The sequence below is a fragment of the Desmodus rotundus genome, chromosome 13, assembly GCF_022682495.2.
Source record: "Desmodus rotundus isolate HL8 chromosome 13, HLdesRot8A.1, whole genome shotgun sequence".
In the NCBI taxonomy this organism is placed as follows: Eukaryota; Metazoa; Chordata; class Mammalia; order Chiroptera; family Phyllostomidae; genus Desmodus; species Desmodus rotundus.
This window is the reverse complement of record NC_071399.1, coordinates 44605486-44677574: the sequence shown is the minus strand read 5'-3', so window position 1 is coordinate 44677574 and position 72089 is coordinate 44605486. Positions and strand designations below refer to the sequence as shown.

At 41.0% G+C, this 72089-nt stretch overlaps 1 protein-coding gene across 1 annotated transcript; it reads right to left on the bottom strand.

Annotated features, from left to right (window-relative positions):
• Window positions 1-20674: 20674 nt before the first annotated feature.
• On the bottom strand, window positions 20675-54614 carry C13H13orf42 (chromosome 13 C13orf42 homolog). The gene is made up of 4 exons (XM_024567994.1): window positions 54198-54614; window positions 24061-24208; window positions 21783-22023; window positions 20675-20849 (listed from the first exon to the last, which is right to left on the bottom strand). Exons 1-4 carry the CDS (start codon window positions 54612-54614, stop codon window positions 20675-20677), a joined length of 981 nt encoding a protein of 326 aa, XP_024423762.1.
• Window positions 54615-72089: the final 17475 nt, after the last annotated feature.

Below are 72089 nucleotides of genomic sequence, written 5' to 3'. Positions count from 1 at the left end.
CTGATAAGAGATAAAGGGACCTTCATTCTGAGTTTACCCTCAGCAGTGAATTTATATTTGCAGGGCTTCAAAACAAAGCTACATTTGAGGAAAAGAAAGATACATGGTAATGTTAAATTGTGCTTTCATGTAGTTTATAAAACAAATCTCCCAAACATTTATTTTTCAATTAAGCATCTGGCTGTAGTGGGCTTTGTATAAGAAACAAAATGAATAAAGCTTCCTGAACATTGACGCTGGCACTCAAAAAATAATAAGGACAGGTACTAAAACTTTTCCAGTATATTTTCATTCTGAAAATGCATTCATATAAAATTTCTAAGAATTCCATATAATTATTAGGATTTTTTGCCTGTAGAAGTTATACATACTTAGGTTCAGGTAATCAGGTCCACATAAATAAAAGGTTCTTTGTTAAAATATTAAGCAATAAGAATATAAACACATAGGCCTGGCAGAAAAGAAGTAATCTTACCCTAGAGTATGCTTGACATGATTTGTATTACTGGTTTTCCTATTCTGTCTACATCCCTTATGCCCACTAAAATCTTGTATTCATGGGCATACATTCCCTACTCAGGTGACTTCTTTTTAAAAAAATATATTGGGGTTACATTAGTTAATAAAATTATATAGGTTTCAAGAGTACAATTCTATAATTCATCATCTGTATATTATATTGAGTGTTCACTACTCAAAGTCCAGTCCCTTCTGTCATGATTTATTCCCCCTTTACCCTCTTCTACCTGTCCCCATCACCTTTCTCTCTGGTAATTAACATGCTGATATCTGGGTCTATGAGGAATTTTTCTTTCTGTTTATGTTTTCTTCTCTTTTTTTTTGCTTGATACTTTCACCTATTTCACCCAGCCCCCACAAGCTCCTCACCCTGACAGCTCTATGAGTCTGTTTCTATTTTGTTTGTTTACTTATTTTGTTCATTAGATTCCACACATAAGAGCAATCATATGGTACTTTCCTTCTCTGACTGGCTTATTTCACTTAGCATAATACTCTACAAGTCCATCCATGCTGTTGCAAAGATAGAAAAAAATTTCTATCATTTTTATGACTGATTAGTATTCCATGTGACTTCCTTTTATTTTTAAGGGGTCAAGTATTTTATTATTTTTTATATAATTTTTTATTGTTGTTCAAGTACAGTTGTCCCCATTTTCATCCCACCACACCCCCCACCCACCATCCCCACTTTTCACCCTCAAACCTACCCCCTTTGGCTTTGTCCATGTGTCCTTTCTGTCCTTCTGCTATTTTACCACATTACCCCTTTCTCTGCTCTTGTTGTATATCAAAATCGAAACTTATACATCTTGAGCAAGAAATTTGTGAGACAATGATTCTTATTTTATGAAGATAGCTTTTTAAAACTGAGCTCCCTTGGTGCTTTCAAATATAAACCAAGCACCCACAAGTCCCTAGGCTAGCAGTGCCTGTGTTGTGGAAAGAAGGGTGGCCTGCATGGAATGTGCTGCCCTTAACTATGCAGAGACATTTATGGGCCTTCTTTTCCTGTTAAAAACATTTTTTCAAAATATATTTAAATAGTCAAAAAATAGTTTGACTATTTAAAAAAATTTTTTTATCATTGTTTAAGTATAGTTGTCTCCATTTTCCCACCACCATTCCCCCATGCGCCATCACTCCCCACCTCCCACCCTAGATCCTGCCCCCTTTGGCTTTGTCCATGTGTCCTTTATATAAGTTTCAAGATGACCATTCTCTATTTTCCCCCATTATCCCTCTCCCCCCACTCTGGTTACTGTCATTTTGTTATTTCTTTGTTTTTAAATTTCAAAATATATTTTATTGATTATGCTATTACAGTTGTGACATTTTCCTCCTCTTTATTCCTCTCTGCCTTGCAATCCCCTCCCACCAGCACCTCCCCACACACTTAGTTCATGTTCATCAGTTGTACATATAAGTTATTTGGCTACTACATTTCATATACTATTCTTAACCTCCCCCTATTTTCTACCTATCATTTATGCCTCTTGTTCCCTGTAGCTTTTTCCCCCTTTTCTCCCCATTCCCTATGTACTGATAACTTTCCATGTGACCTCAATTTTGATTATTCTGTTCCTGTTCTAGTTGTTTGTTTGCTTTGTTGTTTTTTAAGGTTTAGTAGTTGATAGTTGTGAGTTTATAATTTTATTGTTCATAGTTTTGATCTTCTTCTTTTTCTTAGATAAGTCCCTTTAATATTTCATATAATAAGTGCTTGGTAATGATGGACTCTTTAATTTGACCTTATCTGGGAAGCACTTCATCTACCCTTCTATTCTAAATGAAAGCTTTGATGGATAGAGTAATCTTGGATGTAGGTCCTTGCCTTTCATGACTTTGAACACTTCTTTCCAGCCCCTTCTTGCCTGTAAGGTCTCTTTTGAGAAATCAGCTGACAGTCTTATGGGAACTCCTTTGTAGGTAACTGTGTCCTTTTCTCTTGCTGCTTTTAAGATTCTCTCCTTAACTTTAATCTTAGGTAATGTAATTATGATATGCCTTGGTGTGTGCTTCCTTGGGTCCAACTTTTTGGGGACTCTCTGAGCTTCCTGGACTTCCTGGAAGTCTATTTCCTTTGCAAGATTTTGGAAGTTCTCCTTCATCATTTTTTCAAATAAGTTTTCAATTTGTTGCTCTTCCTCTTCTCCTTCTGGCACCCCTATGATTTTGATGTTGGAATGTTTAAAGTTGTCCCAGAGATTCCTAAGCTTCTCCTCATTTTTTTTGGAATTCTTTCTTCATTCTCTTCTGGTTGACTATTTATTTCTTCCTTCTGGTCCAAACCTATGATTCGAGTCCCAGTTTTCTTTCCTTCACTGTTGGTTCCCTGTACATTTTCCTTTGTTTCACTTTTCATGGCCTTCACTTTCCTCTATTTTGTGACCATACTCAACCATTTCTGTGAGTATCATGATTATCAATGTTTTGAACTCTGCATCTGATAGAATGGCTATCTCTTCATTGCTTAGTTGTATTTTTTCTGGAGTTTTGATCTGTTCATTCATTTGGGCCATATTTTTTTGTCTTGGCAAGCCTGTTACATAGTAAGGGGTGGAACCTTAGGTATTTGCCAGGGTGGGACAACCCAGGTTGCTGAATTGTGGTGCTGTATGTGGGAGAGGGGTCAGAGAGGGAACAATATCGATTGCTCAGCTCTTGGCTGGCTTTCAGTCACTTCCTCTGCTACCCACAAGCAAATTGGGCCCTTCTGGTGCTAATTCCCACGTGGGTGTTTTTGTGTACATTCTAGAATCCTGTGGTTTTTGTGAAATAATGGTCCTGTGATGCTGGGAGTTTCTCCTGCCACCTCAACTCCTACAGGTTGTTTCAGTCAGAGGTTTTGAGGCTTTATTTTCCTACAGTGGAACACTGAATTGCTCTGTCTATCTCACTCCCAAGTTGTTTCTTCCAGTTTATCTGCATGTAAATGTGGGACCACTAGCACCACCAACCACCACCATGCCTGGTGGGCTAGCTGCCACTTCACTTGCCCCAGTCCTTCTGCCCCAGCCTTTACCAGGAGTGCTCTAAATCCTGGCATCCCATCTCCACCCCTCCTACCAGTCTGGATGAATGTTTCCTCTTTAACTGCTTAGTTGTTGGACTGCCATACAGCTTGATTCTCTGGCAGTTTTGGTTATTTTTGGTTTTTATATTTGTTGTCCTTTTGGCTGTTCAAGGAGGCAAAGTATATCTTACCTATGCCTCCATCTTGAATGGAAGTTGTTATTTATTTCAATGTCTCTGGTTATATTTTGCTTGCTTGTTTGTTTGTTGATTAGGTTCCACTTATAGGTGAGATCATATAGTATTTGTCTTTCACTGTCTGGCTTATTTCACTTAGCATAATGCTCTCCAGTTCCATCCATGTGGTTGCAAAGGGTAAGAGCTCCTTCTTTCTTTCTGCTGCATAGTATTCCATTGTGAAAATGTACCATGCTTTTTTGATCCGTTTATTTACTGATGGGTACTTAAGTTGCTACCAACACTTTGCTATGTCAGTCGTACTGAAATGAACATTGGGGCACATAGGTTCTTTTCAATTGGTGTTATAGAATTCTTAGGGTATAGTCCCAGCAGTGTTATTGCCAGGTAAAAAGGCAGTTCCATTTTTAGTTTTCTGAGGAAATTCCATAGTGTTTTCCACAGTGGCTGCACCAGTCTGCATTCCCACCAACAGTGTACTAAGGTTCCCTTTTCTCCACTACTTTGTCAGCACTTAGGCTTTGTGGATTTGGTTATGATGGCCACTTTGGATGTTGTGAAGTGATATCTCATTTTCTTTTTAATTTTCATCTCTCTGATGCATATTAGTGATGCTGAGCATCCTTTCATATGTCTCTGGGCCCTTTGTATGTCCTCCTTGGAGAACTGTCTGTTCATGTCCTTTGCCCATTTTACAATTGGGTTGTTTGTCTCCTGAGAGTGGAGTCATGTGAGTTCATTATATATTATGGAGATCAAACTCTTACGAAGTATCATTTGCAAATATATTTTCCCATACAGTTGGCTCCCTTTCCATTTTGCCGATATTTTTTTTAGACAAGCATTAGCTTTTATTTTAATGAAGTCCCATTTGTTTATTCTTTCCTTTATGTCAGTTGCTCTAGCAGACATATTGGTGAAAATATTGCTGTATGGGGTGTCTAAGATTTTCCTGCCTATGTTATCCTCTAGGACTTTTATGTTGTCATGATTTATATTCAAGTGTTTTATCCACCTTGATTTTATTTTTTTGTACGTTGTAAGTGGGTGATCAAATTTCATTTTTTTTTTTTGCATGCATGCAGCTGTCCAGATCTCCCAACACCATTTGTAAAAGAGGCTATTTCTATTCCATTTTATACTTCTTCACTCTTTGTTGAATTTTAATGGACTATAGAGAATTGAGTTTATTTCTATGCTCTCCCTTCTGTTCCATTGGTCCATGTGTCTGTTCTCATAACAGTACAAGACAGTTTTGTTTACAGTGGCCTTGTAATATAGTTTGATATCAGGTATTGTGGTCTTTCCAACTTTATTCTTCTTTCTCAAAATCGCTGCAGCTATTCAGGGTCATTTATAGTTCCATACACATTTTTGAAATTTTTTTCTATATCTTGAAATATGTCATTGGTATTTAACAGGGATTTCTTTGAGTGTATAAATTGCTTCGAGTAGTGTGGACATTTTGATGATGTTAATTCTTCCAATGCATGAACATGGTATATACTTTGATTTATTTGTGTCTTCCTTAATTTCTTTCTTCAATGTTATTTAGTGTTATGAATAAAGGTCGTTTACCTCCTTGGTTAAGGTAATTCTTAGGTACTTTATTTTTTCTTGTTGCTACAGAAAATGGATTTTTTCCTCCTGATTTCTGTTCCTGATATTTCATTGTTGATGTACAAAAATGCCTTCGATTTCTGAATATTGACTGTGCATACCCCTCTTTTGCCAAATTTACATATTAGGTCAAGTAGTTTCTGGGTGGAATCTACAGGTTTTCTATGTACACTTTCATGTCATTTGAGAACAGTGACAGTTTTACTTCCTCCTTTCCAATTTGGATGCCTTTTATTTCTTTTGCTTGTCTGATCACTGTGGCTAGGACTGCCAATCCTATTTTGAATTGAAGTGGTGAAAGCGGGCATCCTTGTCTTGTTCATGATCTTAGTGGGAAAGCTTTCAGTTTTTGCCAATTGAGTATGATGTTGACTATAGGTTTATCTTATATGGCCCTAGGTATGTTGAGGTATGGTCCATCTACTCCCATTTTGCTCAGTGTTTTTATCATAAATGGGCATTGTACCTTATCAAATGCTTTTTCCACATCTATTGATATTATCATGTGATTTTTGTCTTCCTTTTCCTTATGTGATGTGTTACGCTTATTGATTTGTGAATATTGAACCATCCTTGCATCCATGGGATGAATCCCACTTGATCATGATGTATATTTTTAATGTGTTACTGGATGTGGTTTGCCAATATTTTGTTGAAGATTTTAGCATCTATGTTCATCAGCTATATTGGCCTGTAGTTTTCTTTCTTTGTTGTATCTTTACCTGGTTTTTGAATTAGGATGATGATGACATCATAAAAAGTGTTTGGGATTCTTCTGTCCTCTTGGATTTTTTGAAATAGTCAGAGAAGGATTGGGGTTACCTCTTCCTTAAATGTTGTATAAAATTCTCCTCTGAATCCATCCAGTCCAGGGCTTTGTGTGCTGGGAGTTTTTTGATTAGTGTTTTGATATCACCAGGTATTATTGATCTGCTCAGGGTTTCTGCTTTGTCTTCATTCAGTTTTGGGAGATTATATTTTTCTAGAAATTTGTTCATTTCACCCTCATTTTCTAATTTTTTGGCATATATTTGTTTGTAGTAATTTGTTACATTCATTGGTATATCTGTAGTATCAGTTGTAACCTCTCCTCTTTCATTTCTGATTGAGTTCATTTGGGTCCTCTTTTTTTTTTTTTGATGAGTCTCCTTGAAAGCTTGTCGATTTTATTTATCTTTTCAAAGAACCAGCTCCTGGAATTATTCATCCTTAGAATTGTTCTTTGACTCTATGCTTTTTAATTCTGCTCTGATCTTGATTATTTCCTTCCTTCAACTTGCTCTGTTTTTTTCTTGTGGTCGTTCATCCAGTTCTAATAGATGTAGTGTTGTTTATTTGAAATGTTTCTATCATTTTTAGGTAGGCCTATATCACTATGAAACTTCCTCTCAGGGCTGCCTTTGCTGTGTCCCATAAGTTTTGGATGGTTGTGTTTTCATTTTCATTTGTTTTCAGAAGCTTTTTGATTTCTTCATTGATCTCATTCTTAACCTATTCATTGTTTAATAACATGCTATTCAATTTCCACAAATTTGAGTGTTTTTGAGTTTTTCCTTGAGATAGGTTTCCATTTTCAGTCCCTTGAGGTGAGAGAAAATGCTTGATATGATGTGAATTTTCTTGAATTTGTTGAGTCTTGTTTTGTTTCCTATCATGTGGTCTATCTCTGAAATGTTCCATGTGCATTTGAAAAGAATGTGTATTTTGTTTCTTTGGGATGTAAGGTTCTATATGTATTAGTTAAGTCTATTTGATCTAGAGAATTGTTCATGCTGTGCTATCCTTGTTGATATTTTGTTTGGAAGATCTATCCATTTTTGACAGTGGGGTGTTAAAATCTCCTAGTATAAGTGTGTTGCTATCTATATCTTTTGTGAAGTCCTCCAAGATTTTCCCTTATTTGTGTCTCCTATATTCAGTGCATATATGTTTATAAAATTTATGTCTTCTTGGTAAATCCTTCCCTTGAGTATTATTAAGTGTCATTCTGTGTCTCCTTTCAAGGCTTTTGTTCTGAAATCTAGTTTGTCTGAGATATGTATTGCTATAACAGCGTTTTTTTCCTGTGCATTTGCTTGGAATATTTTTTCTAATCCTTTACTTTCAGTCACTGTAAAATTTTTATGAGGTGGGTCTCTTGTATGCAACATATGTGCCGGTCATGTTTTCCTATACATTCAGCTTACCTGGAGCATTTTGATTGGAGCAATTTATCCATTAACATTTAAGGTTATTATTGATAGGTATTTATTTTCCTCCTTTGTACCTGTGTTCCTCTCTCTCACTGTTTTTCTTCCTCTTCTTAGAGCTATCTCTTTAGCATATCTTGCAGTGCTGGTTTGGTTTAGATGTATTATTTCAGCCTTTTGACTGGGGAACTCTTATTTGTCCATTCCATTTTAATTGAGAGCCTTGCTGGGTAAAGTAGTCTTGATTGCAGGCCTTTGGTTTTCATTACTTGGAAAATTTCTTGCCATTCACTTCTGGCTTATAGTGCTTCTGTTCAGAAATAAGCTGCTAGTCTTATCTGAGTTCACTTATATGTTACTTCTTATTTCTCCCTTACTGCTTCTAAGATTCCATATTTGTCTTTAAAACTTGTCGTTTTAATTATATTGTGTCTTGGAGTAGGTCTCTTTGGGTCCAATTTGATGGTGACTCTGCTTCCTTAACTCGCATGGCTTTTCCCTTCTCCAGTTTTGGGTAGTTTTCTGTCATTATTTTTTCAAATCATGTTACTACCCCTAGCTACTTTTCTCCTCCTTCTGGTATTTCTATGATTTGAATGTTGTGTTTCATGTTGTCATGTAGTTCCATTAAGCTATCTTCATATTTTTTTAGTCTTTTTTTCATGCAGCTTCTCTCCCTGGGTGTTTCTTTCTTCCTTGTCTTCAAGCTCATTAATTTGGTCTTCTGCCTCATCTAGCCTGCTTGTAATTCTTTCTAGCATATATATTTTTTAATTTCAGATATTGCATTCTTCATTTCTTCTGGGTTCTTGTTTATAGTTTCTATTTTGTTTTTCATACTGTTGTAGTTCCCACTCAGTTCCTTGTAGTTGTCTGTGAGTTCCTTGAGAATCCTTATCACCATTCTTTTAATTCTGTACCTGATAGTTTGCTTGCCTCCATTTCACCTAGCTCTTTTACTGGAGAGTCTTTCATTATTTCCAATTTTGGGTCCTTTCTTTGTCTCCGACTTTAGGTGACTCTCTTTGTTTGTTTCTGTGATTCCTGATGCTCTGCAGCCAGATGTCTTCTTAGGTTGAACTTATGTGGAAGAATTTTGTGGTACTCATTGTTATGGTCTCTGATCTCCTTGTCTGGATGCTCTAGAATTGCCCTTTCTTCCCTTTGTGTGGGTTCTCTTGTTATCCTTGGGCTTTACCTGTTAGTGGCTCCTTTGTTGATAGGTTTTCCTCTCCAGAGGGTTTACTGGTTTGCCAGTAAATCCCACCTTGTGTTGTACGTGTTCAGGTCCAGGGTGAAGGTGAAATGTAGTAAGACAGCAGGAGAGTATTCTATGGGATTTAAAGTAGTCCTTTAAACAAGTAGAGAGCAGATAGGAGGTCTTTTGGAGAAGTACAGCAATAACCATTTTTCACCCAACTAGCCACTTTTTAAAATAGGTTAAAAAAAGATAAGACCCTTATTAGAAGGGGGAAAAATGTGAGCTGACTTTGGAAAGCAGAGTGCTCAAGTGAGGTTAGATGATGAAATATTGTGAGAGTAAGGGATAGAAACTTGGCACAGTGTGTGAGAGAATAAAGTTAACCACAAGTTCAGTAAAGCTCAGGAAGATTGTGAAATGGATTTAGACATGAAGGGTGCTGTGTGAGATTTGGAGTAACAATAATATGATAAGAAATATATAATCTGCATTAAAAGAATAAAAAGTGTTAGTTTTTATTGGAATATGAGTGAAGTGAAAGAAGAAATATTAAAATGCAGTATGAAATCAAGAATAAAGAAAACCAAAACAAATCAGCCCAGCTGGCATAGTTCAGTGGATTGAATGCAGACCTGTGAACTAAAGGGTTGCCAGTTCGATTTCAAGTTGGGGCTCATGCCTGGGTTGCAGGCCAGGTCCCCAGGAAAGGGTATTCGAGAAGCAACCACACATTGATGTTTCTCTCCCTCCCTACCCCTCTCTCTAAAAATAAATAAATTTTAAAAAAGAAAACCAATCAAACAATGAAATCAAACAAACCAACCAACCAAACAAAAAAACTCAGTGGCAAGAACAGAAATAAAAACATTAAAATTAAAAATTAAATAAAAAATAAAAATAACACAATAAGTGCAAGTTCTGATGGCTAGCAAAGTGAAATTTGTGTCACCCATTGGTGTTAGCTTTAGAATTCTTTCTGAATCTGCCTTTGGTCTTTTCACAGCTCTTGGTCTTATTGTATTACACTTGAAAAAATAAAAAGTTTCCAGCTGACTTTAAATCTGGCAAGTGGGTATTGCTGGTTTTCCTGGATGCTGCAGGCAGAGAGGTTCTGGACTCTGTTTTTTTTTTTTTTTCCTTTCTTGTGGTTCTGTTAGGATGGGAGCTTGGTATGAGCTATAATTTTCACAGTTGTCCAGTTTCCAGCTCACACTCTCAGGGCATTATGTAGCCCACACTGTCCACTGTGCATGTGCTCATGCTGGTGCATATGGTCCACCTCGTTATACAACCCTTTGATTAATCCATGAGGTGCACTGACTGGGAGCAAATTGCACCCCTCCTTCTCCATCTTTGTTGCCTAGGCCTGAGCACATAGAAAGTCCCTTCAGGGCAGTTTAGTTCTCCTATTGAATTAAATCTCTCAGGGTACCACTACCTCTCTGAGGCTCTGCTACCCCATTTGATCAATCCCTGAGGTGTTCTGAGTGGGAACTAATTGCACCCCCCTCCCTTTTCTTTGGCCCAGCTGCTATATGTGAGTAGTCCTTGCACAGTGGTTGAGGGCCTTTTTTGAGTGAATTCCCCTTGTTTGTGGCAAGCCATTCTTAACAAGCACCCGGCTTTCCACTCAGACCAACTCTCTGACCAATCCAGAGACAATTGGGTCACTGACATTCATGGCCCAACTCTTCTCCCATGTCCAGGTGTCACCTAGCTCTCCAATTTTTCTGGTACTGTCTTCGCCAGTGACCACAGTGCCAACTGGGTTACACCACTAGCTGTGTGTGTCTTACTGCATCTTTATCCCCCCAGCAACTTTAAGTGGCCAGGTCTCTCCTGGTGGGGGTCTATAAACTTGCTGCCCTTGGAAGGGAGGAAGTTGCCAAGTCACAATCACTGACCCAGGTCTCCTTCAAAGCTATAGTGGCAGCCATGGTTTCTGGCGCATGGCCTGGGGACCCTCTCATCAGCTTGTAAAATCTCCTTACCATCTGTTTTTAACCATCCTTTGAAACCTTTAACTTCCAAACTTCATATCAGCTGGAATTCTGTTGGCTGTTCACTCTGTTCCTCAGCAGATTAGCTAGATGTCCCAATTGGGTGCACGATCAAGTGGGCTCAGTTCCCAACTACCTTGCTGCCATCTTCCTACCATGACTTCCTTTAAAAAATTTTTTTTTCTAATAAGAGGATGTCAAGATGATCTTTTTTTTAACTCAGAGAGATCCAGGATGATGGCAGTTTCAGTGAATGTTTCACCCACCTCCTCCCAGGACAGAGCTGGAATTGTAACTAAAATACAGAACAATCAACCTGAATAACCAAATGAAGAGTAGCTGAATAGAATCTTACAACCAAAGATTTTTTAAAGAAGCCATATTGAGACTAGTAGGAAAGGCAAAGACACAAAAATGCAGTGGCTGAGATTTTAGAGGGATATCTCAGTTGCAACCCCTAAGCCAGTTTCCCCAGCCCAGAACACCAGAACTGGGAAGAGGAACCCACATTATATGTGTCTCTGAAAATCAGTGGGAATTCTGTCTCCAGGGAGAAACAAAGGTCTGTTAGTGACACAGGGGTCCTCTTAAAGGGCCAGTGCAACAAAATCTGGTTCTCAAGTACTCACCATGGGCTTCAGTAGAGAAAGGGCAGAACAGACTGGAGTCATGTGAAAAGAAATTGGGACTTTGGCTCTGGAGAGAGAACTAAGGGCAGAGCCATTAGGACCCCTGTGTTGAGTCACTCCCCTACACCACAGACACAGTTTTTCTTAGAAAGAGCACTCCCCTTCTTATGGCATCAGTCTAGGGAAATATAATAACCCAACCCTCTGGACTCCTTATTGCCACATCCTATGAAGCTCATGCCCTGCTTAGGTGTCAGCTACTTGTGCTGGGGTATAGATGTCCAGGTAGACATCAGGTGTCAGTGACTGAGTGGTGTGGCTTTGGAGTGGGGACAATTTCCCCAGATTTCCTGAGAACCTGGCTGGTACCTCTGCATCATGGTAGATCCTTTAATGTCACCCAGGGTTTCAAGTGGCCCCACCCTCTTAATTCCTGGTGGCCTCACACTGGTGAGCACTGGGTAGAATCTTGGACAGACTGAGTGGTATGGCTCCAGGGGCAGGGGCCACTCCTCCAACTTTCCTCCAAACCTGATTGGCAACCCCCTCTCATGGGAGATGCACTGGTTCTCTTTCCCAACTTCCAATGGCCCCTCCTTGTTGAGCTCTGATTCATGGCAAAATCTTGGACAGACTGAGTTGTGTTACTCGAGGATGAGGGTCATTTTTTCTTTGCATGCTCAAGCAGTGCAGAGTTCCCCCTTCACACAGCCAAATGTTATTCTGCTTGGGCCTAATTAAATCTGCCAGCCTCATTCTGCTGACTCCCTGAGAGCCCATCCCACCATAAAACTCTGTAGGAACCAGGTGGGAGGCAGATAAACTTGGTATATATTCTGGGACATTTGCTGAGTGGCCTCAGACCCAGCACTGGTGCTGAGTTTGAACCTGTATCAGTCTGGTGAACATCACTCACCCCTACCTGGTAACTCACAGAAAACCTATCTCATGCAACTGACTACTGCTAGAGACTCTTCCAGTTACTGAGACTATCAGGCAGCTTGCAGGTGGAGACAAGCAGAGACAGATATCAGGGTTACTTAGAACTTTTGCTGATCTGCCCCCAAGCTTAATATTGGTAAAAATGGGCCTTGATGTGCAGTTTGGTCTTTCCCAACGCAAAGCCAGCAGAGGCAGCCACAAAGTGTGGATTTCTTTATAGCTCCAAACAGGTTGCCCAGGGCCAGTCACAAGCAGCATTTGATATTGGCTTACACCAGAGACCATCCCAAGATGCCTTAAAACCAACACATTTAGTGGCCAGCTTCAGACAATGTCAGAGCAGGATCCAATTAGCTTCACAAAGGGCATATCCAAACAGATATCTTGACAGGCACCAGACCCTTTTGAGATGAATTCCACTTTATATGGTCAGCACCTGCACACTCATACACTCATGTTAGGTGGGGCTGTTCCTGATAGACAACCAGTGTGTGGGTTGGCCTCACACATGAATGGGTCAATAACAATCAAGACTCAATTACAACAACAAGGCCCACATAACCCACACAAGGGGCACTGATGTAGCACCCAGCTCAGATGATCAAGGAGACTGTGCCACTGGGTCCCATGGGAAACCTACTACATAAGGCCACTGCATCAAGACTGGAAGTCATAGAAGATCTACTTAATACATACAAAACAAATACAAAGAGGAAGCCAAAATAGAAAGACAAAGAAACATGCACCCAAAAAGAACATAAAAAATCTCAAGAAAAAGAACTAAATGCAGGCCAACATTTTACCACATATAGAATTAAAAAAAAAAAAAACAGTTACAAGAATACTTAAGGAACTTAGTAAGAACTTTAACAGAGATAGCAAGCATTAAAAAAGGACATAGAAACAATAGCAAAGAAACAGTCAAACATGAAGAATACAGTATCTGAAATGAAGACTATATTAGAAGGAATAAACAGTAGGTTGAATGAAGCAGAGGACTGAATCAGTGACTGGAAGAAAAAATTGCAGAAAATACCCAAATCAGAGCAGGAAATATTTTTTAAAAAGAATTTGAAATATGACTATAATTTAAAGGACCTATGAGACAAAATAAAGTAACAACTTTTTTTGTTGTTATACTAAAGTAACAACATCTGCATCATAGGGGCACCAGAAGGAGAAGAAAGAGAGAGCAGAGGATCAAGAACCTATTAGAGAAATAATGGTTAAAAACTTCCTTAACCTAGTGAAAGAAAAAGATACCCAAGTTCAGGAAGTGCAGAGAGAGTACCAAAGAAGATGGACCTAAAGAGGCCCATCTGTTTATGTACAAAAAGGATGAGACCTAGAGTAATACAATCATAGTAGGGGATTTTAACATCCAATTGATATCAATGTATAGATCTTCCAGACAGAAAATCAATAAGGAAGCAGCAGCCTTAAAAAACACACCAGATCATGGAGGGATGGGGAGAAAAGGCACACAACTGTAATTGAATAACAATAAAAAATTAAAATTAAAAAACCCCCACCAGATCAGATGTATTTAATCGATATATTCAGAGTATTTCACCCCAAAATAGCAGAATACACATTATTTTCAAGTGCACGTGGAACATTTGTTTAAATAGATCACATGTTAGGACACAAAACAAGTCTCAATTTTAAGAAGATAATCATATCAAGCATATTCTCTGACTATAATGGTATGTAACTACAAATCATTCTCACGCACTCACACACATACACACACACACACAACCCTGAAAAACAGTGAGACATTGAAGCTAAAAAATAAGATACTAAACAATGAATGGGTTAACAATAAGATTGAAGGGAAAAATCAAAAGAAATAATCAAAAGATACCTTGAAACAAATGAAAATGAGAACACAAAAATCCCAAACCTATGGGGCACTGCAAAAGGAGTCCTAAGAGAGAAATTCATAGCATTATAGGCCTACTTCAAGATACAAGAAAAATTTCAAATAAACAATATAACTTTACACATAAAGGAACTAGAAATAGAAAAACAAACAAAGATCATAGTGAGTGGCAGAAAGGAAATAATAATGACTGGAGCAGAATTAAATGAAATAGAATCTAATAAAAAAAAAACAATACAAATTATCAATGAAACCAGGGGCTGAGTCTATTAAAAAATAAACAAGATTCACAAACTTTTAACCAGACTGATCAAGGAAAAAAGATGGAGGACCCAGATAAATAAAATCAGAAATAAAAAGGAGAAGTAACAACTGACACCAAAAAATGAATGGAATCATAAGAAGATGTTACAAACAACTATATGCCAACAAATTGGACAAACTAAACAAAATGTATAAATTTCTACAACTATACAATCCTTCAAAACAGAATGAGAATCAGAAAATCTGAGTAGATTGATTACATCTAGTGAAGTTACAGCGGTAATCAAAAAACTACCAAAAAACAAAAGTGTGGGACTGGATGGCTCATGGGAAAATTTTACCAAATTTTCAAAAAAGAAATAACACCTATCTTTCTGAAACCATTCCCAAAAATTCAAGAGGAAGGAAAGGTCCAAAACTCATTTAGTGAGGCCAACATTATCCTAATTCTAAGACCAGATAAGAACATTACAAAGAAAAATAAATTATAGGCTAATATCACTGATGAACATAGTTGCTAAAATCCTCGACAAATTATTAACAAACCAGATCCAGCAATACATTAAAAAAATCATGCACTATAATCAAGTGAGCTTTATTCTGGGGAGGCAAGGTTGGTACAATATCCACAAATCAATTATGTGATGTGATATATCAAATAAACAAAATTAAGGATAAAAGTGACATGATTATATCAATAGATGCAGAAGTAGCATTTAATAAAATCCAGCACCCATTTATGATAGAAACTCTCAGCAAAGAAGGACTAGAGGAAACATACCTAACATAATAAAGGACATGTATGACAAACACACAGCCAACATTACACTCAACAGGCAAAAACTAAAAGTATCTCCCTTAATATTAGGAACAAGACAAGGACATCTGCTTTAACAACTCTTATTCAACATAATACTGGAGGTCCAAGCCATAGTAATCAAACAAGAAGAAGAAATAAAAAGTACTCAAATTGGAAAGAAGAAAGTAAAACTGTCATTATTTGTAGATGACATGATACTGTATGTAGATAGAGAATTCAAAAAATCCCCCCAAAACTACTAGAATGGATTAATTAATTAAATAAAGTAGCAAGATACAAAATAAGTATCCAGAAATCAGTTGCATTTTTATACAGCAATAATGAACTTTCAAAAGAGGAAAATAAGAAAACAATCTCATTTATAATTACATTTAAAAAAACACTGAGGAATATATCAACCAAGGATGTAAAAACCTGAACTTCGTAAATTATAAGGCACTGGAAAAAGTACCTGAAGAAGATACAAATAAGTGGAAGCATATACCATGTTCATGGATATGAAAAATTAACATTAATATGTCCACATTATCCAAAGCAACCTGTAGATGCAATGCAATTCCTATTAAGATGCCAATATCATACTTCACAGAACTAGAAGAAATACTCCAAAAATTTATATGGAACCAAAAAAGACCCTGAATATCCTTAACAAAATGTGAAAGAATAACAAAGCTGGAGGTATCACAACTCCTGATATCAAACTGTACTATAAGAACACTGTAATAAAAACAGTCTGGTACTGGCACAAGAACAGACATATAGATCAATAGAATGGAGAAGAAAGCCCAGGAATAAACCCCAAACTGTATGAGCAATCCATATTTGACAAAGGTGGCAAGAGCATATTATGGAACAAAGACAGTCTCTTCAATAAATGGTGTTAGGAAAACTGGACTAGTACATGCAAAAAAAAAAAGAAAGAAACTAGACCACCAACTTACACCCTATACAAAAATTAATTCAAAATGGAAGAAAGACTTAAATGTAATGTAAGTCACAAAACCATAAAAATCTTAGGAGAAAACATAGGGAGTAAAATCTCAGATATTCAACGTAGAAATATTTTTGATGATATATCTCCTAAGGCACTGTAGACAAAGCAGAAAATAAAATGGGACTATATCAAATTAAAAAGCTTTTGTACATCTAAGGAAACTCGGCAAGATGAATACAGAACCCATTGTATGAGAAAACACTTCCACCAATGATATATCTGACAAGAATTTAATCTCCAAAATATACAAAAAGCTAATACAACTCAACACAAGGAAAACAAACAACCCAATTAAGAAATGGGCAAAAGAGCTACATAGATACTTCTCCAAAGAGGACACACAGATGGACAATAGACAAATGAAAAGATGCTCAACATCATTAATCATCAGAGAAATGCAAATTAAAACCTCAAAGAGATATCACCTCACACCTATCAAAATGGCTATCATCAACAAATCAACAAACAACAAGTGTTGACAGGGATGTGGAGAAAATGGAACCCTATTGCACTGTTTGTTGGGAATGCAAATTGGTTCAGCCACTGTGGAAAACAGTATGGAGTATCTTAAAAAAAAAAGATGTAACTCCCTTTTGATCCAGTGATTCCTCTTCTGGGAATCTAACCCAAGGATCCTGAAACTCCAATACAAAAAATATATATGCACCCCTATGTTTATAACAGCACTATTTACAATAGCCAAGATTTGTATACAGCCTAAGTGCTCATCAGTGGATAAGTGGATAAAAAAGCTTTGGCACATTTACACAATGGTATACTATGCAGTAGTAAAAGAGGAGAAACTTTTACACTTTTCAACATCATGGATGGACCTGGAGAAAATCATGCTAAGTAAATTAGCCAGTCAGTGAAAGAAAAATACCACATGACCTCACTAATATGTGCAAACTAACGAACACAATAAACAAATGAACAAGATAGTAACAGACTGCTGCTGTAAAGGAGGCAGGGAGGTGGATAAAAGATGGTGAAGGGATTGAACAAAAAACATTTATGCACAACCCAAGGAAACAGACAACAAAGTCGGGATTGCCTTGGGTGGGGAAAGTATAGGGCTGGGTGAGGGAGGGGATGGGGAGAAAAGTAGGAACCACTGTAATAGCTTAAACAATAGTAAAAAAATAATAAATGAATAAATAATAAATAGCTATCTAAGAAATAAACTCATGCTTTTTTAGTCAATTAATATTGACTAAGTAGGCAAGAACTTATAGTGAAGTTAAGATAGCCTATTCAAAATATTTTGTTGGGGAAATTGGATGTGTATATACAAAAAAAAATTGAAATTAGACTGACTTCTTACACCATATGCAAGAGTAAATTTGAAATGGATTAAAAATTCAATGTAAGACTCAAGACTATAAAAATCCTAAAAGAAAACAGACAGTAAAATCTCAGATATTTCTCATACCAATATATATTTTTTAATGTCTCCTCAGGCAAGGTAAACAACAGAAAAAATAAACAAATGGGACTTCATCAAATTAAAAAGCTTTGCCTAGCAAAGGAAACCACCAACAAAATAAAAAGACAACCCACTGACTGGCAGAACATATTCACTAATGATACATCTGATAAGGGGTTAATATCCAAAATTTATAAACAACTTATAAAACTCAACACACATACACACACACACACACAAAACCAAACAATCCAATTAAAAATGGGCCAAGGTTGTGAATAGAAATTTCTATAAAGAGGACATACAGATGGCCAATAGACATATGAAAAGATGCTCAACATTAGTAATAATCAGAGAAATGCAGATTAAAATCACAATGAGGTATCACCTCACATCTGTCAGAATGGCTATCATCAATAAATCAACAAACAACGAGTGTTTGGCAAACAACAAATGTGGAGAAAAGGGAACCGTTCCTTTTGCCCTGTTGGTGGGAATGCAGATTGATGCAGTCACAGTGGAAAACAGTGTGGAGTCACCTCAAAAAATTAAAAATGAAACTGCCTTATAACCCAGCAATTCTACTTCTGGGGATATCTCTGAAGATATCTAAAATAGTAATTAAAAAAAAATAGATGTCATGTTATTTACAATAACCAAGATCTGGAAGCAGGCCAAGTACCCATAATTAGATGAGGGGATAAAAATGCTGTGGTATGGTTACACAATGCAATGCTACCCAGATGTAAAGGAGAATATCTTACTATTTGTGACAACATGGATGAACCTGGAGAACATTATGCTAAGTGAAATAAGTCAGTCAGAGAAAGACAAGTACCACATGATTTCGTTTATATGAAAGTGTGTCCAGAAGGTATCCAGCCATATCATATGAAAAAATAGAGACATTTATTAAAGAACATACAAGATACAAGAAACATTGTATATAGGACAATGATGCCTCAGTCCCCATCAAAGTAGGAATCTTAGGACCTCACACAGTGCTCCCAATCACAATCAACTGCCTTGTCATATTTTCCTGAATCTCATTAACAGTCTAAAATATCTCCCCTTCAAAGATGATTTAGTTTTGGGAAAAGTCAGAAGTTGCACTGTGCCAAATCTGGGCTATACGGGGGCTGAGTCACCTGGTTGATTTGAGGTTTTGCACAAGACATGATGCATGAGGGAGCACATTGTTGTGATAAAGCTGCCAATCACCAGTTGCCCATAGCTGTGGCCTCCTGAATCATCCAAATAGTTTCTGCAGAGGAATGTTCAAGCTTAATGCAAAATTTGCTGCAGATTCATTGCTTTACTCACTCAGTTATTTTCAATGCAATGGCCATGCGGCATACATACTCACTCAACGGCATCTACTGCCCCACTGACTAGTACAGTTAAGTCATCATTGTTCATGTATGTGCATTCCAGTCCACTCTCCTTGGCTGCTGTGTTACACTGATGTCACTCAAACTATTCTCATTATATTAACATTGGCTGGACTTTTTCCAGACAGACCTTGGTATATTTAATTGAATGAAAGAAATAAACAATGAAAATAGACACAGACTCATAAATAGAGAAAACAGATGATAGTTCTAGAGGGAAAGTGGGTTGGAGGACTGGGTGAAAAAGGTGAAGGGATTAAGCCAAAAAAAATCCTCATAGACACAAACAACTGTAGGGTGGTACCAGAGGAAAAGGCTGGGGTTGGGAGGAGGGAGAAGAGGGCAAAGGAAGGATAAATGGTGATAGAATGAGACTTGACTTTAAGTGGTGAACTCACAATACAATATACTGATGATGTATTATGGAATTATACACCCGAGACCTATATAATTTTATTAACCAATGTCACCTCAATAAATTCAATAATTTTTTTAAAAAAACTGAAAAATCAGGTGAAGATGGACAAAGTGCATTGTATTCTCCAAACCATCAGTTCTCAAACTTGGGCAGGCATAAGTATATGAAAAAAGTATGTGAAAAATGCCTGGGTTTTGGGTTCAGTTCTCTGTCAGGGTGCATATGAGAGGCAACCAATCAATGTTTCTCTCCCTAATCTCCCTTCCTCTCTCTCTAAAATATCAATAAGCATGTCCTCAGGTGAGGTAAAAAAATGTAATTCTGATTCAGATACCTGCTGATATATATGAACCTTTTCTAGTCCAAAAGAACTTAATGATTTTGATTGCCTGTTTAACTGGGGAAAGGGAGAGACATAATCTGTCCATAACTTGGTTGCGTGGGTATCTATAAGGATTTTCTGGGTGACAATTAGGGAAAAAAACACCACTTTATCTTTCTCCTTTCCCAGCCAAATGTCTACAAAAAGTGAAATTTGGGGTCTGGGGGAGATAGCATGGTCCCAAGAGAGTGTCTGACACATTCCTAGTCCAATTCCACTGCCAGGGCACTGACCTCATCTGTAGCCTAATCCAGCAGAAGTTTCCAGAATAATGTGAAAAGTGTTAGGGTGAAAGGAGCTGCTTCTTGAACTGAATTCTGCACCAAAAAAGACAGCCTCAGTACATAGAGACCCATAGAGAGAGGAACTTTGTCTTTGAAAACTTTGGCCCAGAAATTCCTGGGTGAGTTCATTTTCTGTACAAAGCATGATGCTAGCAGCCACCTGTACAGATGCATGGAGAGCTTGGAACAGGCAAGGGAAGGCCAGGGGTTGAGCCTGAAGACACCCACTCAAAGCCTTCCATTCCTTCCACTACCAGCGAGGCTGTTACTACCTGCTAACTGACCTGTGTGGGGAAAGACCAGCTCCCAAAGTATCCAAAAGCATGTTCTCTAGGATGCTGTGGGTACTATTGGCACTAACTGAGCACCAGAAGTGTGCTCATGGACTTGACTTTGTTGTAGTTTCCATTTTTAACTCTACCAATCACCCCATTCTGCACTGAAGGCAAACACCCGCTCAGAGCCCCAGCCTGAGCCAAGCTGAATTGCTGAGGGAGTCATGGCACTGTCCGCTCCCAGAGTCGCTCTCCTAGCAGCCACTGCCCTTTGGGGTTTTCTGTCTTGAAGTAGTCCTCCCCTGGAGATGCCAGTGGTTCCAGTGCAAAGATCTCTGTATCCCATTCCATGTCTTCTCCAGAGAAGTTGAAGAGGATCCGCCTGGAGCTTCCTAGGCTGGAAGGGAGGAAGGCAGCAGAGAGAGTAAGTTCAATTTGGTTCAGAGAAGGGGTGCTCTGATTTACCGCTCCAGTGGAGACCAGTGCTGGGCATTGTGAAAGACAAAGCAGTGTTATCATAGAGGCTGTGGATGGACCTCAGCCGGACCTCAAACTGAGCTTCAAGGAGAAAAGAGGGTGATGAAGGACGGATCCTGGTTCATTGTTATGGGAGGAAAATGCTATTTAGAAAACCCCTGAATCTATAAGAATTGAATGGCCTTTGTAGAAACAGGAAGAAACATATGGATAAGGCTAGATGGATGTTTCTGTTGTGAATAGTGAGGTTCCCCCAGTTATGACCTGAGTTGGCCATAGCAAGAGAGCACTTACTGTTCTGAATGAATAAGTTACAGGAATTTTGGGCTAGGGATGGTCACTAGTCTTGGGAGAGAAGGATATGGAGAGAGAGAGGCCAAAAAAATGGTGGAAAGATGGCAAGAGGTGTCCAGCCAGCAAGAATTTCTTTGCCTGAGTCTGGCCAATGTCTTTTTAAGGCATGGGCATTTAATTGGCTTGATTTCGGTTCCCACTTGGTGCTATACACTCTTGAACCATGAACTCTCATTAAAAATTTGTCATACACAGTGTGTCTATGGCACTTAGGAGAAATAAGGAAAGAGGATGACAGAAAGCATGAGGACTAAGTGGGCCAGAAGGAAAGAAGGGCAGATACAGAATGAAAGCAATAGTTAGGAGTGGTGACAGCAGTGAACCAGGCTAGTGTATATAATATGAAAAAAGTTTTTCTAAACTAAGACCTTCACCTCCCAAAATACACAAGAATAATTTTTGGTGTGTAGGATGGATGCTCAAGTCACGTTAAAGAACATCCCAAGAGTCTGGAGGACTTGAGTACATCTTAGTTATATAATGTAGCCCAAGCACTTACTCATTTTTGCAGACTTTGGGCTTAAACTTCAAGGTGTTGAATGCTCCTTCCACAGCCTTGGGCAAGTAAATGGGGTGCCTCTCAAGTCTCCTCTGAGTGCCAATGGTTCTACACTCCATGCTTCTTTGAAACTGGCCATCTGTCATGTGTACAGAGTGCACAGCCACATCCTCAGAGTGCTGGCGTGGCACCCGCAGGATCCAGTTGGAGTGCAAGCTGTGCTCTTGAGAGCTGGTGGCCACTGAAAGAGAGAAGCAGGGCCCCCAGAAAGGAGTACTCACCATCGGGAGGAGCAGAATGCAATGGAGAGAGTGAACAGAGCTGAGAACTTACAACAAATGCATATATATAGCAACAAATTCCTAGAAAAGACTGGAGAATCAAAGAGGCTGATTTGACTCTGCATTTATGGTGTAGGAATACAATGGAAAATTGTGTGTCAATTAAAAATAAAAACATGTCTATATGTACTAACTTGGAAAGATGCCCAAGGTGAAAATAGCAGATGACAAAATAGAAAAGAGATCTTTTTTTTTTGCTATAAAACAATGGAACTTTAATTTTTTATTTTTAAAATTATTTTATTGTTGTTCAAGTGCAGTTGTCTGCATTTACACCCTACCGCTCCCTCCACCCCAGCCATCACCACCTCTCTCCCCCCCAGCCATCCCCACCTGCCTCCCCTGCTTTCACTCCCCTTGATTTTGTCCATGTGTGACTGCATGGATGGAACTGGAGAGCATTACACTAAGTAAAATAAACCAGGTGGTGAGGGACAAATACCTATTTTTGTTTTAAAAAAATAAATTGAGTGTGGGTATTTTTGTTTAAAACCTTTTTAAAAGGAAAAATACCAAAATGTTAACAGTGATTACTATCTCTGTGTGGTAGTATAACAGATCACATTCTTTACTTTCTTCTTTATGTTTTTGTGTGTCATTTGATTCCATTGATTTACAGTGGATGTATGTTACTGTTGTCATCAGAGAAAAACCATAAAGTCACTACCAAAAATTATAACTTTGAAGATGACATGCATCCTCAGTGGATTTTGTTATCCTTTCACCAATGCCCTGGATTCCAAGGCTCTGCTCCTGGGGAAAGAGGTATTCTTTGTCAGGGACTGAAGGGGCTTCATTGAAGGGGAGGGGAAGCAGCCTCCCTGCAGGGTACAATGAACTTGTGGGAGCAGTAACCTGTGAAATTCTGCAGAATCCAGTGAGAACTGAAATCTCACAGATTAAGGGCAGTCAAGGCCAAAACTAAAACAACAAGAATATAACCTTTTGATCATTAGTTAAAACACTAAAAAACTATTTAATATTGTTACCAAAAGTTGTTACCCCAGTAATCCCTGAATAAAATTGTCATTAATTATACCATGGGGGGGGAGGTCAAAGATTTAAAAACCTGACATTTGAGTAATGGAATTTAAAATTGGGCTCAACTCATGAACATGTTGAATTCTTTGCTCTGCACCAGAGCCATGACATACCTAGACAAGGAGAAAAGTGTTGCCCTCAACCCTCACCTCACTGCCTCTCCAGCTATCCATGCTGGTCCTAGGGAAGCACCCTGGCCCTCTCCTGCCTTACATATCCTTTCAGAGTAATGACTTATGAAACAGAGGGAGTGCTGGAGGGAGGGGTGCAGAGGGATGACAAAGTAGGTGAAGGGTCAGAGCTGTGTCCAACAACTGGTACTGCCCTTGAGCCAAGCTAGCTCAGGTAGGGTCAGAAGATAAATTTTAAAATATAGTTTGTCTTGTTTTCTTTTTAAAAAATTATAGTAAAATACAAATAACAAAATTTACTACCTTAACCATGCTTTAGTGTGAGGTTTAGTAGTGTTCAGTATATTTGCTTTATTAAGTGACAGATCTTTAGAATATTTTCATTTTGCAAAACTGAAACTATCTCTATGCCCATTTAGCAACAATTCCCTATCTAATGCATTTGTTTGATCATTTTTCTGTTACTTTGCCTCATGGATTCTTACAAAAGTTTCACCATGTCTCAGCTGTGGCAATGGACCACAGGGAAGGAGTTTTTGCCCAAATAAGGCCTCATGTGTTAAAGGGGCAGGTTGAAGCAGTAGCAACAGAGACAACTAAACTAAGGGACCACCAAGAGAAGAGCAAGCTCAGGGCTAGGCTCTGGCTTGCAGTTGTGAGTCTCCCAGTAATCAAGAGGTGGGATTCTAGATAGCCCATCATATAAATCCATTCCAGAGATGACAACCCACCCACCCATCTTCTGCCCCCAGGCATAGTACTCACCATCAAAGTCCACATCCTCATTCAGGGGGTCTGCTTCAGCAGCCCATGGCTGTTTCTCTGTGTCCAGCTCTGCCATGATGGAGTCAAAGAAGGCAATGGCCTCTGCCACGTCCGCGCTAAACTGTGAGTATTGCTTAGGGGTTGATTTCTGTTACAGGTGAAGGGGAGGAAAGAGAGTTGCCTGAGCCACTCTCATAGCCATAACTGCCAAAAAGAATTAAATGTTGCTGAAACTAAATGTATGTGAAGTTATAAATCTGCAGGTTTAAAAGGTGAATTTCACAAGCGCTCTGTGGAAAGAAGGTAAATACTCCACATCTACATTATCGTAGGTCAATGGATTTCTAATTATCTCAAGGAGGGAGAGAGAAACAATGAAAAGACCTGCTTCTTTCTTGGTCGGGAATGGTTATTGACCATTAGGCAAAATACTTAGTCTATCTTTGGCCTTCCTTTTTCCCTAATGATAAACATCTAATCCAGTAATTATACAGTTCCTTAGGTAGATGATGAGATGTTCACAGCAGGAAAGAGAGGACAAGATATGTTGGAAATACTCGCTAAAAGTTGTCAATGGCTAAAGTGGACAAACTTGGGCTCAATTCACGGAAAAATTGTAGAGAAATTAGTATAATTGTTGGAAAAGTATAAGAAATAATAAAATATATAGTTAATAAAAATCTACTGAGTTCTTAACTAGGTTCAGTGTTCTGTCCTGTTTCCTTCTTCTTCAGGATTTTATTATTCATCTTCATAACAGCCCACCAATGATCACAAGTGACTGACATCATAGAAGTTCAAGAACCATGGTGGACTTTGAGGAGAACTCACAATGAAAGGAAAAGAATCAGTGCATGGATTAATGAAAAGTTCTCTGAGGAATTTAGGAAATAGAGAACTTAAAAGGGACAATATGTGTTAACCTTGGCTATTTTGACCATGTGTAGAGTTGTATAGTTCTTTAATTTTACATGGGCATTTTGAAAGTAGAATGTTATTAAGAATAAATATGAATTAACTACAGACTGGCATGTAGGGAAATGTATGTACAAGATTTTGGTGAAATGTATGCATTTTGTACTATTAGCATTTCTAAAGCAAGAGTTTTTTTCTTACAGAAAATATTAAAGAACCACAACATACATCTGAATCTTTTTTTTAAGTGGAAAAGTATCCAAATGCCATTACTCCCCCCCACCCCCTTCAAAGAGCCCACTAAACTGAAAGCAAGGAAGGGAGAAAAGTAGAAACCCCAATGATGAGAACAAGAGAGAGGCCATCAGTGAAAGACAGATTTCCAAAAGCTTCCAGCAGTTGGAAAGCAATAGAAAAAGGGTAATTGATATAACAGAGCAGAGGGACTGGCATCCCAGAACTTCAATGATGGAGAAAGCAGCAGAGGAGACATTTTGAACTTTGGGAACTGAAAATGCTCTAGACTTGACAACAGCAAATATGTCAAGATTTGGGAGTGGGATGCAGGACTACTGAAGGACTGCTTGAAAGTCTGTATGAGCACAGCAGCCAGGCCACCAGGCATCTTCCCTGCAGTCAGAGACAACAGGGCTCATCGATATAGGCAAGTCAATATTCTTTTATCCTCTTTGTGTTTTTCTTGCTGGTCCCTCCGCTTTTGATGTCTCATCTGGCTCACTCCTATTCATCTATGAAGATTTGGCTGATATGACCTAGCGATTTCACTTCTGGGTATATATACAAAGAAACCCAAATCACTAATTTGAAATAACATGTACATCCTAGAGTTCATTGCAGCATTACTTACAATAGCCAAAATATGAAAAAAACCCAAGTGCCCAAGAATAGGCAAGAGAATAAAAAAGCTGTGGTACATATATACAATGGAATATTATTTGGTCATCAAAAGAATAAAACCTTACCACTTGTGGCAGCATGGATGGACTTAGAGGGTATGATGCTAAGTAAATAAGTCAGTCAAATAAAGACAAATACGATATGATTTTACTTATATGTGGAATCTAAAGAACAATATAAATGAATAAACAAAACAGAAACAAACTGATAGAGAACAGACTGATGATTGCTAGAGGGGAGGGTGGTTAGGGGACTCTGTAAAAAAGGTGAAGAGATTAAGAAGTACAAAATAGTCATGAAGATCTGAAGTACATCATAGGGATTATAGTTAATAACATTGTAATAACTGTATGGTGCCAGTTAGATACTGAAAATATCAAGGGAAAAACTTTGTAAAGTATATGATTGTCTAACTATGCTGTAAACATGAATCTAATAAAATAATAATAAATATGTCCCTGGCTGGTGTAGTTCAGTGGTTGAGTGCTGACCTGCGAATCAAAGGGTCACTGGTTCAGTTCCCAGTCTAGGGCACTTGTCTGGGTTGCGCACTATGGAGAACTGTTCCAAGAGTGGGAAATGTGGCTCAGCCCCCACTTGGAAAAGCCAGTAGGGAGCGAGGTTAACAGGCAGGACCCACGTCCATGGATAGGTTCTCCAGTGGGAAATCAGGCCTACATTGTACCTAGACTGCTATGAGACTTGCTCTTTCTAAAACTCCCTCACCCTGAGGCAAGCAAATGTTTACTGAGTATCTTTATCTTCATAAAATCTGGGCTAGACCTTCGAAATATGGAGCATAGCCTGTTTCGGCCACTTCTCCCTTTACATAGCGAATATCCTCCTTTGATGTATTCAGTGACACCCTCTCCTTTGTCTGCAAAAGATAACCACCCAAAACAAACCTTTGCATAGTAAAGGAGGAACTTCTTTGATGTAAAGGGCCTAGAAAAACAATAAAAGCCTATCAAGGTAAGGGTTGGGGCGCTCTCCTCTTGAGAGAGTGGCCGCGCTGTCCCTTTTCCTCCACAGGATTTCTGTAGTCTGTGTTTATTTGAATACTGCAACCACAATGGATCCTGCGGGCCAGGATCTGCATCACCTGGTGCCCAGGAACAGGGACCCAGGGCTACAAGTCGCAGTTGTAGTCAATACACCAACTTCTTGGGAGTTGCATGCAATAGCCCAGGTAAGGGCTGATGGCACTGAGTGCTTTTCGGTTAGGTCCTAGGGTGTGTTGGATTCAGGGCAAAAGGGATTCCTTCCAAGGTCACCCTCTCTCGCACCCTCACTGCTTTGCAATTGTACCTTCCTTAGTAAGCAGGAGCCTGGCTCTCTCTCCCAAGTATCTGCCACAATCTTGCGGGCACGGGTCGAGTAGTTTAAAGCCACAAGGGCTCTTGTCATTATAAGACACTCATGAAAGGATAAGATGGACGTGGACCGGGACAGAACACTAGGTTTCCCTGCCAGTGCAAGCAAAGTCCACCCAACGATAGGCACACTGTAAAAACACTCATAAGCCCATCCATCGCGGTACAGCCCCCAACTAGGTCTAGACTTGGGAGAAAGAGCAAAGACTTTCCCTTTAATAAGCTTTAAAAACAACAACTAGTTACAGGGATACTTTAAAAGCATCTCAGTAAATTCTGTCATTCAAGCCGCCTCTTGTGATCCTTTCGCTCCGTCCACCTGCATAAGGAAAAGCGGATAGGGAATGAGTGTTTTGGTTTCGGCTGGACTCCAAAGATCGCCTTCCAGAATTTAGTGGGGGTTGTTTGTTTTTGTTTTTTTTTAATTTTAATTTTTTATTGTTATTCAATAACAGTTGTGTGCCTTTTCTCCCCATCACTCCACCCAGCCACAGCCAAAGCCCCCACCCCCACCTGCACCCTCCCCCTTGATTTTGTCCATGTGTACTTTATAGTAGTTCCTGTAATCCCCTCTCCTCACTGTCCCCTCCCAACTCCCCCCTGTCCATTGTTAGATTGTTCTTAGCTTCAATGTCTCTGGTTATATTTTGTTTCCTTTTTTTTTTTTTCTATTTATTATGTTCCAGTTAAAGGTTAGATCATATGGTATTTGTCCCTCACCACCTGGCTTATTTCACTTAACATAATGCTCTCCATTTCCATCCATGCTGTTGCAAAGGGTAAAAGCTCCTTCTTTCTCTCTGCTGCGTAGAATTTCATTGGGTAAATATACCATAGTTTTTGGATCCACTCATTTGCTGATGGGCATTTAGGTTGCTTCCAGTACTTGGCTATTGTAAATTGTGCTGCTATGAGCATTGGGGTGCACAGGTTCTTTTGGATTGGTGTTTCAGGATTCTTAGGGTATAATCCCAGCAGCAGAATTGCTGGGTCAAAGAGCAGTTCCATTTTTAGTTTTCTGAGGAAATTCCATACTGTTTTCCACAGTGGCCACACCAGTCTGTATTCCCACCAACAGTGCACTAGGGTTCCCTTTTCTCCGCATCCTCTCCAACTTTTATTTGAGGATTTGTTTATGCTGGCCACTCTGACTGGTGTGAGATGGTACCTCACTGTGGTTTTAATTTGCATCTCTCTGATGGCTAGTGATGCTGAGCATCTTTTCATATGTCTCTGGGCCCTCTGCATGTCTTCCTTGGAGAAGTGTCTGTTCAAGTCTTTGCCCATTTTTTAATTGGGTTGTTTGTCTTCCTGGAGTGGAGTCGTGTGAGTTCTTTATATATTTTGGAGATCAGGCCCTTGTCTGAGGTATCATTGGCAAATATGTTTTCCCATACTGTTGGTTCTCTTTTCATTTTAATGATGTTTTCTTTAGCCATGCAGAAGCTTTTTATTTTGATGAGGTCCCACTTGTTCATTCTTTCCTTTATGTCCCTTGCTTTAGGGGAAGTGTCTGTGAGGATGTTGCTGCGTGAAATGTCTGAGATCTTACTGCCATTGTTTTCGTCTAGGACTTTTATGGTGTTATGACTTATATTTAAGTCTTTTATCCATCTTGAGTTTATTTTTGTGTATGGTATAAGTGGGTGATCGAGTTTCATTTTGTTGCATGTAGCTGTCCAGAACTCCCAACACCATCTCTTGAAGAGGCTATTTTTTCTCCATTTTATGCTCCTGCCCCCTTTGTCAAATATTAATTGACCATAAAGGCTTGAGTTTATTTCTGGGCTCTCTGTTTTGTTCCATTGGTCTATGTGCCTGTTTTTATGCCAGTACCAGGCTGTTTTGATGACAATGGCCTTGTAATACAGTTTGATACCAGGTATTGTGATCCCTCCTACTTTGTTCTTCTTTCTCAAGATTGCTGCAGCTATTCGGGGTCGTTTATGGTTTCATATAAATTTCTGAAATGTTCGTTCTATATCTGTGGAATATGTCATGGGTACTCTAATAGGGATTGCATTGAATCTATAAATTGCTTTGGGTAGTATGGCCATTTTGATGACGTTAATTCTCCCAATCCATGAGCATGGTACATGCTTCCATTTGTTTGTCCCTTCCTTAATTTCTTTTTTCAGTGTTGTGCAGCTTTCTGAGTAGAGGTCTTTTACCCCCTTGGTTAGGTTTATTCCTTGGTACTTTATTTATCTTGTTGCTATATCAAATGGGATTTTTTTTCTGATTTCTGTTTCTGCAGTTTCGTTGTTGGTATACAGGAATGCCTTTGATTTCTGAGTATTGACTTTGTATTCAGCTGTTTTGCCAACTTCATTTATTAGGTCGAGTAGTTTTTTGGTGGAGTCTATAGGATTTTCCATGTACACTATCATGTCATCTGCAAACAGTGACAGTTTCATTTCCTCCTTTCCAGTTTAGATGGCTTTTATTGCTTTTTCTTGTCTGATTCCTGTGGCTAGGACTTCCAATACTATGTTGAATAGGAGTGGTGAGAGAGGGCATTCTTGTCTTGTTCCTGATCTTAGTGGGAAAGCTCTAAGTTTTTGTCCATTGAGTATGATGTTGGCTGTAGGTCTCTCAAATATGGCCTTTATTATGTTGAGGAATGCTCCCTTTATTCCCACTTTGCTGAGTGTTTTTAGCAGAAATGTGTGCTGTATCTTATCAAATGCTTTTTCCACATTTATTGATATGACCATGTGATTTTTGTCTTTGCTGTTGTTGATGTGATGTATTATGTTCATTGACTTGCGAATATTGTACCATCCTTGCATCCCTGGGATCAATCCCACTTGGTCATGGTGGATGATCTTTTAATGTATTGCTGCATGCGGTTTGCCAATATTTTGTTGAGAATTTTAGCATTGATGTTCATCAGGGATATTGGCCTGAAGTTTTCTTTCTTCATTGTGTCTTTATCTGGTTTTGGGATTAGAATGATGCTGGCTTCATAAAAAGAGTTTGGGAATCTTCCATCAGTTTGGATTTTTTCGAATAGTCTGTGAAGGATAGGGGTTAGCTCTTACTTAAATGCTTTGTAGAAATCTCCTGTGAAACCATCTGGTCCAGGGCTTTTGTGTGTTGGGAGTTTTTTGATGACTGCTTCAATTTCCTCTGCTGTTATTGGTCTGTTCAGGTTTTCTGCTTCTTCTTCATTCAGTTTTGGAAGATTATATTTTTCTAGAAACGCGTCCATTTCACCTAGGTTTTCAAATTTCTTGGCATACAGTTCTTCGTAGTAATTTCTTACAATCCTTTGTATTTCTGTGGTATCAGTTGTAATCTCTCCTCTTTCATTTCTAATTGTGTTTATTTGGATCCTCTCTCTTTTTTTTCTTGATGAGCCTAATTAAAGGCTTGTCGATTTTGTTTATCTTTTCAAAGAACCAGCTTCTGGATTCATTGATCCTTAGAATTGTGCTTTTAGTCTCTATGTCATATAACTCTGCTCTGATCTTGGTTATTTCCTTCCTTCTGCTTGCTCTGGGCTGTCTTTGTTGTTGTTCCTCCAGTTCTTGTAGGCGTAGGGTTAGGTTGTTTGTTTGAAATATATCTATCTTCTTAAGGTAGGCCTGTATTGCTATGAACTTCCCTCTCAGGACTGCCTTTGCTGTGTCCCATAGGTTTTGGATTGTTGTCAGTTCATTTTCATTTCTTTCGAGAAAATTTTTGATTTCTTCTCTAATCTCGTTCTTGACCCATTCATTGTTTAATAGCATGCTATTCAGTCTCCATGATTTTGGGTGTTTGGGTTTTTTTCCTTTGTAGTTGGTTTCTAGTTTCATTCCCTTGTGGTCAGAGAAAATGCTTGATATGATTTCAATTTTCTTGAATTTGTTGAGGCTTGCTTTATGTCCTATCATGTGGTCTATCTTTGAGAAAGTTCCATGGACACTTGAAAAGAATGTGTATTTTGCTTCTTTGGGATGAAAAGCTCTATATATATCAGTTAAGTCCATTTCCTCTAGGGTATTGTTAAGTGACACAATATCCTTGTTGATATTTTTTTGGAAGACCTGTCCATTTTTGACAGTGGGGTGTTAAAGTCCCCTACTATAATTGTGTTGCTGTCAATATCTTTCTTGAAGTCCTCCAAGATTTTTTTATGTATTTGGGTGCTCCTATGTTGTGTGCATATATAATGTCTTCTTGGTGGATTCTTCCTTTGAGTATTATGAAGTGACCTTATGGGTCTCTCTTTATGGCCCTTCTTTTGAAGTGTATCTTGTCTGATATAAGTATTGCTACCCCTGCTTTTTTTTCCTGTCCATTTGCTTGGAAAATTTGTTTCTAGCCCTTCACTTTCAGTCTGTGTAGGTCTTTTGTCCTGAGGTGGGTCTCTTGTAGGCAGCATATGTGTGGGTCATGTTTTCTTATACATTCAGCTATTCTATGTCTTTTGATTGGATCATTTAATCCATTTACGTTTAAGGTTATTATCGATAGGTAGTTATTCATTGCCATTTTTTCCTCCCTGTGTTCCTGTCCCTTTCTCTTTTCCTTCCTTTCCTTAAAGCAGTCCCTTTGGCATCTCTTGCAGAGCTGGTTTGGTGCAAGTGTATTCTTTTAGACTTCTTTTGTCTGGGAAACTCTTTATTTGGCCTTCTATCTTGATTGAGAGCCTTGCTGAGTAAAGTACTCTTGGTTGCAGGCCTCTGGTTCTCATTCCTTGGAATATTTTTTGCCATTCTCTTCTGCCTTGGAGCATTTCCATTGAGATGTCAGTTGCTAACCTTATTCAGGCTCCCTTGTATGTAACTTCCTTTTTCTCCCTTGCTGCCTTTAAGATCCTCTCTTTGTCTTTGAATTTTGCCATTTTAATTATGATGTGTCTTGCAGTGGGTGTCTTTGGGTTCCTCTTGGTTGGAACTCTCTTTGTTTTCTCGATTTGGGTGACTTTTTCTCTCCTCAGATTAGGGAAATTTTCCATCATTACTTTTGCAAACAGGTTTTCTATCCCTTGCTCTTCTTGTTCTCCTTCTCGTATCCCTATTATACGAATATTGTTACGTTTCATGTTGTCCTGCATTTCCCTTAATCCCTCTTCATTTTTCTGAGCCTCTTTTCCTTTCCTTGGTCTTTCTGGGTGTTTTTTTCTACTTTGTCCTCCAGCTCGCTGATCTGATTCTCCTCTTCATCAAGTCTGCTTTTCATTCCTTCTACTTTGTTCTTCAATTCATAGATTGTATTCTTCCTTTCCTGTTGGCCCTTCTTGATAGTTTCTATTTCCTTTTTCATGTTGATATAGTTTGCAGTGAGTTCATTGTAGTTTCCCTGTAGTTTCTGGCAGTTCTCTTTGAGCTCCAGGAGCTCAGTGGGCTTCCTGAGAACCATTGTTTTGAACTCAGTATCTGATAGTTGACTTGCCTCTTTTTCAGTTAGCATTCTTTTTGAGGCTTCCTCCTTTCCTTTCATTTGGGAATTGTTTCTTAGTCTTCCCATTGTTTGCGAGACTCTTCTTGTTAGCCTCTGCTTCTTAAATTGATCTATTCTGACTCCCTGGGTTTATGGTATGAACTTCTATGGTGGAATGCCAATGGTATTCAGTGGTGCTGTCTCCTTAATCTCATGTGCTCACTGGTCTTCACCTGACATTTATGGGTGTAACACAGTCTAACTCTGGTCTTTTCAGCACTCCAGGTTTTCTTTTCTCACCTATGGGAAAAAGAGAAAGGAGGGCAAAAAAAAAGGAAGAAGAAGGGAAGGAGGGAAAAAGGGAATAGAAAAGGAAAGGAAGGAAGGAAGAAGGAATAAAGAAAGATTGGAGGCAAGATAAGAAGGAATTTTAACAAAAATTAAAACAAAAGAATAAATAAAGGAAGGCAGGAAGAAGGAATAAGAAAGGTAAAGGATGGAAGGAAGAAGGAATTAAAAAAAAAGACAGAAGGGCAGAAAGGAAGAAGGAATTGAGGGGGAAAGGAGGAAAGAAAAAAAAAAAGTCTTCTGCTGGCTCTAAACCAGTCAGGGTAGTTCTGCTGGTCTTCCTGTCTATGGAACAGCAGGGGGTGGTTGGAAGGATTGGTTCACTTTTCTCCCTTCCTGAGTCACACTCTTCACTGTTGTTCAGCCTCCAGTCCAGTTCCTTAGGGTCCTTCTTCTCCCCACTAGGCCTTTAGTTCATCAGTTGTGCTGTCCTTGAGTTGCAGCAATTAGGGGCAACTCACATTCCTTCTTGCTCTTTGCTGTCTTAGATGCTAGTGGCTCTCAGTGCTGCTATGGGGTAGTTCAGCTCTCTACTGGGTCGAGTCTTTCCAGGGAATGCAGTCTCCCCTAGTCCTGCAGCTCCCCTCTGCTGGGTGTTCTGCCTTAGTCATAGAGAACCAGTAGGCCCTGCAGGGCTCTGTGCGCAGGGGCTTGATAGGAGTTGTAGGTGTGGTTTCTCGCAGGCAGGCAGGCCATTGATCACCTGATCTGCTGCTTTGGGCCTGGGTCGCACGCAGCTGGCTGGTCGGCAGCTCTGGGACTGAGTCGTGTGCTGCCGGCTGATCCAGCCGCATTGGGTCTGAGTCGTGCAGCCCTCGGTCAGAGGCTTTGGGCCTGTGGGTGGGGCAGCTAGCCTCTGCTCCAGGTGCGCACCCACCCCAGGTTTCAGCTGTGGGCCTCCAGTCTGCTAATCTGGGAGCTCGCAACCAGGCTTTAGGTGAGCTCCAGGGCTGCTTATCCCGCGTTCACAGTCCAGGGGCTGAGTGGGGAGGGGCGCCAGAGGTCGCGGCTGCTGTGGAGAGTTCTCTAACTAGCTGCTGTGTGCCTCTATTTTCGTTTTCTTTTTGAGAAATTCTTCCTATTCAAGCCCCTCTGGTCCAAACAAGCACCTGGCTGCTCATACAGCCCAGCCTGGCTCTCTCACAAGAATCCTGCAGCAGACCCTGTGACCGGGCCGGGGCTTCAGCTGCCCTGGTCCCCGCGCAGGTCCCAGGGACCTAATTGTCCTTAAGCACTCTTCTTACTGTCAGATCTTTCAATGTCCTCTATCTTTGGTCTCTGATCTTCATATATGCTGGAATACCGTTGGCTGTTGTCTCTGCTCCTTGGATCAGCTAGGTATTTCACTGGTGTTCCAGAATTTAGTGTTAGTCACAGGTTTTGTATGAGAGCTTTTGGCATTAGCCAAGCTCCGAAGACAAAAGGCACTTCCTCCCCTTGGCCTTAGAAATCAGGTGTTCTCATGTGAGTCAGAACCTTGCGAGGGTGTCTGGGATCAATTCCCGAGATGTGCAGGGTCCTTATAGGGACCTCCAACATCACCTAATCTAACTTCTGGCTCATCCAGGGAAGTGCGTATAAAGGCTGGTCACCTAGTGCTTCAAACCCTACCTCGCAGCTCTAAATGCTTGGGGAGGACCTGAGACCCATAAGCAGGGTTAGGGTACTCAGAAAGTCTGGTCCCCCTCTCCCTGACGGTCTTTCACCAACAGCACATTTAGACCCACCACAGTCGATCCCTTAATAGCTAACTAGTTAGGGTCCACCATAGGTGGTGGAATCGGAAAAGACAACAATCAAAAGTTAAAAGGAGCCTTTTTAATAGCAAGAATGGGCTCTGGTTTATCTAAAGAGCAGGAAGTTTACCTGCTGTGTTACAGCAGCTTCTCCAGGAAGTGGGTTATAAGGTAAAGGAACAATATCTCATTTAGCTTTTATGAACTATAAAGGAATATTGCCCTGCTTTTCCTGACAAAGGAACCTTAGATATCCAGGTTTGGGAAGAAGCAGGCAATAAGTTAAAATCTTTACAGGACAGTGGTGTTTCTATCGGACCCCAAAACCTAATAACTTGGGGGCTAGTCAAGAGTGCTCTCATGCCCATGTGGGCTAAGAAACAGGAGCTAGTCACAGAGGAGGATAAGGAGTCTAGTTCAAAGAAGGGAGTCATGTATGATGTAATGGAAGAATCAGCTATGAATGTTCTGCCTACAGCCCCACCGGAGGACCTGCCTTATAGCCATTGCTCCTTACTTCAACTCTGGGAGCGTTGACTCCCTTGCAGAATGACTCTCCACCAAGAGAGCCAGAAAATTCAGACAGGTATCCTGTTTGCGACAGTGCCTTCGGCAGGCAGAGGAGGCTGGAGATTTAGATGCCCTTTCAGTCTTCCCCATTGTAGTCAAGGGTCAAAGAAATGTCCATGAGCCCCTTCCTTTTTCCCTGTATAAGGATCTAAAAAGGAGCATTAGAGAAAATGGACTTAAGTCTCCTTATACTAACGGGTTATTCCAAGCCATCACTGACAGCTATAGAATGGCCCCTTGTGACTGGATTGCTCTGGCCAGGACAGTCTTAACCCCAGCTCAGTTCACATTCTGGCATTTGGAGTACTCTCTGTGAGCCATCCACCAAGCAGCTGAAAATGCACAAATGAAAAATTCTGTCACCCTCTCTATGCTGCTTGGGTCTGGGGCTTTTTCCACTGACGCGGATCAGGCCAGGCCTGATCCTCATGCTTTTAATCAAAGTGCTCAGATTGCTCTCAGAGCCATGAAGGCTGTGCCTGATTCTCAGGCTAGGGAAACTTCTTCCTTTACCAATATCCATCAGGGTGCTGTGGAGGCATATATTGACTTTATTGATCGCCTCCAAGAAGCCATTGAAAGGCAAATAGATAATGACAGAGCAGCCAAATCTCGTTTGTGGCAGTTATCTTATGAGAATGCTAACAAAGACTGCAGGGCCATTATAGGTCCCCTGCGAACTACCACCAAAGACATCAGTGAGTTTATCAAGGCTTGCCAGGATATCAGCACAAAGCATTATAAGGCTTCCCTCTTGGCTGCAGCAGTTAAGGGAGATCCCAGATGTTACAACTGTGAAAAGCCTGGTCACCTGCACAAGGACAGAATCTCCTGGGGTGCTCTTACAGAATATCTATACTTGACCCTTTCCCAGACCAATTACTTCAGATAATCAACGCATTCTAATGCACATCAGTTAAAAACCACCAGTCTATAGAAACCCTGGCATGGGGGAAGGACCCATGGCTGAGTTTTTTTTAGCCTTCCTTCACTGCCATGGGCTTTTGTCAGCTATACGAGGACATTCTCTTGGTCAACTCTAACAGAGAACACCAGTACAAAAGTATAGGGAACTGTTCCACATGTGGGAAATGTAGCCCAGCCCCCACTCAGAAAAGCCAGTGGGAGCAAGGTCTGGTAGTCAGGACCCACACCCATGGATAAGTTCTCCCATGGGGAATCAGGCCTGCATTGTACCTAGGCTGCTATGAGACTTGCTTTTGCTAAAACTCCCTCACCCTGGATGGAGGCAGCAAATAATTACTGAGTATCTTTAACTTCCAAAAGTCTGTGCTAAACCTCCCAAGTATGGAGTGTAATCAGTTCAACCACTTTCCCCCTTGATCTGTAACTTCCTTCTCTTTGAAGTAATTAGCAGCATTCTTTCCTTTGTTGTCTGTAAAAGGTGATTACCTACAGTGAACCTGTGCATAGTAAATGAGGACCATCCTCAATGTAATGTGCTCAGAAAAGCAAGAAAAGCCTGTCCAGGCAGGGGTCGAGCTCTCCTGGGCTCTCTCTGGACCTCTTGCCCTCTCTCTCACTTAGAGAATGGCCATACCGTCCTTTTTTCTCCACAGGATTTCTGTAGCCCGTGTGAATTTGTCCATTGCTGCCACAACACACGGATCCTGTGGCCAGGATCTGCATCACAAAAGCTCCATCAACTGAGACTTAAGGATCAGGGCTCCGGATAATATTACAGGAAATTCTACTTTACAAAGAGGTGGTGGTATAAAATGGGATGTCATCAACACTCATGAGTGAGATCCAAAATAGCCCTCCCTCTCTATACCCAGAACTCCAGGTGTAAATTGGTTGCCTCCCTCCCAACCTTGATTTTTTCTAGTCCAGAATGTTCTAACATCTCCTTTGGAAAGTCTGAATGTAATGCAGCCTGCAATCCTGCTGCACTTGGTGAGACCTGAGTTTCACAGGGCTTGTGTTCCTTCATCAGCCCTATAGCATCCCCAAGGAGAAGGATCTTTCTCTGAAAACATCTGTATTATTTTTCCAACTCTACTCCAGTTTGCCTTTCATATTCACTTTCAGTGGCCTTAAGGTTTTCATTTTCCAAGCTTCCTTGTCCCCATTTGGGGGTCTCAGATTACTTTGCCCAGATGGAAACCTTTACATTTTTTCAAACTAAACTCCACTGTACTTCTCATTTTAATTTCTGAGTCCCTTCTGAAACTGATGGTTTCACCTGTCTTCAGGGCACCTGCTCTTCTCCAATCTGCTAGTTTTTTTCTGGGCTCTGTCAGTATTTCTTTGCAAGAGATTTGGATTTGACAAAATAAACTTCCAGTTTTAAGCAGAAATTTTTTTTTTCAGAGGTTAGGGTAAGGGGGCATCCTAAACACACTCAAAGCCAAGAGGACAAGCAGTAAACGTCTAGCCTTGTTCTCATCTCTTACTTGTCAATCCTTTTTACTTTTTCAGAGGGCCAACTTACTCATTTCAGCAAACAGTCTTGGGCACCTCTTCTCTATGCTCACATTCTGCCTTATGTGAATAATCCACTACAGCACATGGTATTATACCCTCATAGCTCCCAGCAGAACTTTCCTTTGACATAAACTTGGCAAATAATGCTCACAAATAAGACTCTCAGTTGATACTTACTGCCAATCTCTGCATTCATGACACAGGTCGTACAATATACATAATCCCAATATTCTTGGTTGTAATTCTACCTCTTTCCCTTCCAAGGAAACTCAATACACCAGTGTGGTACTGTTGGGAACCCCCCTGCCTGGTTTCAGAAACTGTAACCTCCCTTGAGCGGTTTTCTTCTCAATTTCTCTCCCCTGCACCCTCTTCCATAAATAGTAGTCTTGAGTTCTCTCCCCCAAGCATTTGCTGCATTTCACCAGCACGGGTTGAGTATTTAAAGGCGACTAGGGCGCTCACCGCTAGAACGCCCATGAGAGGATAAGCTAGAACGTGGACTGGGACAGAACGCTAGGTTTCCTGCCAGCCACAAGCAAAAGTCCATGCAAGGAAAGGCACACTGTAAAAGCATTCACAAGCCCATTCCCTGCAGCACGATCTCCACCTAGGTTTAGGGTTGGGGAGGAGAAAGCAGAGACTTTCCCCTTTTATCAGCTTTTGTAGAGAGGTATGAGTGTTTCAGATTCCTGCTGAGTGCGGAAGAAAAGAGGCACTTCCTCCCTCAGGCTCGAGATCTTGGGTATCCCTACATGAGTGGGGGCCTCACAGAGGTGTCTGGGGTTGAATACCTGAGGTATGCAGGGGCCTCACAGGGAATTCCACCTCATGTAATTTAACTTTTGGCTCATCTGGGGAAGCGTGATTTGAGGGTTGGTCACCCAGCACTCTGAGCCCTCCCAGCTGGTCTAGATGACTGGGAAGAGAAATCGAGACCCATAAGCGGGGTTAGGGTGCCTGGACATCTGGCAGCCCTCCCTGACTGTCTTCCACCAGCAGCACATTTCGACCCACTACTCTCTCCTCACTAGCAAGAAACAGGATCTGAGGGTGCAGACGGAGTGAAAGCGAAACTTAAACTGGTTTTGTAATTGCTGCACTTGTGGCAGGAGGAATTTCAGAAAACGTTCATTTTTTGTTAAGGAATTTCTTTAAAGGTTTCTACAAATCCTCAACCATGGGGAACAGGGTCTCTAAGGAACAGGAACAATGTTTTAAGCTAATTCAGCAGCTTTTTAAGGCTGCTGGATGTCTCCCAGATAAGGGATCTTTAGATTTGAAAATATGGTAAATAGCAGGGCAGAGAAGCCCTTATAATCAGGAAAGCTTAGACAAAATGAGAAGGGACCTATAGGTACCAGCCTGGCCCTCCCTGTGGGTTGCCCCAGCTGTGGCGGGGGTCATGGCTACGTCCAGTGAGCCCAGCCTGGGTGTCAGCTCACTCTCTAGCAACACAGCAGGGCCAGGTCTTTCTGCCAGGATGGGCAGCAGCAGTGGAGGGGGTGTTGGTCCCCTTTTCATCCCCTCCTCCCCCATGCACTCAGGAGCAACCTTCCCCATGCCCAGCACCAGGCAAAGGTCCTGGCCTGTCTGGTCTGCCTCTGGGGTTGCAGTTCCATGCAACACCTAGCAGCAGACTCAGAACTGGTGCAAGACAGCACATCACAAAGGGGAGTTCCAACTAGGTCATCTCTGAGGTAAGAGACAGCAGCCCCCCACCTTTGGGAGACTGCTAGCATGCTTAATTTTGAGAAAGGGATTTCTATTTTGTTTACATTTCTATATCTGGGATAGAGACATTTCTCAGCCCTGCAAAAGTATGTGGACTCTTACATACTTTGGTCCAGATGGGCAAGTTGGATGAATTCAACCTTATGTCCTTCCACCCCACTTAATATCTGGGGCAGGGACCTCCTTACTCAGTGGGGCATACAAATCACCCTGCCACCTTTTCCTTAGTGGCAACTGTACAGATTCAGGCCTAAATTCTCCTAGATCCTTAAGTGATCAGGCTATACAGGAATTAGATTTAGTTAACCAATACCTTTTTTCCAGGCAGCTCACTAAGGTAAACAGACAATTACCTGTCAAACATTTTTGCTTCCCCACACTGGGGATGCCTACTGGCTTAATCGGATAGTTGTCACCTAATTTAGAAATGATTGAATGGTTATTTTTGTCCCATCAACCCCAGTGCCTTATTACCACCTATATTACTGCACTATGTCAGTTTATTATCAAAGGCTGTGATAGAGTAATTCAGCTTTTTGGCCATGGCCCAGCTGTTATACATGTTCCACTTGCCCAAGTGTCAGCTGGAAAGAAGGGAACAAGTGGAAAAATTTTCTTTCTGGAGGGCACTCTTCCACCCAACGGACAGAAATTTCAGGGGCTATTCTTGCCCTCCAGCATTGGCCCAAAGAGCCTCTTAACTTAGTTTGTGACTGGTTATACTGTATATACACTCCTTCATATAGATCAGGCTCTATTAAAAGTGTCCATTGAGCCTCAGTTATTAAGTCTATTTTTAATCCTGCAAAGTCTTTTAGATAAAAGAAAGCACCCTTTATTTGTTACCCATATCCAATCTCATTCAGGCTTGCCCAGACCTATGGCAGAGGGTAATTCTCAGGCTGATGCCCTTGTCAGCCTAGCAGATACTTTTCAATCTGCGGTGATATCTCATCAATATTTTCACCAAAATAGTCAGGTCCAACATAAAGAATTTAATATTCCATGGTCCCAAGCAAAACAGATTATCAGAGAATGTCCAGATTGTCAAGCACTTTTGAAAGCACCCCCTACTCTTAGTATTAATCCTAGAGGGTTGCAACCTCAAATAATTTGGCAAACAGATGTTGCTCACTATCCCCCTCTTCATTTCATAACATACTCTTTTAGTCAAACATTTGGCAATCTAATCAGGCTTAAGTTTTAAAAGACTTGTTATACTTATTTTGGAATGTTCTGTGGATTATGTATGTTGTAGAAAGTTCAAGTAAGTCATAGATGGTCTGTAAGGAAGGAATGAAGAAAGTGAAGTGTAAGATTGTGAAGGAGGAGGGTAAGAAGGAATAAAGGAAAAAGATACCACATTTGTGTGTGGCATGGAAAGAAAGTACATTAGAGTGAATAGCTGAAGAGGGGAAGTGGAAGTAGAAAGGAAATAAGAGGAATAATAAGCATCTAAGTCTTTCAAATACTGCGAATCCTACACCTAGGAACTACCGGGTCCTGAGAACAATAGAGTAATTAACTTGCTGCTCAAACTCACTGCAGCTTGCAGAAACAGCAGGGGGCCTGTCTTTCCAAGCAGGCACTAATTTAGGTGCTCTGTAGGCCCCTCCCCTCACTGGGGAATCAGCAAAGAATGTTAGAACTGGAGGCCTTCAGCCACTTAGGCAGTTCACAAGAAATCAAGATTAATAATAGCCTGGGATATATTGCACAAGCCACTCAGGCTTTCTTAGACAAATGGGGAATTCAGCATAAAACAGGTATCCCTTATAATCCTACAGGTTAAGCAATTGTTGAAATACCTCACTAAACCTTTAAAACATTATTAAACAAATAAAAAAGGGGGAGTCAGGAAACATCCCCCAGGAATTTAACCATGATAGCAATATATACATAAATTTTTTTGAATTGTGATGATAATTTAAAGTCACCCATAGACAAACACTTTGTGCAAAACAGTCTTGCAGGCCCACAATCCTTGGTCTTATACAAAGACCCATTAGGGGAAGGATATGAGAAGGCCCAGTTGATCTCTTGACTTAGGGAAGAGGGTATGCTTGTGTTTACTCTCCAGAATGACCTTTGGAACTGTCAGTGAAGAGGGTGAAGCCATATCACAGAAAAGGCTTCCCCAGCGGCAACCCACTTCCACTCTATTGGAGTCTCCCCATCCAGATTTCTCAAACCTATGTGTCACCCCCCCTGAAGTGGAATTCCAGTCAACCTTCCTGGGCAAATATTCATCATTGCCTGCAGGGTGTGTTCTCTACCAATCTCAGAAGACAAATTGATCAGCTCCAGCTTGAGCTCCACCAGCAGCTCAGTGACATCAAATGCCATACTGAACAGAAGGCATTCTGTTCCAGATCCTCCAGGATAATCTACAATGGCTGAACCCTAAGAACTGGTTTGATGGACTGGATTTACAGTTTGGGCCCTGGCACCCCTTGGGTGCCTCCTTGTCTTTCTCTTTATTTGTACTTTACAATGTGTATGGAAGTTGTTTTCTTTAGATCACATTCGGAAACAGCAAATAGTAGGTTTCACAGGCTTAACAACTATAATTGCATTCACAAACAAAAAAGGGGGAGATGTTGGGAACTGCCCTGCTTAGTTCCAGAAACTGTAACCCTCCGTGGCTAAGGCTGAATGAGAGACCTCGGGACCCTAAGCCACTGAGCAGATGAAGCTTATCTCCCTGGCAGGACCACTGTCTCTGCCCACTTTACTCTACCCTGCCTGGCCCTGAGTGGATGACCAGTGAGCCAATGACAGGTAAGATTCCTCAAAAGAGATATGACCTAAGACAGGCATGGTTGTGAAGGGGCCTTCAGGGAAGGACTTGAGGGGCTACAGAAAAAGGAGGTGATGGACTCTCACCCCTCGGCTTTGACATAGCCTGAGTCCTCATTCTGTCTGCAAAGTTTCTTAATCTCTTGGTTGCCTTACTTCCCCTGCCTGACTTAAGCCTGAAACAATGCCAGAGGTGGGTGTGGCCCTGTGCTGGAAAGTGCGGGTTCCCCAGGGCAATCAGGCCTAAGAAAGAATGCATAAAATCCTATGAAACCTACTTTCCTAATACCCTCAATTTAAATGGTAAGGGTCCAAGCATGAAATGAGTTTCTTCCCCAAAGTTTTATGACCATTTAGCTATCTGACCTGACTCAAAATAAGCCCTCAGGGTTCTTTGAATGTTATCTATTATTTGATCATTACTGCCTGACAATGATTGAGCTTTACATATATGTCCTGTATTCCTATGCAACTTAAAACCAATAAAAACCCATTGAGGAAAAGGCTCCTGGCCATTCTCCTTTGAGATCAGCCACCTTTCCTCCCCAAGCAGGTCCTGTCTTAGTAGATTTATTCTCATATGTGGTGGCCCTGTAGGCCCTGAGGGTGGAGCCCCCCCACATGGTACAGGCAGAGATGCTGAGAATTGTAGCTTCAGACTATAGTATGGGCTGCATAAGGGCAGATGAATTATCTTTTTGTCTATAAATGAGGAGCACCTATTTTGGAGGCTGGTATGGAGTAAGAACTATTTGCTGAATGAATGAATATATACACGCCATTACCTAATGTTTTTATTCTCCAACCAGTTTATATGTTGCCAGTGCGTACTTTTGGATTTAACCTGATAATTTTTGAGAACTCTGTACTCCTGTCTTCATGGAGTACTGATAATACTTTCTTGAACTAATAATACCTGGAAATATGAATGTCAATATAATTGAGATATAATTTCCAGTATCAAATATGGAGTTTGGATTGGACAGATCATTTTCCCTTGGATAATTCAGTTGGGTGAAATTAAATACAAAACACTTCAAATTTATCCACAAGCAATTTAATATCATTAAAAAGAGCTTTTAAGGATAAACCTTAAGAGCTTTGACTAATTCACCCACTTTGCCTGCTGCCATCCCTTTGATCCTGAAGGCCAAGTACAAATAAATATTTACCTTATCCTGTTTATATTAGAACATCTAAGGAAATGTATACCCATAATAATCAAACAGAAGTTTGTAAAAAATAAGAATAGAAGTTTATGAAATGAGAATTATAGATAGGAGAAATAACTCGGAACAAGATATAATCACCGAAATTTAAATACAAATAGATAAGCTAAATGGTAGACTAGCCAGAGGTGAAGGAAAAAAAATTAAACCCCAGTGAAGCAGAAAATGGAGCTGAAAGTCAGCTAAAAACATGTAAGAAAAAGGAAGAAGTTTGTCACAAACTCTAGTGTAACTAAGCCTTGGTGTTACCTGTTATAACTAAATATTACTCATTTTGGAAGCATAGCTTGCACATCTCCTGTCTTTGGTGTTAGAGGTTCTAAGCTCACAGGTTGATAGACTTAGTCTTTTTCTCCCAGCTTTATAATCTTTGAAAGGTTTTCTTAGGTTCCGCAGAGGAAGAAATGCCAATTAGCCACAAGCTTAGGCAGTACAGAGCTCTGCGGACCAGGGAACCTCGCCCGGGTGCGCAAACCCCAATAAAGCTCTGTACTGCCTAATTTTGTGGCTAATTGGCATTTCTTCCTCGGCGGAGCCTAAGAAAACCTTTCATTTGGTGCCAAAACCTGGGAGGAGTTGTTGTCTGCTGAAGACCACTCCTCTCCCTACTCCCTGAGGAGGCCTCACGGCCACCCTACCAGTCCAGGCTAAGAACCAGGGTAAATGCCATTGCCCTTACATTTCTGGTCCCGGAACACTGATTCCGGCCCCCGTCTGCTGGGGGAGGCTGCTCTCCACCAAATCGCAGCGGTGCGTCGGGGTGGCTCTTCCGGGAAAGCCTGCTCTCCCTCCGCTGAGGGGCTCTAGGCACTGGATGAGATGTCCCTGGGACTAGATCATCATTTTTACCGGACCGAATCAGCGACTTGGGTTGAGGGACACCGATTCCTACTTGCTAATCCTCACAAACCAGGAACGGGGCGGGGGGGGGGGGGGGGGCCGGGGGGGCGGGGACAGGAGTCCAAACCAGACCCTAAATCACCTCTAGGGTGCCTCCTGAAAAATTTGCCAGCTATTGATCCTGGCCTCAAGTGAAAACAGCTGATTTTTCTAACGGTCAGGCGGTTATATCAGCTCGATAATTGCAAAACCTGGGCTCCTGAAGGTACTTTCGATTTCATTACCCTTACTGACCTAGATAAGTTTTGCAGACAGACTGGCAAATGGTCTGAGGTTCCACACATTCAGAGCTTTTGGGCCTTGCGCTCCCGCCCTAATCTGTGTGCCCAATGCTCCACAGTTCAGGTTCTCCTGGCCCGAGGGAACTCTGACCCATACGGCCTCCTAAGCCAACTGCCCCAGAACCCCCTTCCTCCTTTTCTGATTCCCCTGAAGATCTTGATCCTCCTCCTCCTCCTCCTCCTCATCATCATCATCAGCTCCCACTGAAGGCTACTCCCTTCTCAGCCAGATTCGTCCCCTCCCTCTGAAGACCTTTCCTCCCAAGTCAGCTCACACTCCCGCCCTCGCCTGAATCTAGAGCCCCTAGACTCCCGTATTTGCCCCCACCAGGAAGTGGCAGGAGCAGAAGGTATCGTTAGGGTCCATGTCCTCTTCTCACTAACTGACCTCTCTTCAATTGAGAAACGCCTAGGCTCTTTCCACCTCTAACAACTGTAATTCCCAAAAGGAGGGCTCTGCCTTCCCTTTGCCCTTCATCTCAGGCAGTCAATTACGATAAACTCAGAGAAGTCACCCAAGGCCCTGGAGAAAATCCGGCCCTATTTCTCAACAGACTAACCGAGGCAATGATGCTCCATACCCTCCTTGACCCGGCTTCTAACGCTGGGGCCACTGTCTTAGCTACTCACTTTATCTCTCAGTCAGCCCCAGACATTGGAAGAAAATTTAAAAAGGCCTAGGATGGCCCCCAAACCCTCATCCGAGATCTGGTAAATATGGCATTCAAGGTTTTCAATAATCAGGAAGCAGAGGCTGAGGCTTCCCGCCAGGCACGCCTACAGCAAAAGGTGGCCCTGCAGACCCAAGCCAGGCTAGCGGCCCTGCGGCTGGTGGCAAACACCGGCATGGGGGCGAAGCCTAAGTCCAGGCCGAAGAATGCCCCACCAGGGGCCTGTTTCAAGTGCGGCAAAGAAGGACACTGGGCCCGCCACTGTCCTCAGCCTCAGCCACCAACGAAGCCCTGCCCTGAGTGCCAACAGCTCGGCCACTGGAGGGATGCCTGTCCCCTTAGAGGCTCATCCCCGACGCCTCCACACGGGGGACCAGCTGATCAAGGTACAGACTCTTCCCTGGCCGTGCCGGAACTTCTCAGACTCCTAGACGACTGAAGCGGCCCAGACTCGAAGACCCCCATCACCCTCCCCGAGCCCAGGATAACACTGCAGGTAGTGGGTAAGTCCATCCCTTTCCTGGTGGACATGGGGGCTACCTACTCTGTTTTACTATCTTTTTCAGGAACTCTTACTCCTTCTCAGATCAAGGTCATGGGGGTTGACAGGACCCCATCTCGCTCGTGGCAAACCCCTCTGTTTAACTGCAGTCTGGATGGCTTTCCCTTTTCCCATTCATTCCTTGTCATACCCTCCTGCCCTATCCCGCTTCTAGGAGGGACTTCTCCAACTACCAGGTGCCACTCTCCAGGTCACGTGAAACCCTACCCCTTCGTTCTCCTTTATCCTTCAGCTGTTAGAAAATCCAGCTCCTCCTCCAGCTCCGCCTATTTCCCCTTCCCTCGTCAACTCACAAGTATGGGGCACTTCTACCCCAATCGTAGCTTCCCATCACCACCAGGTCGTCATCCATCTAAAACAGCCGACCTTTAGCCCCTCCCCTCTACGCCCTCCGAACAGCAGGAAATATCCAGATCCAACACGGCACCCCTTATCCTATCAAAGAGGTCAGAATGTCAGGATGGGCAGGGATATCCACCTAGCAGCCTGAGCTCGAGGGGAACCACCAATGATGGATTGCCCCTTTGTTCAAAGAGACCAATCCCTAGCCCCCACGTAGAGAACCAACCAGAATTTGGTGCATAAAACCCTGCCATATTCCCTGCTTGGGCACAACTTCCCTGGCTCTGCTCTGTGGACCGGGGAACCTTGCCCGGGTGCGCAAACCCCAATAAAGCTCTGTACTGCTTAATTTTGTGGCTGATTGGGATTTCTTCCTCGGTGGAGCCTAAGAAAACCTTTCAATCTTAAGGTTATTATTGCTATTATTATTATCACTGTCATTATTCTTATTTGCTGAGACCTGGTAGCTCCCCATCTTAAGTGTCATCTAATGGATCATTTCACTGTAACAAAACACTGAGTGAAAAATTATTTATCACATTTATCAAACTGATAAAATATAATTAACATCCTTGAAACATAGTATAAAATCTTCAGATCTAATAAGTGAAACATCACAATCCAATGAGAGAACAGATGGATTTGTCAATAAAGGTATTGGAGAACTTTGCTACTTGGGAAAAATTCAATTTAAATTCTTATTTCTCACTACATAACAAAATAAAATACTGACAGAAAAAAGAATAGGGGTCCCATTTGTTTATTCTTTCCTTTATGTCCCTTGCTTTAGGGGACGTGTCTGTGATGATGTTGCTGCGTGGAATGTCTGAGATCTTCCTGCCAATGTTTTCCTCTAGGACTTTTATGGTGTTACGACTTATATTTAAGTCTTTTATCCATCTTGAATTTATTTTTGTGTATGGTGTAAGTTGGTGATCGAGTTTCAATTTTTTGCACGTAGCTGTCCAGATCTTCCAACAGCATTTGTTGAAGAGGCTATTTTTGCTCCATTTTATGCTCCTGCTTCCTTTGTCAAATATTAATTGACCATAGAGATGGGTTTATTTCTGGGTTCTCTATTCTGTTCCATTGGTCTATGTACCATCTCACACCAGTCAGAGTGGCCAACATAAACAAATCAACAAAAAAAAGTTGGAGAGGATGCGGAGAAAAGGGAACCCTAGTACATTGTTGGTGGGAATGCAGACTGGTGTGGCCACTGTGGAAAAAAGTATGGAATTTTCTCAGAAAACTAAAAATGGAACTGTCCTTTGACCCAGCAATTCCGCTGCTGGGATTATAGCCTAAGAACCCCGAATCACCATTCCAAAAGAACCTATGCACCCCAATGTTCCTAGCAGCACAATTTACAATAGCCAAGTACTGGAAGCAACCTAAGTGCCCATCAGCAAATGAGTGGATCCAAAAACTATGGTATATTTACACAATGGAATTCTACACAGCAGAGAGAATGAAGGAGCTTATACCCTTTGCAACAGCATGGATGGAACTGAAGAGCATTATGCTAAGTGAAATAAGCCAGGCGGTGAGGGACAAATACCATATGATCTCACCTTTAACTGGAACATAATCAACAAAAGAAAAAAAAGCAAACAAAATATAACCAGAGACACTGAAATTAAGAACATTGTAACAATAGCCACAGGGGAGTGGGGAGGGGATAGTGGAGAGAGGGGTCTATAGGAGCTACTATAAAGGACATAAGGACAAAATTAAGGGGGAGGGTAGACGAGGGGGAGGGAGGTGGGACTGGCTGGGGTGGGGTGGAGGGAAGGGGAGAAAATGCAGACAATTGTAACTGAATAAAAATAAATAAATAAATTTAAAAAATAAAGTGTATCTGATTTTTAAAAAAGAAAAAAGAATAGGTTTTTAATGAAACTATTAAAATGGACAAAATGGCAAATTCTAAGCATGAAAGTAATGGAAGGACTATCAAAGACAAAAATTGACACATCTGATTACTTAAAGTCAGTAGTATTTGTACATCAGATAGTGTCAAATAAAATTAAAGATACACAATAACTTAGTGAAAATATTTTAACATACATGGCAGACAATCTAATCATATCCTTAATATAGATATCACAGGAAATTCTACTTTACAAAGGCTGGTGCGGCTCAGTAGATTGAGTGCTGGCTTGCAAACCAAAAGGTCACTGGTTCAATTCCCAGTCAGGGCACGTGCCTGGGTTGAGGGCCAGGCTCCCACTGGGGGGTGAGAAAGAGGCAACCACACATTGATGTTTCTCTTCCTCTCTTTCTCCCTTCCTCTCTCTAAAAATAAACAAAATATTTTTTTAAAAAATAACTTCATAAATGAAGCAAATAAAGATAAATCTTTAATAAAGCCAAAAGAAAATTTATAAACACATAAATTGCCTATCCGTTAAATAAGAAATACACATAGATTTGATAAAATAAAAGGGTCATTCTTTGCTTAAGCAATAATAAAAGTACATGAAATACTTCAGTTTTTCTGTTATATCAGTAAACTTTTTAAATTAATGAGAATACTTGGTGTTGATAAAGAGCAATAAAAAAGGCTTTCTCCTTTGTGACAAATGGCTGAATCTTGAGAATATCATGCTAAACAAAATATATCAAATGGAAAAAGTGAAGAACAAAAACTTATAGATGGGGGAAGGGAGGTGGGGAAAAAAAATGTAAGGGATCAAATATATATTAACAGAAGAAGATTTGACTTTGAGTGGTGAACAACAATACAGTATACAGATGATGTATCTAGAATTGTATATTTGAAACCTATATAAGTTTATTAACTAACGTCACCCCAATCAATGTAATTTTTAAAAATTAAAAAGAAGGGCTTTCTAAGTCATCATTGAGTGGGACCTTCATAATTATAAAATGGTTCTGAAAGCAATACAAAGAAGAATCTTTAAAAATGCATGACTTTTAATTCTTGACCTATTAATCACACTTCTAAATACAGTAACATGTATGTATTTATAATTTTAACAAAGTTCCAATGCTGTAGATTGTTACATTTTTGCCATTCAAACTTGAGCTCGCAAAAACTAGTTAATGAGATGGGAAATAATTGACAATATAGAATATTAACTGAAAAAAGAGATTTAAAAGTTACATGGTATGAACCAAATCTAGTCAATTTAGACATATATATATATATATCTATACACACACACATTAGCTTTGTCAAATTAAGAAAATAAAACTATAGAATGGCATTTAAATTCCAATTTCACATAAACGATAGATAATTTTTTAGTACAAATATAACATGGTCTGTCCAGAAAAAGTCCAGCCATTGTTAATATAATGAGAATGGTTTATGCAACACTGATGTAACCTGGCAGCCAAGGGGAGTGGACTGGAATGTGCATGTGTGAACAATGACAACTTCACTGTACTAGTCAGTGGGGGTGGTAGACGGCATTGAGTGAGCATGTGTACTGTGTGGCTATTGCATTCAAAATGACTGAGCGAGTAAAGCAATGAATCCACATCAAATTTTGCCTTAAGCTTGAACATTCTTCTGCGGAACCTATTCAGATGATTCAGAAGGCCACAGCTATGGGAAACTGGGGATTGGCAGCTTCATCACAACACATGCCCACTCATGTATCACATTTCATGCAGACTTTTTGGCAAAACATCAAATCACTGAAGTAACACATCTCTGCTACGGCCCAGATTTGGCACCCTGTGATTTCTGGCTTTTCCCAAAACTAAACCACCTTAAAAATGTTTACATAAAAAGTGTCCTTTTAATGTGAGCTCTAATCCATCATACACGGGATGTTTTAATTATTAAGATCTGATTTCATATGAATATACTCAAACTGTATTCTCCTTTAGAAACAAAAGATCATTTTCCACTGGCTGAAAACCACAGACCTATTACTTCTCCATATCTTCCATTAAACTTCATAAGTTTACTTCTTAAATAACAGTTGGAGCCTATCAGATTATTGGTTTATTGAACATCTACTATGTGTCTGGAGCCTTGTTAGAGGTTGAAGATGGAAAAAAAAAAAAAAAAAAGACATAGCACCCCCACTCAATGAACTGATGGCCAGTAACAGAAATAGCAAATGAACAGAAAATTTCAGTGTGTTAAGTACTGAGTGCTAAGATGGGGGCCAGACAAAGGGTGGAGGGAAATCCATAGATTATTGATATAAGAAATGGCTTCCTGAGGAAGTGATTTCTCTGCTGCCTAAAAAAGATGTTCACCAGGTGACCAGAATGTGATTGAGAGGAAAAAAGGAAGAGGAACTATTACTTCCAGCACATGCCTGGAAGATAGATTGGAAAATATAATTACCGTCCAGCAATTTGAGAGGGGGTACAGAAATTATATGCTCTGTTATCAATTGTTATTACGTTGTCTGTCATGGAGAGCTCTGCCAAGCAAAATGGAATATTCTTTGTAGCTCATATTGAATTTTACTGCCTCTCAGTTCTGCAAACCACATATAGGCCATGTGATGGTGATACCCCCCACCCCCATCTTGCAACTGATGCTCACAGAAAACTTGCATTTAAATATCACTATGTTTGCAGAAAGTCTGCCCAACAGATCTAAAAAAATATTTCTCAGCCATGTAAAACAGATTCAGAATCTGCTTCCCTTCCCACATGCAATTTATATTGGAAATATATATGGGTAAATTGGAATAATTTTATTTTGCATTTTTATTTTTATTGTTGTTCAAGTACAGTTGTCTCCATTTTCCTGTTACAACTTTCCCCTACCTCACACCCCTCCCCCACTCAATCCTTCCCCCTTTTGGCTTTGTCCATGGGTCCTTTACACATGTTCCTTGATGACACTTCCCCTTATTTCCCTCGTTATCACCCTTCCTCTCCCTTCTAGTTACTTCCAGTTTGTTCTTTGTTTCAATGTCTCTAGTTATATTTTTCTTGCTCATTTGTTTGTTGATTAGGTTCCACTTATAGGTGAGATCATATGGTATTTGTCTTTCATTGCCTGTCTTATTTCACTTAGCATAATGAAAAAGCTTATGCATGGATAAAGAAAACATCAGCAAAATGAAAAGGGAACCAAACATATGGGAAAGTATATTTGCCAATGATGCCTCATATGAGCGTTTAATATCCAAACTATATAAAAAATTCACATGACTCTACATCAGGAAGACAAACAACCCAATTAACAAATGGGCAAAGGACCTCAACAGACACTTCTCCAAGGACATACAGAGGGCCCAGACATATGAAAAGATGTTCAGCATCAGTAGCTATCAGAGAAATGCAAATTAAAACCACAGTGACATACCACTTCATACTGCTTAGAATGACCATCATAAATAAATCAATAAACAACAAGCACTGACGAAGTTGTGGAGAAAAGGGAACCCCAGTGCACTATTGGTGGGAATGCAGACTGGTGAGGCCACTGTGGAAAACAGTATGGCACTTCCTCAGAAAACTAAAAATGGAACTGCCTTTTGACCCAGCAATACCATTGTTGGGATTATACCCTAAGGATCCTGAAACACCAATGCAAAAGAACCTATGCATCTCAATGTTCACAACAGCACAATTTACAATAGCCAAGTGCTGGAAGCAACCTAAGTGTCCATCATTAAATGAGTGGAGAAAAAAACATGGTACATTTACACAATGGAATACTACACAGCAGAAAGAAAGAAGGAACTCTTTCCCTTCTGTTGGGAACCACCCTGCCTGGTTTCAGAAGCTGTAACCCCCATGGCTAAGGCTGAGGCAGAGACCTTGGGACCATAAGCTATTAAGGAGACAAACCTTATCTCCCTGGCAGGGTGCCATCTCTGCCCACTTTACCCTGCTTGGCCCTGAGCTTGACCAGTGAGCCAATGACAGATAAGATTCCTCAAAGGAGAGATGACCTAAGTAAGACAGGCACGGTAGTGAAGGGGCCTTCAGGGAAGGACTCGGGGGGGGGCTATAGAAAAAGGGGGTGATGGACCCTCACCCCTCAGCTTTGACATAGCCTGAGTCCTCATTCTGTCTGCAAGAAGTCTCCTAATCTCTTGGCTGCCTTACTTCCCTTGCCTGACTTAAGCCTGAAACAATGACAGAGGGTGATGGTGTCCTGTGCTGGAAAGGGTGGACTCCCCAGGGAGATCAGGCCTAAGAAAGAATACATAAAACTCTGAAACCTGCTTTGCTAGTACCCTCAAGTTAAATGATAAGGGTCCAAGCCTGAAATGAGTTTGTTTCCCAAAGTTTTATAGCCCTTTATCTAACTGACCCTTACTCAGAATAAGCCCTCAAAGTTCTTTATATGTTATCTATTGTTTGACCCTTACTGCCTGACAATGATTGATGAGCTTTACCTGTATTCCTGTGCAAAATGAACCTAATAAAAGCCCATTGGGGAAAAGGCTCTTGGCCCTTCTCTGAGAGATCGGCCACCTCTCCTCCCCAAGCAGATCATGTCTTGGTAGATTTATTTTTATCCATGGTGGACGGGGGGGTCTGTGGTAAAGCTCCCCCACATTGGTTCTAACCCTATCTCTGTCTTCAGACAGCTGAACTAGGAAGGGAGCAGAGAAGAAGGAAGCTCAGTTTTGCAAAAGAGAGGATTCCATTTTTTCAGGAAAATGTAGTGCTTAGAGGGAATCTAACCAGAGCCTGGAACCCTAGGATACTCAAGCTGCAAGGGAGTCCAAAAGCCACTGCTGCTCCCTCGTCATCAGAAGTGGCCCCAAAAGGGGTGACTAGCCCACATATCTACAGCTAGCTGACCCAAGGTCAGTACTGGGACCTAAGAGTAGGACCCTTTGTATAGGCCCCAACATGACACACTTTGGGAGGTAAATTGATTACTTAAACTGCCCTCACCTGGGATAAAATGCCGACAGTTGAAACGAGTTGGATGAGGCCAAGCCCTGGAGATTTGAGAGTAGGTCAGTCAGTCATTCAATGTTAATTGGGCTTGCATGGCTTGAAGAACCCTCTGGGGAGACAGCCAGAATGTGGGAGAGACAGGCCTGCCCTGAACACTTTAGAGTCCCATCATCAGGAAAACAATTGATGGAAACATATTTTAAAAAACCAACCTCAAACCTAGACATTAAAAAATATTGAGTAAATACAGAAATGATAACTAACTGAATTAGGGGTGCTGTCAGAATCAGGTCACTGGGCCTCAGCTTGCTCTTCTGTGATACAGAGGGAGCCACTCCCTGCTTCTTTTCTGATATCATTAAAATGCTCAAAGAAAGGTACTGTATACAAACACTGTGATGGGTAAAAATGATCAGATAAATTCAAGTTATTTACTTCACTAATTTCCTGTTTAGTCTCTCTTGGTTTGAAGCCTCCAATGCCAACAAATCTGTTGTGCAATCTCTTTCAAGGCACAGACCCTCTGTGGCTGTGCCCAAGTCTCCAAAATATCTGGGCCCAGGGTCCTGATGGAGCAAAGTCTCCAGTTATTTGAGTCACATGAGGCTAAGCAGCTAGATATTTGAAAATATCTTGTTCACATGAAGATTTCACCTTTACTGGGATTTTTAGATGTGGTTGCAATTATTAAAAATAACAGCAATAATTTGTTGAGAAATGATTTTGCCGTCACCCAAACATCAAACAAGCATGATCTCATTCATGAAATGGGCATTAAATTAAATTAGATGCACCATACAACAGCAGTGCTGACTGACAACACAGCCCTCCCCTTCCCCCTAGGCTTCTCTGGGATCATGAACCTGGCCTTCCCATTGCCTCAACCTGGAAAATCAGCATGGGACTAATCACTGTTTGCAGATTGAAAGATGGCAAAGGAGAGTGAAGACAACTGAGCCATTGCTTAGAATGTGCACATTAACTAAGCTGTGCAGGGATGAGCTAGGTTTCAAAGAGGCATCAAAGGCTCTTGGAACAACTCCCATCTCAATTGTACTTCTCCGTGGCACTTACCTTTATTTCTTCGGAGGTGGACTGGCCTAGGGCCTTTTTTTCTCCCTTGGAGGATTTGGAAGAGGTGATGGAGAAACTCTGGGTGGGTTTGGGCTTCAGGTCATTGAAGCTGCTCAGGTATTTTTTCCGCAGGGCCAGAAGCTCCTGTAGGTACTGCAGACAGTCCTGGGTGCGTGAGAACATCCATACCCGGTCTCCCTCCTGCTGCAGGTAGTACAAGCTTGTGTCCATGCTGCTGGTGCTTTTGCATTTATTTAAAGACTCACTGAATTTCTCCCCATAGCCCCCCACCACGTACATGGAGCTGCTGCGGATCAGCTGCACCATGGGGCTGGCTCCACTGTAGTAGGAATCCTCAGCTGCCTCCGCTTTCCTTTGCTGACTGGAGTTAAAGATGGAGTGGAGCTTTCTGAACATGGTGCTCGATTTCTCTCTGAGAGTACCTTCCAACTGCCTGCACTGTGCCACTTGATCTAGCTGGGGGTGGAGGAGCCAACATGCAGGCCTCCAGAGGCCATCTGCCTTCCAGGGGGACTCTGATCTCTGGAATCCCAATAGCAAGTGTGGGCTCAGTCAGGCAGAAAACTAGGGCATCTCTTATGTGTGGAGAAGGGTACATTTATACCCAATAACCAAGATGCCATAAACTACCTGAGGAGAAGAGGCAGTGAGTGCCCTCTGAGCTTAAAAGCAAACACCTTGGCTAGTTCTAAGCACCATTTGGTGTAAATACCTTCTGTGTTATATTTTGAAGGCCCTGGCTGGATGGGGAAAGCAAGACTATTCTTTTCCCACTCAACTATTTCCTTTCCTTTTCACTTCCCATTGCTGGATATGGTCTCAGCTTCATCTGATCTTGGTGTGAAATTTTACCTTTACACTTCTGCTGAGTTAGCCCCAGTCCTGAACTCCTGTATCCAAATGAAATCCTACTTAGCAAGGGCAACACTCAGCCAAAAACAGTGTGTTACTTGAGGTAGAATCCAGTTGCATAAGCTGGACCTGCATACGCAAAGCCAGGGCCATTGGCAGTTGGCTCACAGATCCTGGTTAAACTGGGTTCTGAGCAGGCATCTGAGCGCCCTGCAGACGCCTCACTGTAAGGTAATGAGACCTCACAGCTGTCACCAGATAGCACCCCATTGTGGAAATGGAAGGATTCAGGTAACCAGACCACAACTTTCTTCATAAAAGCATCAGTGAGCTGAGTGCTGCCACATATATGGGGCAGACTTCTTTTTTTCAGTTGGAGTACATTTTCATTTAAATAGACAAGTTGCGATCAGACACAAACTATTTTTTCAAGAGCATTGTTTGAATACATTAGAATCTCAAGGATGTTCCCTCTAGTATTTTCTACACAGTCTATTTCTTTGCTCAGAGAGGTGAAATCTGTATATCTGTAGCATAGGCATTTTCTTAAGCTGTGGTGGATGTTAAAGGAGACATGAGCCACCAGAAAGTATTTGTGAAATGTTATTGGACATATATATTAGCATGATTTATTTTTGTTCTTTTTGTTTGTTTGTTTTTGAGAGAGAGTTCATGGCTTTATCAGAAATTCAGAGGTTTATAATCACAAAATTAAATTTAAAAATGTTTATATGCCACTCCAGAACGCTAACCTTGTTTTTAAAATGTAAAATAAAAGGACATTATAAATACATTTGTATTGAACACATTCTCTGCATGTGGCATTCTCTTAGTCACTGTGGTGAGATGGCCCCAAATATGTAGAAGCATTTACACTCTACATTTGCAGAGTGCTTTAAGGGTGATGAACTTCCCCACATAAATTAATTTATTGAATCATTATGGCTTTCTTGGGAGAGAAGCATCATTTTCATTGTCATTATTAATCCTGAATTCACTGATGAAGAAGATGGCTCTGGAGAGGCTAGGAGATTTGCCTAAGGTCTAAATCAGATGAGTGAGAAATTAGTTCTCAGGCCAGTGTTCCAGTTTCAAGGGAAACTGGTCCTACTGCCACATTGATGTCTTGGACATATAAAAGCATGTGCTCCGAAGTCTCCTGGAGGTCCTCTATCCAGCCAATTTCTTTGTCTCCACATGAGCACAATGTCTAAGCACCCAGAATTCTAAGCTGACTGAACTTCTTCCTAGAGGAATCCAGGAACTGTGACCACACAGCCTTTCTCCATAGCTTTGCCAGTGGGCTTATAATGATACTTACTCTACATAGATTTAGAAAAAGTTTAAATAGATAAAAAATGAAGTCTAACATATCATATCCAGAATGTCACAAGAACCTAATCTCTTGATCTCAAAGAGAATAAAACTATCTTCTTGTGTATTTTCCACACTACCCTTACCTCCCTGGAGTCTTCCACAGAGCCAGACTTATGAAGACAATTTTAGTGACATCACTTGCGGAGCACTTCATGAACACTAAGCCAGCTCATTGCCTCTTTCACCTGCTGTACCAGCCTAGCCCCAAAAGCCACCCTTTTCTCTGGAGCTCCTACTGAGGGAGTTGAAGATACAGAATACTTTCTCCCTGTAAAATTACTAGTCACCTCTACTCAAGAAAATTTATTCCTAGTGGCAACTGCCTTTATACCTTATTTAGATTTTTGCATGGCCTCACTAGAAGAAATATGTGGGAAGTCAACTCGTGGTCTTAAAAAATGGATTTCAAGGACACTACAAATGCCCATCACTTCCCAAATGGGCACCCAGGCTTGCGTCTTTCCTTACCTCATGGAGAATGTTGGGTAAGCACCTAGATGGGGAAAGGAGAAGTGCCTTCATCCTTACTGCCACCTCCAGCCCAGCTCTCCAACACCAGCCCTGCTGTGTACTTTAAGAAAGCTGGCTATGGAGAGCTTCTCACTTACACAGACCAGACCTGTTGTTTGTGTAGTATCAAGAGCCCTGAGGCTTGAGCAGGACCCCAGAGAATCAGCATAACAAATCTTGCTTTATTCCAGAATTTCTCAAATTTAAAGGGCAGACTCCATGGTACAGAGCAGGCCAGGGAATTTGCTCTGTAATGATGCCAGGCACTGACAGCTATGAGCAGTAGGGGTGGAGCAGGGTGATCACACCATCTGCTCTTAGGTGAGCCTGGTCTGTTTTGCTGGAGCTGCAGTGATGCTCAGGGTCTGGTGGGCAGAGCAGAGTGATATGTCTGCCACCTATCAGCTTAGGAAAGTTATTTAAACTCTGAATTTTTGTGTTCTCCTCTTCGAAAGTATTAGCTATTTTCACAGAATTGTAATGATTAAATGAGGTAATAATGCCTAACATGTCAGATTAGCTCAATCAAAAGTACTGATTGTTATTTTTATGATAATATAAAATATTATTACTACTACTTCTATTTTGTAGCTCCCAGCATATGGTTGCCAAAATATTGTCCCAAGCAAATGTTTTGCATCCAAGCCTCTCATCTTTCAATATTTGTAGGTCAGCTTAGAAATGGCCAATTTAGCCCACTGCCCTGCAGGATTCTGAATTTCCCTCAGATACTGGTTGTCCTGAATAGCCCACCTGCTGAGAGGCACATAGCCAGGCATTTCAATTCCTTCCAGCATGAAATCAAGTGACAATCTAATTACTTCTCTCCCTCACAATGGCATGTTGACTATTACTGTGGTATAACCTGGGGTAGTCTCAGAAGGACATCCATCTCAAGGTAGTTCTGCCATCAGACCCACTAGGCCACACCTGCACTACCCATAAAGAATCTGGAGTGAAAGAAAACAATCTGTGCACTCATCTGGGTCTAGAAATCCTGTTGACTGTGTCCCTAACAAGAAAGCAGCTCTGAGTCATCACTTCCAAGAAGGCAGGTAAGATGGAGAAGAGGCATGATGGAGGAGGGAATATAGAGAAAGAAGGGGGAAGAGATCAAATTATCTGTGTTGAATATTTAATGAAGAATAAGATTACAAAATTCGACAATGTGTATCCCATGTCACGTTGGTCCATTTGCACAGCATAGTGGAACATTTTGCTTTCTGCTTTTGCTATAAATTGTGAGGAAAAGAATTTCCCTTAGAGACCAGTTTCCCTGGCTCAGACACAGTGTCCTATGTCTCTGTACCCTTGTCTACTAAAGCACAGCCTTCCTGGGGCAGAGTAACTCACATACTGTGGGCTTTGCTGTCCATATCTGGAGACTGAAAATGGAATAACAGATGGTTTAGCCCCCACCTTCTTATTTTAACACCCTTAGAAATCCACCTGCCCACATGCACAAATGTACCTGTAAGAAAACATCAGATCATTTGGATTTACTAGACTAAAATGTCCTGGTGGCTTCATTTGTATCCTTCCTTAGAAAGCACATCCCCAGTTTAAGAACTGCTGCTGATTGGAAGGAAGAATGGACACTTCTGTGGGTGGGAAAGAGTAACCTCACTGGGCCAAGACTGGAGATCAGTAATGAGAGACTGGGTTGGAGAAAGTTGGAGGGAAAGCAAAGGTGGCATCAGGCAGTTAGTTAAAGAAGGCTTGGAGGACAGGTCAACAACTTTGGATTTGATTGAACTGAATACTTTTTTGTCAGAGCTCTGGGATCCAATTAGGCATATTTATGCAATTTATAAAAATTGTCCCCTCAAGAAAAAGAACAGGTAAAGGAGTCTACATTGACTGCCTTGGCAGGTGTCCTGGTACAGTGCACAACCCATATAACTATATATGACAACCCTGACTGGTTAATAATTTAAAGCAGAAGATGGTGTGGCAAATGGGATAAGTAGAAAATTCCACTCAGAAACCTTAAAACGGAGCTCTGTAAGATTTAATGAAAGTTAATGCTCTATCTATTGTTATGTACAAACCATCTAAAGACTTAATGGTTTAAAACAACAGTCACCGTTTTCCACAGTGGTCTCACCAGTCTGCATTCCCACCAACAGTGTACTAGGGTTCCCTTTTCTCCACATCCTCTCCAACATTTGTTTGTTGATTTATGTGGGGTGGAGGGATGGGGAGAAAATGCAGACAATTGTAACTGAATAAAAAAGTTAATTAATTAGTTAATTAATTAATTAATTAATTAGTTAATTAGTTAATTAATTTAAAAAATAAAATAAATAAAACACCAGTCACTTTTTTTACTCAAAATTCTACAATTTAACTGGGGTTGTGTTGGACTTGTAAGTAGCACTCCTGTGCCTGCATTGAACTGATGCGCAGGCAAGGCTGGCCCAGCTGGGGAACAGGGGCAGCAGGACCTCCCCCTCTCCAACATTGTCTTTCCACCAGGGTAGCCAGAATTTTCACATGGCTCCTTAGGGCTTCCAACAGTGCAAAGATGGAAGCTGCCAAACCTTGAGGCTTGAGTTGAGAATGAGCAGCCTATTCTTCTGTCCCATTCTATTGATTTAGTCAAATTAGAAGAGCAGATTAAGGGGAGTGAACTACACAGGTATGAGTACTAGGAGGCATGGCTCACTGAGGCCACCAGTATAAGGGGGCCACAGTCTGTTAAAAAGATACGGAGGCCATCAAGGTGGAGTGTTAAGGATCTCACTGAGGGCAGCCAGTGAATAGATTTTTCTTTTTAGGATGATCTCCAAATTATTTACATTTGATTTGGGATATATTATATACCCCATCAGTTATCTTTCTAAGTATATTCAGCTAAAATTAATGACAAAAGAGAGTACATCACCCCCAAACAAGTATCATAAATCACTATAAGAATAGGTCTTGTTTTTGCCAAAAGATAAAAGGAATGTGGATAATTAAGAGTAAATTATATAATGCTTGGGAAGATCATTTTAGGAACACAATCTTATTCTGAATTATTTTCACAATGACATACTGCAGCATGTATCAAGATTCTCAGAAAAAAGATAGTCTTGACATACAATATTATATTAGTTTCAGGTGTACAACTTAGTGATTTGACATTTATATACCTTTTGAAGTGATCACTATGAGAAGTCTAGTATCCATCTGCCACCATACAAAGTTATTGTGATATTGACTGTATTCCTTATGTTGCACATTACATTCTTATGACTTATTTGTGTTATAATTGTAAGTTTGTACCTTTTAATCTCCTTCACCTGTTTTGCCCACATTCTCACTGCTCAACCCTCTGGCAACTATCAGTTTGTTCTCTGTATCTATGAGTCTGTGTCGTTCATTTGTTTCGTTTGTTAAATATCACATATAAGTGAAATGTTACAGTATTTGCATTTCTGTGGCTTATTTCACTTAGTATATTACCCTCTAGATCACAGGTCCCCAACCTCCTTCCTCTCCATCCGTGGATGGCATCTTTTACTGACTGAACTCTTCCTCTTTCCTCCCCACCCCACCCTGTCCATGGAAAAATTGTCTTCCATGTAACCAGTCTCTGGTGCCAAAAAGATTGGGGACTGCTGCTCTAGATCCATCCATGTTGTCACAAATGGCTAGTTTGTTCATTCTTTTTCATGACTGAATTATATATATAAAATCTTCATTATTCCATTCATCTATGGGTGGCTTCCATATCACGGCTTTTGTAATTAATGCTACAGTGAGCATAATAATGCATATATCTTTTCAAATTAGGGTTTCCATTTTCTTCAAATAAATGTCCAGAACTGGAATAGTCAACTGTATGGCAGTTCTATTTTAGTATTTGTAGAATCTCCATACTGATTTTCATAGTGTCTTTGCCTACTTACAATCACACCAGTGGTGCACAAGCATTCCCTTTTCTCCACTTCCTTGTCAACACTTGTTGTTTCTTCTATTTTTGATGATAGCCTTTCTGACATAGTGGATTTTACCTGCATTTTCCTCATGAGTAATGATGTTAATCACCTTTGCATGTGTCTATTTGCCACCTGTATGTCTTCTCTAAGGAGTGTCTATTCACATTTTCTTTCCTTTTTTTTTTTTTTTTTAAATTTGGGCTATTTGGTTTATTGACACAGAGTTGTATCAGTTCTTTATATATGTAATGATTTTATTTATTTATTTTTAGTGAGAGGGGATGTGATGTGGATCCTGGCCTGCAGGATCCTGTGGTGTGGCAGCAATAGACAAATACACACGGACTACAGAAATCCTATGGACAAAAAGGGATGGCATGGCCACTCTCTAAGTGAGAGAGGGCAAAAGGGCTAGATAGAGCCCAAGAGAGAGCTGACCCCTGCCTGGACAGGCTTTTATTATTTTTCTAGGCACCTTACATCAAGGATGGTCCTCATTTACTATGCATAGGTTTGTTTTGGGTGGTTATCTTTTACAGACAACAAAGGAGAGGATGTTGCTAAATGCATCAAAGAAGAATATTTGCAATGTAAAGGGAGAAGTGGTCCAAACCAGTTATGCTCCATGCTTGGGAGGTCTAGCTCAGATTTTAGGAAGTTAAAGATACTCAGTAAACATTTGCTGCCTCAATTGAGGGTGAGGGAGTTTTAGCAAGAGCAAGTCTCATAGCAGCCTATGTACAATGCAGGCCTGATTTCCCATGGGAGAACCTATCCATGGACGTGGGTTCTGCCCGCCAACCTCGGTCCCCACTGGCTTTTCCGAGTGGGGGCTGGGCCACATTTCCCATGCTTGGAACGGTTCCCCATAGGGATGGGAAGAAGATAGAGATCAAGACAAATGGTGCTTGGGAAAAATACAGATTGGTAGCTTCTCACATGCTCCCAACAAGTTTGGTTTGGCCCACAAACCAGGCATGTGTCTTGACCAGGAAACAAACCAAAGACTTTCACTTTGGGGGATGACATCCAACCAATCGAGCCATGTTTGCCTGGGCAGTTCTTCATATAATTTTGATATTAATCCATTATCAGCTATAACACTTTCAAATATATTCTCCCATTCAGAATATTGCCTTTTCATTTTGTTTATGGTTTCCTTCATTGTGCAAAAGCTTCGTATGTTTAGTGTAGTCCCATTTGTTTATTTTTCTATTTTGTTGTCCTTGACTGAGAAGACATCCAAAAATATATTTCTAAGGCCTATTCAAAGAGTTTACTGCATATGTTTCTTCTAGGAGTTTTATAGAATGGGCTTTTAAATTATTTGGATTTTTTATTATTACATTTCTGAATTTATTTTTTATTGTTGTTCAAGTACAGTTGTCTCCTTTTTGCTGACACCATTTTCTCCTGCACCACGCAACCCAACTCCAACCTACAATTCTTCCCCTCTTTGGCTTTGTCTATGGAACTTTTATACATGTTCTTTGATGACCCTTCCCCTATTTTATCCCATTATCCTTCTTCTCTTTCCCATCTGATTACTGTCAGTTTGTTTTTTATTTCAAAGTCTCTGGTTATATTTTACTTGCTTGTTTGTTGATTAGGTTCCATTTATAGATGAAATCATATGGTATTTGTCTTTCACTGCCTGGATTATTTCACTTACCATAATGCTCTCCAGTTCCATCCATGCTGTTGCAAAGGGTAGGAGATCCTTCTTTCTTTCTGCTTCACAGTATTCCATTGTGTAAATGTACCATGTTTTTTTGATTTACTCACTTACTGATGGGCACTTAGGTTGTTTGTAACACTTGGCTATTGTAAATTGTGCTACTATGAATATTGGGGTGCATAGGTTCTTTTCAATTGGTGTTTCAGGATATCTAGGGTATAATCCCAGCAGTGGAATTGTGGGGTCAAAGACAGTTCCACTTTTAGTTTTCTAAGGAAGTTCCACACTGTTTTCCACAGAGGCTGCACCAGTTTGCATTCCCACAAACAGTGTAGTATGTTTCCCTTTCCTCCACATCCTCCCCAGCACTTGTTGTTTGTTGATAAGGTTATGATGGTCATTCTGAGTTGTGTGAAGTACTATCTCACTGTGGTTTTAATTTGCATCTCACTGATGGCTAGTGATGCTGAGCATCATTTCATATGTCTCTGGGCCCTCTGTGTCTTCCTCAGAGAAGTGTCTGTTCAGTTCTTTGCTATTTATTTATTTATTTATCTATTTATTTATTTATTTGTTGCTTAAGTAAAGTTGTCTGTCTTTCCCCCCACCATGCTGCCTCCACCCCAGCAATCCCCTCCTCACCCCCTGATTCCATCCCACCTTGGTTGTGTCCATGTGTCCTTTATAGCTGTTCCTGAAAACTCTTCCCCCTTTTCCCCTCATTATCCCCTCCAAACCACTTCTCTGGTTACTGTCAGTTCTTAAATTCAATGTCTCTGGTTATATTCTGCTTGCTTGTTTGTTTTGTTTATTAGGTTCCACTTAAAGGTGAGATCATATGTTATTTGTCTTTCATCTCCTGGCTTATTTCACTTAGCATAATGCTCCCCAGTTCCATTCATGTTCTCGCAAAGGGTAGGAACTCCTTCTTTCTTTCTGCTGCATAGTATTCTATTGTGTAAATGTATCATGGCTTTTTGATCCACTCATTTACTGACGGGCACTTAGGTTGCTTCCAGCACTTGGCTATTGTAAATTGTGCTATGAACTTTGTGGTACATAGGGTCTTTTGGATTGGTGTTTTGGGGTTCTTAGGACATAATCCTAGTGTAGAATTGCTGGGTAAAATGGCAGTTCCATTCTTAGATTTCTGAGGAAATTCCATACTGTTTTCCACAGTGGCTGCACCAGTCTGCAATTCCACCAACAGTGCACCAGGGTTCCCTTTTCTCCAAATCCTCTCCAAAACTCGTTGTTTGTTGATTTGTTTATGATGGCCATTCTCACCAATGTGAAGTGGTATCTCATTGTAGTTTTAATTTGCATCTCTAAGATGCCTAGTGATGCTGAGCATCTTTTCATATGTCTCTGGACCCTTTGTATGTCACCTTGTAGAAGTGTTTGTTCAAGTTCTCTGCTCATTTTTTAATTAGGTTGTTTGTCTTCCTAGAGTGGAGTCATGTGAGTTATTTATTATTTTGTAGATGAAGCCCTTGTCCGAGGTATCATTGGAAAATGTTTTCCCATACTGTTGGCTCTCTTTTCATTTTAATACTGTTTAGCCATGCACAACTTTTTTACTTAATGAGGTCCCATTTGTTTATTCTTTCCTTTATGTGCCTTGCTCTAGGGATCATATCAGTAAAAATATTGCTGCATGGAACATCTGAGATTTCCCTGCCTATGTTCTCCTGAAGGACTTTTATGGTGTCACAACTTATGTTTAAGTCTTTTATCCACCTTGAATTTATTTTTGTGAATGGTGTAAGTTGGTGATCAAGTTTCATTTTTTTGCATGTGGCTGTCCAGCTCTCCCAACACCAAATATGTCTTGTTAAAGACATATTTATTTTGTTTATTTTTTCAAAGAACCAGTTCTTAGGTTTATTGATCCTTTGAATTATTCTTTTAGTCTATGCTATTTAATTCTGATCTGATCATGCTTATTGCCTCATCTGCTCTCTTGTGGCTTTGTTTTTGTTCCTCCAGTTCTTGTGGATGTAATGTTAGGTTGTGTATTTGAAATGTTTCTATCTTTTTTAGGTACTCCTGTATTGCAATGAACTTCCATCTCAAGACTTCCTTTGATGCGGACACCGGCCTGCAGTGTCTGCAGCATTGTGGCTGAGATGAGACAAATTCACATGGACTACCAAGTCCTGTGGAGGAAAGGGAATGGCACGGCCACTCTCTCAAGAGAAGAGCACCTCAGTCCTTGCCTTGACAGGCTTTTATTTCCTTTCTGGGCACATTTCTCTTCTGGGTACATTGAGGATGGTCCTCATTTATTATGCACAGGTTCACTTTGGGTGGTTACCTTTTACAGAAAACAAAGGAGAGGATGTTGCTAAATATATCAAAAAGGAAGAATATTTGCAAGTGTAAAGGGATAAGTGGTTGAACTGGTTATGTTGAGAGCTAAGAAAGAGGGCTAGACAATTATAAGCATTACTAAGCAGAAAACCTCTTGAAGGTCACTAAAATGGATAAGGAAGAGAAACAATGTCAGCCGAAATAAGCTTATCAACAGGAGACAGACAGATAGTTCTTATCAACAGGAGACAAGCAAAAGTTCCTCCTGACCCCAGAGCTATGCAGAGATAACCGCAACTCCCGCTTCTGTAGCTTGCTTGCTTCACGCTAGTATAAAAGAGCTAGCTTGTGAGCGTTCGGCGCCACTCCCCTTTGAAGCCTTAACAGGCACCCTGGGAGTTCGCCCCTGCGCAGGTAAAAATAAAGTACCATCTATTTGCACTCCATATGTCTCCATTTGATTTTCTGCCCGCGTTTGGGATACAACAGTTACACTCATCCTTGGAAGGTTTAGCATAGATTTTAGGAAGTTACTTTAAAGATATGCAGTAAACATTTTTTGCCTCAATTCAGGGTGAGGGACTTTTAGCAAAAAGCAAGTCTTAAAGCAGCCTAAGTACAATGCAGGCCTGATTCCCCATGGCAGAACCTATCTGTGGCTGTGGGTCCTGTGTGCCAGGCCTCGCTTTCCACTGGCCTTTCTGAGTGGGAACTGGGACCATACCATGCAGAACAGTCTCCTGCATTTCCCCCCTTGTTTTTAGTTAGGACCTCTATAGATGCCACAAAGCTTGCTACTTGCTGGTCTCTCACAGGACCCTTGGAAAATAATTTACAAATGCATCAAAGTACACAGAGCATTATTATAATCAGTAAGCAACCAGCGGCTCTAAAGATCCACATTCTCAGAATAAGCCCATCAATCATTGTAAGGTAGTAATGATCAAACAATAGATAACATTAAAAGAATATGAGGGTTTATTTAGAGTCAGGGTCAGATAGTTAAAGGGCCATAAAACTTTGGAAAAATAAGCTAATTTCAGGCTTGGACCCTTATTATTTAATTTGAGGGTATTAGGAAAGCAGGTTTCATAGGATTTTATGCATTCTTTCTTAGGCCTGATTGCCCTGGGGAACCCGCCCTTTCCAGCACAGGGCCACACCCACCTCTGGCATTGTTTCAGGTTTAAGGCATTGTTTCAGGCTTAAGTTAGGCAGGGGAAGTAAAGCAGCTAAGAGATTAGGAGAGTTCTTGCAGACAGAATGAGGACTCAGGCTATGTCAAAGCTGAGGGGCAACAGTCCATCACCCCCTTTTTCTCCATAGCCCCCCAAGTCCTTCCCTGAGGGCACTCTTATGATTGTGCCTGTCTTAGGTCATCCCTCCCTTGAGGAATCTTACCCATCATTGGCTAACCAATCATGCACTGGGGGGCCTGGCAGGGTGGAGTGAAGTGGGCAGAGACGGTGGTCCTCCCCGGGAGATAAGCTTCATCTCCTCAGTGGCTTAAGGTCCCAAGGTCTCTCACTCAGCCTTAACCATGGGGGGTTACAGCTTCTTAAACCAAGCAGGGTGGTTCCCAACATCTCCCCTTTTTTGTTTGTGGATACAATTGTAGTTGTTAAGCCTGGGAAACCTACTATTTGCTGTACCTGAAAGCAATCTTGAGCAGACAAATTCCATATACATCATAAAGCACAAATAAGGATTAAAACAAGGAGGCATCAAAGGGCTGCCATGACCCAAACTCATAAATTCAGTTCATTGAACCAGTTTTTAGGGTTCAGCCATTGTAGATTATCGTGGAGGGTCTGGAACACTTTTTGTTCAGTAAGGCCTTTGCTTGAGCATTAAGAGCCTTGATGTCCCCTCATGTGGTGGGTACACACCTAAAGGGAATATTATGGGGCACTATGGGGTTGTTGCCCTCTTCAGGAGGCACATGAACCTCAGCCCCTGTCATTGTGGCAGGTCCCATCCTCCTCCATTGGCAGACCCAGGCCCATGAGTGATGGTGTAGGTGTCCATTTTCCTTCTGGTTGTTCAGAGTCACCTGGGCCATCTGGTCAGTCAGTCAATTGGTTCTCACCTCCAGGTAGTGGAGCTTGGTGTCTATTTTGCTCATGATAAGGCTTTATTCTTTTGGCTGGTAGCCAGACAGGACCTGTAGGAATGGAAACACACGCATACCCTCTTCCCCATGTTAAGAGATCTATAGGGCCCTGCCAAGAGCCATCTCTCAGCGGATCTCTATGTAAAACCTGAGGATAAGAAGACTTTGGCTCTTTCTTCTGAAAATGTTTCTCAATTGGAGTACAGAGTGATTCATCACAATTCAGAAAAAATTATAGGTAAACATGACTAACATAATCAAATTTAGGGGGAAGGCCTCATGACTCCCCATTTTTTGTTTTTAAAGAAGATTTTTAAAAGTATGATAAGCCCATTCTACAATTGCCTGACTGGTTGGATTGTAAGGTATTTCTGTTTTATGTCGGATATTCCAACGATGAAGAAAAACCTGAGTATAATGGGCAAGGTATCCAGGGCCATATCAGTTTTTATTTGCTGAGGCCGTCCTAAATGACTAAAGGCCTCAAGCCAATGGGCTTGCATATTTTTAGCAGATTCTCCTGTTAAAGAAGATGCATGTAGGGCACCAGAGTAAGTATCAATAGAAATATGAATGTATTTGAATTTCCCAAAGGGAGTGTAATGAGTGACATCTGTTCGCCAAATTATTTGAGAATTTAGTCCTCAAGGATTAACTCCTGTAGATGGGGGTGCCTTGCTAAGGTCTTGGCAATCAGCACATTCTTTAATAATTTGCTTAGCTTGGGAGTGAGGAATGTCAAATTGTTTTCAGGGTGCCTGGATATTTTGATGGAAAAACTGATGAGAGGCTGTTGTTTGCTGGAAGGCAGTAAGGACACTGACTAAGGCATTTGCCTTATTGTTACCATCCACCAGGGGGCCAGGCAAGCCTGAATGAGATGGAATATGAGTGATGAAGAGGGGCTATTCTCGCTTGTCAAGGAGGGACTGTAGGGTCAAAAATAGGTTAAGTAGATTGGGGTCAATGGAAGTCTTAACTAATGCCTGATCTAGATGCAGAATAGTATAAACAGTATACCCTGAGACACAGACTATATTCAAAGTTTCCTGGGGCCATTGCCACAAGGCCATGATTGCAGCAAAATACCTCAGCCCTTTGGGTAGAGGAATGCCCTAAGGATACATAACTTCTCCAGTTTTTGTCCTCTTGCCAGGTAATAGCAGCCCATCCAGTTTTTTCTGGACCCATCAAGAAACAGAGTTCTCGTCCCAGTTATTGGCATTGAGCTGACCTTTTCTGCTATCCTTATTTGAAGGAATGGAATGTTTTGAAACAGTTTATCTGAGGGCAGGTTAATATCTAGTCCTACAAAATCAGCTATGGCACACTGAAATTCTAAAGATTGAGCTACCAATTGCTGTAAATAAACCTGAGTTAAGGGGATGTGAATAAAGGCAGGATCATATCCAAATAACTGCTGTGTTTGCTCACATCCTTTTATAACAAGATGGCACAGTGCAGTTATATAGGTGGTAATAGTACATTATGGTTGATGAGACATAAAAAGCCATTCTGTCATAGCTAAGTGGGGTGATAGCTGTCCTATAAGACCCGTTAGGGTGCTTAAGGTTGGGAAACAGAAAAGCCTGACAAGAAACTGTGAATTAATTCTAGTTAGTTGTCGTCGCTGAATATGTTGATTTATAATATATAATTCTCGTAGGGCCTCAGAGGACAATTTTCTGGGGGAAATAAAATCTGGGTCCCCTTTAAGGGCACTAAATAAATGAGTTAATTGTTGGGTAGGTATTCCAAGGCTGGGTTACACCCAGTTGATTGCTCCCAGGATTTGTTGGGGGCGATTAAGAATTAAATCCTTGGGTATATTAATTTGAAAACTTGAGGCCGAATTGCCCTATTAAAAAAGATACAGCCTATATATTTCCAAGGTTATGAATGCTGGATTTTTGCTGGAGCAATTACTAGTCCAGCAGAGGCCACAGAACTTTTAAGAAAGGGAGCAGTTTTTGCTAAAATATCTTATGAAGGAGCTGTGATCAGGATGTCATTCACATAATGATAGATAATTGAATCAGGGAATTGATCTCTTACTGACTGAGTAGCTATATGAAGGAAATGCTGGCAGATAGTTGGGCTGTTAAGCATTCCCTGAGGCAAAACTCTCCATTGAAACCACTGTAAACGCTGAGAATTGTTAATGACTGGGAGGGAAAATGCAAAACACTCCTGATCCTTTTCTGCTAAAGGGATCATAAAGAAACAATCCTTTAGGTCAATAACTAAAAGTGGCCAGTCCTTTGGAATGAACGTTGGATTGGGGACTCCCTACTGTAGGGGGCCCATAGTTTGGAGGGATTCATTGATTTTCTTAGACCATGAATAAGCCTCCATTTGCCAGATTTCTTTGGTACAACAAAAATAGGCATATTCCAGGGGCTGTTAAGGTGTTCAGTATGACCTGTTTCTAATTGTTGTTTAACTAAAAGGCAGGTCTGTTCAAATTGCTCTCTTTTAAGTGGCCACTAATCAACACATATGGCGTATTGGAGAGCCAGGTAAGCAGTAGGGGAGTTATGAGAGCAGTGGCCATTAGGGAAAATGTGGCAGAGAGATTTGCATCCCCCACTGACTGAGAAGATCATGGCCCCAAATATTAAGGGGCATAGGCAGGATATATGGTCGAATTCTCCCTACCTGTCCTTCTGGTCCATAACATTTAAGAGACCATACACTGACTTGTGGTTGAGAAACTCCTCCAACACCTGTCACAGGTGTTCTGCTATCTTTTAAAGACAACTCTGGAGGCCAAAACTGATTTTAGATAACAGAGATGTTGGCTCTTGAATCTATGAGGCCATGAAAGGTCTTATTTCTTATCTTTATATGTAAGATTGGTTTATTTAATTTGATTGATTCTGTCCAAAAAACTGATTGATTGTCTGTACTACCGAAGCCTCCCTCTCCCCTCAGTGTATTTTGAGTCCTTGAGATTACGTAGGGGAGTAGGAACAGCTGGGCAATTTGCATCTGGCCAGGAATAATATGATAACCAGAAACTTTAAGCATGATTTTAATTTCCCCTTGATAGTCTGAGTCAATGACCCCTGGCTGAACAAAAATGCCTTTGGTAGTAATAAACCGACCATTCCTGGGAGTAAAGAACCCCAGACACCAGTGGGAGCCAGTGGGACACCAGTGGGAACTTGAACCTGTTCCTTTAAGATGAGCTCATTGGTGTTGACCAAGTCCAGCCCTGCGCTTCCACAGGTGGCTGCATGAAGGTCGGAAACTGTGCATTTCCCTGCCTTCCCTGATATTGATTGCTGGTCTGAAAGCTCCGATATGGGTTGGGGGCACTGGAGTGGGCACCCCCTTGGAAGTTTCTCTGAATAGGTTGGCCGTTTTTGTCAAATTTAGAGTGGCATTCCTTTGCCTAATGTCTGCCCTTGCCACAGCATGGACCATCCTTTAGGGAAAGCTTGTAATTACCCTTTCCCTCTTCCAGTGTGGATGAACAGTACTTGCGCAGGTGACCAGGCTTTCCTCAATTGTAACATCTGGGACCTCCCTTAATTGCAGCAGCTAAGAGAGAAGTCTTATGCTGCTCTGTGCCACCATCTTGGCAAGCCTTGATAAACTCACTGATGTCTCTGGTGGTAGTTCGCAGGGGTCCTATAATGGCCCTGCAGTCTTTGTTAGCATTTCCATAAACTAACTGCCACAAAAGAGATTTGGCTGCTCTGTCATTATCTCTTTGCCTTTCAATAGCTTCTTGGAGGTGATCAATAAAGTCAATATATGCCTCTGCAGCACCCTGATGGATATTGGAAAAAGGAAGAAATTTCCCTGCCCTGAGAATCAGGCACTGCCTTCATGGCTCTGAGAGCAATTTGAGCCCTTTGATTAAAAGCATGAGGATCAAGCCTAGCTTGATCCGCAGAGGTGGTAAAATCACCAGACCCAAGCAACATAGGGAGGGTGACAGGATTAAGGATTATTCATTTGTACATTCTTGGCCGCTTGGTGGCTGGCTCACTGAGAGTACTCCAAATGCCAGACTATGAACTGAGATGGGGTTAAGACTATCCTGGCCAGAGCCATCCAGTCACAAGGGGCCATTCTATAGCTGTCAGTGATGGCTTGAAATCGCCCATTAGTATAAGAAGACTGAAGCCCATTTTCTCTAATGCTCTTTTTTAGATCCTTGTAAAGGGGAAAAGGTAGGGGTTCATGAACATTTCTTTGACCCTTGACGATAATGGGGAGGGCTGAGAGGGCATCTAAATCCCCAGCCTCTGTTGCCTGCTGAAGGCACTGTTGCATGGCCCTAACAGGATATCTGTCTACATTTTCTGGCTCTCTTGGTGGTGAGTTATCCTGCGAGGAGGAACTCTGCCAGGGTTGAAGTAAGGAGTGATGGCTACGAAGCAGGTCCTCCAGTGGAGCTGTAGGCAGAACTTTCATAGCTGGTTCTTCCACTACATCATACATGACTCCCTTTTTGAACTAGACTCTTTATCCTCCTTTGTGACTAGTCCCGGTCACCTAGCCTATATGGGCAGGAGAGCAGTCCTGACTAGCCCCCAAGTTATTAAGTTTTGAGTTCTGATAGAAACACCACTGTCCTGTAAAGATCTTAGCCTATCGCCTACATCTTCCCAAACCTTTACATCTAAGGTTCCCTCATCAGGAAAAGCAGGGTAGTAATCCTTTATAGTTCGTAAAAGCTGAATGAGATGCTGCTCCTTTACCTTGCAACCCACTCCCTGGAGGAGCTGCTATAACACCCGTGGGTAAACTTCCTGTTCTTTACATAAATCAGAGCCTATTAAAGGGCTCCTTTTTACTTTTGACTGTTGTCTTTTCAGATTCTGCCGCCTATGCTGAACCCTAACTAGTTAGCTACTTAGGGATATAGTGTAGTGGGCCTCAATATGCTGTTAGTGAAAGTCAGGGAGAAGGGTACCAGACTTTCTGAGTACCCTCACCCCACTTACATGTCTCAGGGTCTGCCCCAGCATTTAGGACTGCAAAGGGGGGCTCATAGCACTAGGTGACCAACCTTTATATGATGCTTCCCGGACGAGCCAGAGGTTAAATTAAGCAGTGTTGAAGGTCCCTATAAGGCCCCTACACAT

What these genes read in the sequence shown, in the direction of transcription:
- C13H13orf42 (XM_024567994.1), bottom strand. Translation starts at nt 54,614, where the DNA reads ATGTTCAGAAAGCTCCACTCCATCTTTAACTCCAGTCAGCAAAGGAAA. An exon ending in CCACCTCCGAAGAAATAAAG is followed by an intron (nt 24,209 to 54,197) that starts GTAAGTGCCACG and finishes CACCTGTAACAG; the next exon opens with AAATCAACCCCTAAGCAATA. An exon ending in CCCAAAGTCTGCAAAAATGA is followed by an intron (nt 20,850 to 21,782) that starts GTAAGTGCTTGG and finishes CCTCCCTTCCAG; the next exon opens with CCTAGGAAGCTCCAGGCGGA.